This window comes from Mobula hypostoma, chromosome 7, assembly GCF_963921235.1.
Source record: "Mobula hypostoma chromosome 7, sMobHyp1.1, whole genome shotgun sequence".
In the NCBI taxonomy this organism is placed as follows: domain Eukaryota; kingdom Metazoa; phylum Chordata; class Chondrichthyes; order Myliobatiformes; family Myliobatidae; genus Mobula; species Mobula hypostoma.
The window spans coordinates 122402654-122474742 of record NC_086103.1 but is presented as its reverse complement, the minus strand read 5'-3'; the positions used below and the strand labels follow the sequence as shown (position 1 = coordinate 122474742).

The 72089-nt window shown below is 42.2% G+C and overlaps 1 protein-coding gene across 1 annotated transcript; it reads left to right on the top strand.

The window, feature by feature from the left end:
• Positions 1-26611: 26611 nt before the first annotated feature.
• On the top strand, positions 26612-65541 carry LOC134349005 (serine protease 23-like). The gene is made up of 2 exons (XM_063052841.1): positions 26612-26950; positions 63012-65541. The coding sequence occupies exon 2, from the start codon at positions 63021-63023 to the stop codon at positions 64137-64139; it is 1119 nt and encodes a 372-aa protein (XP_062908911.1). The 5' UTR covers positions 26612-26950; positions 63012-63020; the 3' UTR covers positions 64140-65541.
• The last annotated feature ends 6548 nt before the right edge of the window (positions 65542-72089 follow it).

Genomic DNA, 72089 nt, shown 5'->3' with positions numbered 1-72089 from the left:
TCTTGTGTGAAATCTGCCTATTCGGCATGGTGCTGACATATAGCACAGACACAGGAGCAAGTGACAAAAGCCTTTGTCAAAAGTGGCTGGAGCTTCATCAAAGTATTTGGATGTATTTTACACATCTCCTGCCATTTCACTGTTGAGAGAAAAAAATAGTTATTCTGTTTTGTCAGGAATTGGAAAACTAGGAGGCCATTGATCTGACTGCTGAGTATTTTTATTTTGCATGTCTAGATCAGTCACTTATATTTTGCTACATGATTGCCAGTTGGATTACCAGGTGCATATTCCAATTATTCTGGGCTCATTACTTCTTTCGGGTTTAAAATTCCAGTTGCCTTTTTGAAAACCACATTTCCCATACATTTTCCAGCCTTTCCTTCCAGTCCTATTACTGATTTTAGTGGTGAGATCTATGTTAGAAATAATACCTGCAAACTGTAACAAAAATGCTCTTTTCTTGACAAAGAGCTTTTATTTTTTGTATTTTCCTCCCTGTGGGTGTTGACCCATTGATATGTTCTAATGATTTCACTAGCTCTCCCTTCTCCCAGTCTCTTATCACACAAAATGATCACTGCAGTGCAGGTAAAGGTCACCTAAATCACAGCTATAGCCAAAGCACATGAAAGCTATTTGTTGAAAGCTTGGTGCAGTGTACTTCCACCGTGGCATTGGATTCAACTCTTAGTCCGGGCCTTGAGGCTATGAAAGTAAAAATGTGATCTGTCTCCTGCCCATTACCAGGTTGTCCAATGCACCAGGAGGTCAAAGGAGCAAAATCTGCCATCCTTCAACTGCAGAAACTAACAGATCTTATTCTGTACTGCCTATGAAAAGCTTGGCGAGCTGAAGAAAGTGCTTGGTTCCTGTGCTCCTTTAGTGGTTAGGCTTTTCAGGCACGAGTCCCTATTCTACTCTTTCTTTGCCACCTTCTCACTTTTCCCAGCAACCCTGCAGCACCTGGTGGCCTTGTGATCCCTGTCTCAGAGGCTGGCATCAAGCTGCTTTTCAAGAGGGTGAACACTTGCATGGCGACAGGGCCCGATGGAGTCCCTGGAAGGGCTCTGAAAAACTGCGACAACCAACTGACAAGGGTGTTCAAAGACTTTTTTAATCTCTCATTGCTACAGCCAGAAGTGCCCTCCAGCTTCAAAAGGGCAGCAATCATACCAGTGCCCAATAAGAGAAGGGTGAGCTGCCTTAATGACTTCCATCCAGTACCACTCACATCTTCAGTGATGAAGTACTTGGAGAGGTTGGTTATGGCTAGAATTAACTCCTGACTCATCAAGGACCTGGACCCACTGTAATTTACCTATTGACACAATAAGTCTATGGCGAATGCAATCTCATTGACTCTTCATGTGACCTTGGATCACCTGGACAATACAAGTACCTATGTCAGGATGCTGTTTATTGACTACAGCTCAGCATTTAACACAATCATTCCTACAATTTTGATCAAAAAGCTCCAGAACCTGGGCCTTTGCCTCCCTCTGCAACTGGGTCCTCAACTTCCTAAACATAAGACCACTATCTGTGCGGATCGGAAACATCTCCACCTCACTGACAAAACACACTGGCGCACCTCAGGGACGTCTGCCTAGCCCAATGCTCTACTCCCTCTACATCCATGAGGGTAGGCACAGCTCAGATGCTATCTGTAAGTTTGCTGATGATGCAAGCATTGTTAGCAGAATATCAGATGGTGATAAGAGGGCGTAAAAGAGTGAGATATATCAGCTAGTTGAGTGGTGTCACAGCAACAACCTTATACTCAACGTCAGTAAGGCCAGAGAACTGGTTGTGGATTTCAGAAAGAGTAAGACAAAGCAGTACATTCCAATTCTCATAGAGGGATCAGAAGTGGAGAGAGTGAGCAGTGTCAAGTTCCTGGGTGTCAATATCTCTGAGGATCGAACCTGGAGCCAACATATCAGTGCAGCTACAATGAAGACACACCACACAACAGTGGCTATATTTTATTTGAAGTTTGAGGAGATTTGGCATGTCACCAAAAACATTTGAAAATTTCTACAGATGTACCGTGGAGAGCACTCTAACTGGCTACATCACTGTCTGGTAAGGGGGAGGGGAGGGAGAGGTTCTACTGCAAAGGATTGAAGTAAGCTGAAGAGAGTTGCAAACTTAGTCAGCTCCATCATGAGCACTAGCTTCCATGGTATCCAGGACATCTTCAAGGAGCGATGGCTGAAAAAGGCGGCGTCCATAATTAAGGACCCCATCACCCAGGTCATCAGTAAGGAGGTAGAAAAGTGTGAAGGTACACACTCAGTGATTCAGGAGCATCTATTTCCCTCTGCCACCTGATTTCTCAATGGACATTAACCCCATGAACATTACCTCACTACTTATTAATTTCTGTTTTTGCAGGACTTATTTACTGTAATATAATTCACAGGTTTTTCTGTATTGTTATCAAGTATTGCATTGTACTGCTGCGCAAAGTCAACAAATTTCATGACATAAGCCAGTGATATTAAACCTGATTCTGATTGCTCAGACCTTCATCCTTTGCTACTGGTTGTCCTGCGGAAACATCACCAGAGCAGCCATATAAAGCGGTAATAAATGTAAAATCACACTCCATCTTCACCGGGGCACCAAAGAATATTTGCTGCAACACACTCAGAGCTGGTCTAAACCCAACTCCCTGACCAAGTGCTTCATTGGCCCTTTAAACAACACAGGTTTTGCATTGTTGACACATCATTTCCTATATAAGGTCCAGGCTTAACATAATCAGGAAAGCATGGAGGAATCATACGTAGTGTGGGAGAGCTAAATGGGTTTTGCAGAGAGATTTGCGCCGTGAATGCTCTTCATGTTGATTGTGCTAACATGTCTTGTGGAAGGCATGATAGGATTTTTCATGAAGATAAATGCAAGCTGTTTTACAGCATACTGATAATGAGAATGCTTCAACTTTTTTACTGGCAACTGAAGCTGCCCAGAATGGCTGGAAGACCAAGATTTTCCCTGTAGAAGTGGGATGCAGGAGATTCATTGCTACACCTACAACCAATCTATTGAAGGAGATGGGGGTGAGAGGTCACTCCCTCCAACAAGCAATCAGGTCCTTGTTAAATGCAGCAGAAGAAAGCAGCAATTGGATTTGGATTAAAAGGAAAGACAACAACTGGGCTGCAAGATGAAGACAGGAGGGTATGGAACTGAGGGGGGTGTATCTGGGACGCCAGGTAGCACCGTTGAGCCCTCTGGAGACATCGTGGGCTTATCAACAAAACGTCAAAGAAAGAGGGTGCCCACCTGATGACCCCGATGACGTACCTACCCTCCCTCCTTGTCACCTACTACTCACTTGAGTTTGTTTTTTTTAAATAAGCACCACAATAGAAAATCAATGCTAATCTGGATAGGTTTCAATCTGTTGACTCTGAGAAAACAACAACTAGCAAATATTTCAAGTAGCAGAGGACTGAAAGCCCTTCACAGAAATGCAATCAAACAATATTTGACAGATTAGAAGATAACAGAATGAAATGACCTTGCAGGTGGGTTTTAACAGAATCTCAAAAGGGAAAATGAAGGTAGAAAGGCAAGGGCTTTCAAGGATATACAGTAAGTGATATGATTCCATAGTTTAGGGTCTTGGCAGGTGACAGCATGGTCATCAAGATTAAAGTAATTACATTTCAAGATGATTAAGTATCCAGATTGGGGTGCAAATATTGTACGTATTGAAAGGATAGAGAAGGCTATAGAGATCGGGGGAAGTGAGGCCTCAGGGGAATTTGCAAACAAAGATAGGAATTCTTTTTAAAAATGTAGAGTTGTTTAACTGAAAATCAATAAAGGCTAATGAGAATTTTAGAATAGGTGTGATGACAGAATAGAATTTGATGTGTGTAATTAAACATGGCAAAGCTTTGGATGGATTCAAGGTATTTGAGCATAGAATAGAGGTGCCTGGCCTGGCCTGTGTACAAATAGTCAGGTTCAGAGGTAATACCAATCAATGGTGGTGACTAGAGTGAAGACTGAGTCATCAATTTGTTGAATATGATGGAATCATACACTCAGTGGCCACTTTATTAGGTGTGAGTTCGTCCATCGTCAACATTGATGAGGACCTCGACACCATCATAATGGTGTCGAGACTAGCACGTGATTTGGATTTAAGTGAGGGAGAGTTGTGTAGCATCAGCCTCACTCTCTCTTCCCAATTCCCATCTGGATCCAGTGGAAAGACAGAGTCGAGACGGCTGGAGATGGGACTAGGCGCAGTGGTTGACCAGGACATCTTCTGTGTCTTGTCCTGCTCTACATGTTCCACAATGCTTGCAGAGACTGCCTTCTTGACCGTTGGACCTTCCATTGGTCTCGTCCACTCGGTCCGCCGGAGTCTGTCTTCACATGCTGGGATAGACAACTCCCTTATATCACCAAGGGTTTGAGACCCGTCAGCTACCCTCACCTGATTTAGCCGGCTTGTCGAAGCCGTTGCCCGGGGTATGGCTGCTATCGCATGCAAATAGCTACAGGGAGCCACAGGTGAGAGCTGAGTGCCAGGTGGGGACCAAAGGTGGACTAACCGCCTTGAAAAGGACGCGACATGTTCCCCCACCAGAGGTGCTACCCCTCCCTGACACCCCATACACCCTCCTAAAAAAGATACCTCCTAAAAAAGAGGCCTCTGAATGTATATCTGTGGTCTTCTGCTGCTGTAGCCCAACTACTTCAAAGTTCGATCTGTTGTGTGTTCAGAGATGTTCTTCTGCGCACCACTGTTGTAATGCATGGTTATTTGAGTTACTGTTGCCTTACTGTTGTCAGCTTGAACCAGTCTGGTCATTCTTCTCTGACCTCCGTCATTAACACAGAGCGAGAGAGAACTGATGCTCATTTGATTTTTTTTTTTGTTTCTGTGTCTCGCACCATTCTCTGTAAACTCTAGAGAGTGTCATGCATGAAATCCCACATCATCAATTTCTGAGGTACTCAAACCATTCCATCTGGCAACAAATTCAAAGTCATATTACTTAGATCATATTTCTTCCCCATTCTGATGTTTGGTCTGAACAATAACTGAACTTCTTGACCATGTTTGTATGCTTTTATGCATTGAGGTCCAGTCACATGATTAATTGATTAGACCATGAGACCATAAGACATAAGAGCAGAATTAGGCCATTCAGCCCATCAAGTCTTCTCTGTCATTCCATCAGGGCTGATTCATTATTCCTCTCAACCCCATTCTCTTGCTTTCTCCTGTAATCTTTATCAACCTTACTAACCAAGAACCTATCAACCTCTGCTTTAAATGTACCCAATAACTTGACTTCCACAGCCATCCGTGGCAAGGAATTGCAGAGATTAGATATTTTCCTTAATGAGCAGGTTACAGTTGACCTAATAAAGTGATCTCTGAATGTAAAATCTACAGCTTCCAGAAATCAGAAAAGGCTGCAAATGCTCATCAGGCAGCATCTATGGGAAGAGAAATAGTGAATAGTTCGGGTCAATATTTCTTGTTACACAAGTAGACTAACTGCATAGCAATAAAAGAGCAATCATGATTAGCTTATCTGAGCTCCTAGCTGGAGTAGAGACGTGAAAACAAACTTCGTCTCTAGATATGAAATCACCAAGAGTCGACCAGAACACAGTACTGCTCTATGGTCTTTGGCGTTATCATGCAGCTTGTGGCAGGGAAATTAATAAACTTAAATGGGAAGAATGAAACAAGCAAGCTTAGTTGCTCCAAGCTACACTGTGAAGGAGAAACCTTAGAGATAGTATGCATGGTTGTGCCAAAGATTGCAGGAAAGGTAAAATAGATGAAGGACAACATTGCTTCATGCTGGTTATCACAGAAGATCATAACTTTGGATGATCAGCTTCAAATGGGGAGAATGTTATGGAATTGTTGTAGAGCAGGTAGCACAAATTCAGACTGAGTGTGGTGGCAGAGATGAGCGTAGACTTCGCATAGAACATAGAACATTACAGCACCAGAACAGTCCTTTGGTCCGTGATGTCTCTACTATGATTCCAAACTCATCCCATCTGCCTGCCTGTGGTCTATATCCCTCAGTTCCCAGTTTGTTTAAATGCCTCCTAAGCATTGTTATTGTATCTGCTTCCACCATCTTGCACATTCAAGGTACCATTCACTCTTCATGTTTAAAAAAACTTGCCTCCTAAACCTTTAAACTTTTTCCCTCTCTTCTTAAAGCTATGCTCTCTAATATTTGAAAAATATTCTACCTTTCCTATCCATAACTCATATGATCTTGTACAACTTTTTATCATTTTGCCCCTCAAATTCTAATGTTCCAGGGAAAGCAATCCGAGTTTGTCTAACCTCTCCTTATAGCTAATACTCTACAATCCAAGTAACATGAACCTCTTCTGCACCCTCTCCAAAACTTTTGTATCCCTCTGTAATACATTGGCTAGAAATGCTCATTAACTTCCAAATGTGACCTACCAAAGTATTTTGCAAAGCCACAACATGACTTCCTGTTGTACGCAACATCCCAGCCAATGAAGGCAAGTATGTCATACAACTTCTTTACAGCTCTATCAATTTGTGTTGCCACTTTTGGGAAGCTGCAGATTTGCACCCCAAGATCCGTCTGCACTTCAATGCTCCTAAGGGTCCTGGCTTTTACTCTCCACTTTTCTCTTACATTTTACCTCCTAAAATGACCTCAGACTTGTCCGGATTAAACTCTATCTGCCATTGATCTGCCCACATTTCCATCCAATCTACATCCTGCTGCATTCTGTGACAACCTTCTTCATCACCCACTACTCCACCAATTTCTGGGTTATCTGCAGAAATAATAATCAGCTCACCTACATTTTCATCCAAGTATCGTAATCAACATTGATTGCTGCAGAGCACCTGGGTCTCAAATCTCCAGACAGAATAATAGCATTTCACCTTTACCCTGTCTTCTATAGCCAGTTTTCAATCCTATCTACCAAGTACCATGGATCCCGTATGACTAAATCTTCAGGATCAGCCAATAAAGGATCAATCAGAAGTAACCTTGTTGAATGCTTTACTAAAATCCACATATACAATACCCACTGCCCTACGATCATCAATCCATCACCTGCTAAAAATACTCAACAAATTTCAAAAAGCATCACCTCTCCTCAGCCATGCTGACAATCCCTAATGTCCATGCTTTTCCAAATGTGAGTAAATCCTATCCCTGAGAAACTGCTGCCATCATTTCACTATGGCAGATGCAAGGCTGTCTGGCTTAACATTTATTGGATTAGCCAATCGTCCTTGTTAAACAAAGAAACAACTTCAGATATTCTCTGAAACTATAACATTTTATCCTGCACTCTGTCATGTACTCTCTGACCTTCCTCAAATGTTGCAAATGAAAGGCAAAACAAAGATTTTCACTCTACCTCAGTACATGTGACAATAATGAATCAATTTAGCAATTCAATATCAGAAAGTGTATACAGTATACAACCTGAAATTCTTACTCGTCACAGAACCATCCACAAAACAAGAAACCCCAAAGAATGAATAATCAAAACCTCAGAACTCCAAAACTCCCCCTCCCATGTACCAACTGCAATAAAAACATCAACCGTCTCCCACCCCCACGCACCAGTAGAAGCACTGACACCTACTCCCCTCTCTCGCCCTATGCAAGCCACAGCAAAAGCCCCAAAAGAGACCTTGATCTAGACTCCATCTACAGTCCATAACCCAGCACTTCAACATCACAGACAGGATCTCTCTCTGCAGCGAGGGAGAGAGAGGTTTTGCTCCTGAACAATAAGAGCAGGAGACCAGCAAGTTGCTGTTCCGATGTTACAATTGTCCACGATGTTTTTCCAGGACCCAGACTCAAGGACTGACAGGAGATGGAGAGGGAGATGGAGGGGAAGGAGGGGGTGGGAGGTGGGAGAGGAGGAGGGGGAGGGGAGGAAGGGGAGGAGGTGGAGGGGGAGGGAGTGTATAAGGACCTTCTTCCAACAGCAGTGCACATTGCCTGCAGTCCTGCTGTTTCAGTCTCCCATGATGCTTCAGTCAGCAAATTTAGCCGAACTGGGTCATCTTCCTGAGGGCACATGTCTTCCAGGCCACTTCTGAAGATAGCAAAATGCTAGGCCGCACGGCCAGTCCAAGAACCTTCTGCTTGCGGAGAACCATAGTTTGAGCTGTATCAGTAGATCACGGACTCCGATAGAACCCCAGCTGCTTTGAATAGAGAAGAAAGACATGAGGAAAGAAGAATAAACTGTTTCACTGACGAACTGGAAGAAGTTGCCTGAGTCTACAAAAGCTTCTGGTGCCATCTTTCAAGGCGTCTCCCACATCCTGATATAATGAAAATGAAATTGCAGGCGAGAGTGGAGAGATATTTAAAATGAATATGAAGAAAACACAGTAGTGCCTCTAGTTTCCGAGAAGTTTACAAAGATTTGTCATTTCATCTAAAACTTCTATAGATGTGTAGTGGAGAGTATATTGACTTGTTGCATGGAACTTGTCCTGGTATGGAAACACCAATGCCCTTCAACGGAAAATCCTACAAAGTAGTGGATACAGTCCAGCCTATCACAAGTAAAGCCCTCCCATTGAGCACATCTACATGGAGTGCTGTTGCAGGAAAGCAGCATCCATCATCAAGACCCCCAAAACCCAGGTCATGCACTCTTCTCGTTGCTGCCATCAGGAAGAAGGTACAAAAGCCTCAAGGCCCACACCACCAGATTCAGGAACAGTTATTACCCCTCAACCATCAGGCTCTTGAACCGGAGGGGATAACTCCACTCAACTTCACTTGCCCCATCACTGAACTGTTCCCACTGAACGGAATTCACTTTCAAGGCCTCTTCATCTCATGTTCTTGATACTTATTGCTTATTTATTACTATTTTTTTCTCTTTCTTGTTGCATTTACGCAGTTTGTTATGATCCAACTTGTTGGGTGTCATCTTTCATTCATTCTATTGTGTTTCTTGTATTTACTGTGATTGCCTGCACGAAAATGAATCTTAAGATTGTATATGATGACATGTATGTACTTTGATCATGAATTTACTTTGAATTTGGAACTTTGATGATATATAGATGAGTATAGAAATTCTTCTTATAATATTAAATCACAGAGACAAAGCAATAGAAAAGAACAGCACAGACCCATCTAGTCCATGCTGAGCCATTTAAACTGCCTACTCCCATCAACTTGCATCAGGACTATAGCTCTCCATACCTCTACCAATCATGTACCTATCCAAAATTCCCTTAAATGTTAAAATTGAAATCCCATGCACCACTTCTGTTGGCAACTCGTTCCACACTCTCATGACTCTCCAAGTGAAGGAGTTTCCCCTCATGTTCCCCTTAAACTTTTCACCTTTCACCCTTAACCCATGACCTCCTAACCACCTAACTTCGGCGGAAAAAAGCCTGCTTTCCTTTCCCTATCTATGCCCCTCATAATTCTGTTTACCTCTATCAAATCTCCTCTCAATCTTCCATGTTCTAAGGAATAAAGTCCTAAACTATTCAATCTTTCCATATAACTCAAGTTCTCCAGACCCGACAACATCCTTATAAATGTTCACTGTGCTCTTTCAACCTTATTTACATCACTCTTGTAGGTAGGTGACCAAAACTGCACACAATACTCCAAATCAGGCCTCACCAATATCTTATACAACTTCAACATAACATCCCATCTCCTGTACTCAACACTTGGATTTATGAAGGCCAATGTGCCAAAGGCTTTCTTTACGACCCTAACAACCTACGATGCCACTTTCAATCAACTATTGACTTATGTTCCCAGATCTCTTTGTTCCACCACACTTATCAGTGCCTTACCACTCACTGTGTAAGACCTACCCTGGTTGGTTCTACCAAAGTACAGCACTTTACACTCGTATTCATTAAATTCCAACTGCCATTTATTAGCCTATTTTTCCACCTGGTCCAGATCCCTCTGCAAGCCATGATGGTCTTCCTGACTGTCCACTACACCCCCAATCTTGGTATTACCTGCAAATTTGCTGATCCAGTTAACCACATTATCATCCAGATTGCTGATATAGATGACAAACAACAATGGATCCAGCACCCATCCCTGCGTCACTCTACTAGTTACAGACTTCCAGTCAGAGAGGCAACCATCTACTACCACTCTCTGGCTTCTCCCACAAAGACAACGTCTAATTCAATTTACTACCTCGTCTTAAATGCCAAGCAACTGAATCTTCTTGACTAACCTTAAATGCCTTGCTAAAGTCCGTTTAGACAATATCCACTGCCTTGCCTTCATCAACTTTCCTAGTAATGTCCTTGAAAAACTCTACAAAATTAGTTAGACACAACCAACCATGCACAAAGCCATGCTGACTATCCTTAACTAGTCCATGTCTATCCAAATACTCATATATCTGGTCCCTTGGAATACCTTCCAATAACTTTCCTACAACTGATGTCAAGCTCATTGGCTTATAATTTCCTGGTTTATTTTTACAGCTTTTCCTAAACAGTGGAACAAGTCTGGCTATCTTCCAAACCTCTGACATCTCATCTACTGCTAAGGATGATTTAAATATCTCTGCTAAGTCTCTGGCAATTTATGCACTTGCCTCCTGCACTGTCCGAGGGAACATCTTGTCAGGCCCTAGGGATTTATCCACCCCAATTTGCCTCAGCACAGAAAACACCTCCTCCTCTGTAATCTTTATAGAATCCATGAAATCAATGCCACTTTGCCTTACTTCTATAGACATCTCCTGAGTAAATACAGATGCAAAAAATCCATTTAAGATCTCCCCCGTCTCTTTCGTCTCTAGGCATAGACTGTCATTCTAATCTTCCAGAGGACTAATTTTGTCTCTTGCAATCCTTTTGCTCTTAACATATCTGTGGAATTGTTTAGGATTCTCCTTCACTTTGTCTGCTAAGGTAACCTCATGCCTTCTTTTAGCCCTCCTGATTTATTTCTCTCAGAGTTCTCATGCATTTCTTATACTCTATAAGCACCTCATTTGTTCCTACCTGCTTATACCTGCATTAAACCTTTTTTTTCCTTAACCAGGGCCTCACTATCTCTTGAAAACCAAGGTTCCCTAAACCTGTTATTTTTACCTGTTACTCTAACAGGCAGGTACTAGCTTTGTACTTCTCACTTTTAAATTCCTCCCATTTAGCAAGTGTAGCTTCACCAGAAAACAGACTGTCTCTATTCACACTTGCCAGATCCTTTCTAATGCCATCAAAATTTCATTTTCTCCAATTTAGAATCTCAGCCAGCAGACCAGACCTATCTTTTTTCATATTTACTTTGAAACTAATGTCATTGTGATAACTGAATGCAAAATGTTCCCCTACACAAACTTCTGTCGCCTGTTTCATTCCCCAATAGCGGATCAAGTATCACATACTCTCTCATTGGGACTTCTATATACTGATAAAGAAAACTTTCCTGAGCACATTTCACAGACTTGATCCATCTCGCCCTATTAAGTGTGGAAGTCTCAGTCAATATGTGGAAAGTTAAAACCACCTACTGTAACAACTTCATGTTTCTTGCTACAGTCTACAATCTCTCTACAAATTTGTTCCTCTATGTCCCTTGGGCTGTTGGGTGGTCTGTAATATAGCCCCATTAACGTGGCCATACCTTTCTTATTTCTCAGTTCCACCCATAACACCTCACTAGACAAGTTCTACAGTCTGAGAACTTGTTCTCCTGACTGAGCACTGCCGTGACATTTTCCCTGACTAGTGATGCCACCTTTTCTTCTCTAATCTCTTACGCTCTGTCACGTATAAAACAACAGAACCCCGGAATATTGAGCTGCCAGTCCTGCTGCTCCTGCAACCAAGTCTCACCAATGGCTACAATTTTATAATGATAGGTATCATAACATCATAACATCATGACATCTAAGGACATATCAACATCTGTCTCCAGAACCTCTGCACTATCTGTTGATCTGTTTTTCACTTTTGTTCCCATCCCCCTGCAATTCTAATTTAAATGCCCCCACCTCCCTGCAACACTAGCACTAGCAAGCCGTCACACTAAGATATTAGTCCCCTTCCAGCTTAGGAGCAAACTGTCTCTTCTGTACAGATTCCACTCTCCCTGAAAGAGAGCCCAATGCTCCAGAAATCTTAGCCTTCCCTCCTATATCAACTCCTTAACCACATGTTAAGCTGTATGATCTTCCCATTGCTGGCCTCACTGGCACGTGGCATGGGTAGGAATCCTGAGTTTTACAACCCTGGAGGTCCTGCCCTTTAACTTAGCACCTAACTCCCTGAACTCACCTTGCTGAACCTCGTCACTCTTTCTACCTATGTCTTTGGTACCTACATGGGCCATGAGCTCTGACTGTTCACCTTTGCACTTAAGAATGCTGAGGACTTGATTCGAGATATGCTGGACCCTGGCACCCGGGAGGCAACATAGCATCTGGGAATCTCATTCTCTTCCACAGAACCTCCTTTCTGGTCCTCTAACTAATGAATCCCCCATCACTACAGCTGACCTCTTCTCCCTCCTTCCCTCCTGAGTCACAGAGCCAGATTCAATGTCAGAGACCTGACCACTATGTCTTTCCTCTGCTAGGTCATTTCCCAACCCCCCACACCACACCTCAACAGTATCCAAAGTGATATACCCGTTATTGAAGGGATGGCCACAGGGGTACACTGCCTTGTGACCCAGTTCCCTGTGTCCTGCAGTTTGGGTGCAACAACCTCTCTATATGTCCTATCTATCACTCCTCAGCCTCCAGAATGATCCAGAGTTCATCCAGTTCCAGCTCCAACTCTTCAACATGGAGTTTAGAAGCTGCAGCTGGACATATTTCTCACAGGTGTAGTCATCAGGGACACTGGAGGTCTTTCTGCCTTCCCTCATCCTGCAAGAGAAGCATTCCACTATCCTGCCTGGCATCCCCACTGTTCCTAACTGAGCAACTATAGGGAAGGAGAAACAATGAATAGTGGGGGAGAAAAGAAAATCTACCTACAGCTTTCTTTGCTTTCTCTGACTGAAGTATCCCCTCGCTGAAGCCTTGAGGAGCTAAAGCCTCAAAATCTCCAATCTAACTCTGTCCACTCCAGCAATTGTCGCTCCATTTGCCCCTCCCATTCTCTAATTTGTTCTTGTTAATCAATCCTGATCTCCGATTGGCTGCTACTCAAAGCTTCAAACTGCTACGAGGTGCTGCCTTTTCTGCTCATTTCGTGAACCTGAGTGAATCATGTCTTCCCAGGCTTCTGGTCTCTGACTAGGCGCTGCTCAATACCTTTCTGAAAGTTTTTTACAGTCAATGAATTATATCCATCAGTATGTCAGTGACACAATAGTCAATATATTTGCAATTGTTTTATGAAAAGCTTCCTTAAAGAGCACATCTTACAAATTAAAGTTGTGCCCTAAACTTATACTGTGGAATAATACTGTATCAATACAAATCAGATCTATGCCTTGCGTCTTTCCTAATTAACTTACGAAATCAAACTTGGAGCTCAACAAGTCCCAGTTAATGGAAACTACAGCAGCTTCATCTGGACGAAGTCCATGTCCTTCGTGAGGAGACAATTGGATCAACTCCTTCTGTTATCAATAATGAAGTGCATTTTGCGCCAGGGCAAATATCCATGTTTAGACTATTTAGCAGGATACCAAACAGGCTCATGAACTAATGATTGGTAGGGCAGACTTTATGAAAAGATTAAGTACAGAAAATGTAATTAATGTTAAAATACAGACACCCTATTCACTGCCTGTTTTTATTTATTTGCATTAATTTGATTTGTTTGTATCATTTTTGACGTCACTGAGTTGCTAAGTTACACAATGTTTCATTGTTCAATGTCTTCAGCCTGGGTGGTTTAAATGACAGAACTGATTTTTAGTTGCATCTGTATGACTAAACACATTTAGTCATGTAAGTCATGTAAATCAGAGTCATATTTATTATCCACCTAGAGTAGGGGCCTTTTTCCTGGGAACTCAATTAAATAGGCATCTCCCTTCCTAATCAAAACAATCCAATCATGAAAAACTATATCCTGAACCAGAAGATCTGTAATTCTACCAGCATGCTTTGTCTCCTCCCTCCTTTTTAGCCAGCCCACACTGGAATTATGGAAAACAAGCTGACTTTATTGTCCATCTTGTATTATATAATCATGTCAGGAAACCTGGACATATCAATTCATTGTTTCCAACAAAACTAGATTAAAAAGTGTGAAATGACTTAATAGAACATAAAAATGATTTTACTTTCTTGAGAATCCAATTTAATATTGGACCATTGCTCTAACAAAATAATGAAAGGAGTTCTTAGCGAAGCCTATGACCGTTGGTGTGCTGAAACACAAGAGGTTCATTTCGTCTTTACTTATTTAGCAGTGTCTGGAATAGAGACTAAATTTGATCTTTCAGCTTATATTTCTTTCACTTTTTCATTGCTTCATATTTCATACTTCTTAGAAGAGGGTCTTTTAAGAGCCTCTCAGATAGGTACATAGAGCTTTGAAAAATAGAGGGCATTGCGCTGGGGAAATTCTAGGCAGTTTTCTAGAGTAGGTTACCTGGTCGGCATAAGATTGTGGGCCGAAGGGCCTGTAATGTGTTGTAGATTTCTATGTTCTATGTTCTATTAATGAGATTAATGCTGCAATTGCAATTCTGAGGCTCCAAACAATCCAACACAAACTTATTTAAGCAACACACATCAAAGTTGCTGGTGAACGCAGCAGGCCAGGCAGCATCTCTAGGGAGAGGTACAGTCAATGTTTCAGGCCGAGACCCTTCGTCAGGACTAACTGAAGGAAGAGTTAGTAAGAGATTTGAAAGTGGGAGGGGGAGGGGGAGATCCAAAATGATAGGAGAAGACAGGAGGGGGAGGGATGGAGCCAAGAGCTGGACAGGTGATTGGCAAAGGGGATATGAGAGGATCATGAGACAGGAGGCCCAGGAAGAAAGACAGGAGGGGGAACCCAGAGGATGGGCAAGGGGTATAGTCAGAGGGACAGAGGGAGAAAAAGGAGAGTGAGAGAAAGAACGTGTGTATAAAAATGAATAACAGATGGGGTACGAGGGGGAGGTGGGGCCTTAGCGGAAGTTAGAGAAGTCAATGTTCATGCCATCAGGTTGGAGGCTACCCAGATGGAATATAAGGTGTTGATCCTCCAGCCTGAGTGTGGCTTCATCTTTACAGTAGAGGAGGCCGTGGATGGACATGTCAGAATGGGAATGGGATGTGGAATTAAAATGTGTGGCCACTGGGAGATCCTGCTTTCTCTGGCGGACAGAGCGTAGGTGTTCAGCAAAGCGGTCTCCCAGTCTGTGTCGGGTCTCGCCAATATATAAAAGGCCACATCGGGAGCACCAGACACAGTATATCACCCCAGCCGACTCATAGGTGAAGTGTTGCCTCACCTGGAAGGACCGTCTGGGGCCCTGAATGGTGGTAAGGGAGGAAGTGTAAGGGCATGTGTAGCACTTGTTCTGCTTACAAGGATAAGTGCCAGGAGGGAGATCAGTGGGGAGGGATGGGGGGACGAATGGACAAGGGAGTCGCATAGGGAGCGAACCCTGCGGAAAGCAGAGAGAGGGGGGAGGGAAAGATCACACCAGCCGACTCACAGGTGAAGTGTTGCCTCAGCTGAAAGGTTGAGTATGTTTGTAAATATGCAGCTACACAGATCTTCAGTACTTGGCCAGGTACACTGTCCAAGTAGACACCTAGCGGGATGATGCTTAATGGGATCTTTAGAGGGGCAAACTATTTTTTGAATGTGAATGTCAGTGATACTCATAGACAATTCTGCCTAGAGATATGGCTCAACCAGCTATCAAAAATGTAAGTCCTTGCTGTTAAAGACTCAGATTTTTAGGAATCTGGTTGATATAGTAAAGTTGGACTGACATGAGGTCACTGACAACCTAAGACATTTGGATCTCACTCACTCAGTAAATGTGAGTATAGGAGCAGATGCAAACCACAACTTTATAATATGCACCATGGCAATAATTATAAGAATTTATCACCAGTTTGATAAACACATGAATACAGCAATATATTAGTTGTGAATTAGTTCTTCTTTAGCAGTCCTTCAGGACTGGGGATGACTTATTTTCTACTGTAGTTTTGTGAGTTCTGAGGTGGCTGATGAGACCAGTGTGGGACCTGCAGACACTGTCACAAGCAAGGCACAAAGTCCCCTACAGTGGGATCCCGTCGGAGGTGGCGGAAGTTACGGAGAATAATATGTTGGACCTGGAGGCTGGTGGGGTGGTAGGTGAAGACCAGGGGAACCCTATTCCTAGTGGGGTGGTGGGAGGATGGAGTGAGAGCAGATGTGTGTGAAATGGGGAAGATGCGTTTGAGAGCAGAGTTGATGGTGGAGGAAGGGAAGCCCCTCCCACTTCCTCCAAACTAAAGGTGTAGCTATGGGCACCCGTATGGGTCCTAGCTCTGCCTGCCTTTTTGTTGGCTTTGTGGAACAATCTATGTTCCGTACCTATTCTGGTATCTGTCCCCCACTTTTCCTTCACTACATCGACGACTGCATTGGCGCTGCTTCCTGCACGCATGCTGAGCTCATTAACTTTATTAACTTTGCCTCCAACTTTCACCCTGCTCTCAAGTTTACCTGGTCCATTTCTGACACCTCCCTCCCCTTTCTAGATCTTTCTGTCTCTGTCTCTGGAGACAGCTTATCTGCTGATGTCTACTATAAGCCTACTGACTCTGATAGCTATCTGGACTATTCCTCTTCTCACCCTGTCTCTTGCAAAAATGCCATCCCCTTCTCGCAATTCCTCCGTCTCCACTGCATCTGCTCTCAGGATGAGGCTTTTCATTCCAGGACGAGGGAGATGCCCTCCTTTTTTAAAGAAAGGGTCTTCCCTTCCTCCACCATCAACTCTGCTCTCAAACGCATCTCCCCCATTTCACGCACATCTGCTCTCACTCCATCGTCCCGCCACCCCACTAGGAATAGGGTTCCCCTGGTCCTCACCTACCACCCCACCAGCCTCCGGGTCCAACATATTATTCTCCGTAACTTCCGCCACCTCCAACGGGATCCCACCACTAAGCACATCTCTCCCTCCCCCCCCCCCGCTTTCCGCAGGTATCGCTCCCTACGCAACTCCCTTGTCCATTCATCCCCCCCATCCCTCCCCACTGATCTCCCACCTGGCACTTATCCTTGTAAGCGGAACAAGTGCTGCACATGCCCTTACACTTCCTCCCTTACCACTATTCAGGGCCCCAGACAGTCCTTCCAGGTGAGGCGACACTTCACCTGTGAGTCGGCTGGGGTGATATACTGCTTCCGGTGCTCCCGATGTGGCCTTCTATATATTGGCAAGACCCAACGCAGACTGGGAGATCGTTTTTCTGAACACCTACGCTCTGTCCGCCAGAGAAAGCAGGATCTCCCAGTGGCCACACATTTTAATTCCACATCCCGTTCCCATTCTGACATGTCTATCCACGGCCTCCTCTACTGTAAAGATGAAGCCACACTCAGGTTGGAGGAACAACACCTTACATTCCGTCTGGGTAGCCTCCAACCTGATGGCATGAACATTGACTTCTCTAACTTCCACTAATGCCCCACCTCCCCCTCATACCCCATCTGTTATTTATTTTTATACACACATTCTTTCTCTCACAACACACATCAAAGTTGCTGGTGAACGCAGCAGGCCAGGCAGCATCTGTAGGAAGAGGTGCAGTCGACGTTTCAGGCCGAGACCCTTCGTCAGGACCTGCACCTCTTCCTACAGATGCTGCCTGGCCTGCTGCGTTCACCAGCAACTTTGATGTGTGTTGCTTGAATTTCCAGCATCTGCAGAATTCCTGTTGTTTTCTTTCTCTCACTCTCCTTTTTCTCCCTCTGTCCCTCTGACTATACGCCTTGCCCATCCTCTGGGTTCCCCCCGCCTTGTCTTTCTCCCTGGGCCTCCTGTCCCATGATCCTCTCATATCACCTTTGCCAATCACCTGTCCAGCTCTTGGCTCCATCCCTCTCCCTCCTGTCTTCTCCTATCATTTTGGATCTCCCCCTCCCCCTCCCACTTTCAAATCTCTTACTAACTCTTCCTTCAGTTAGTCCTGACGAAGGGTCTCGGCCTGAGACGTTGACTGTACCTCTTCCTAGAGATGCTGCCTGACCTGCTGCGTTCACCAACAACTTTGATGTGTGTTGCTTGAATTTCCAGCATCTGCAGATTTCCTGTTGTTTGCGTTTTAAAACAAACTTATTTAACTCTGTTTGAAACATGTAAACTATGTTAATGTACAATGCGTATGTCTTATCCGTTTTTCATCTAATTCCTTGTTCAGCTGACCGATAATCAAATACTGTTTGTAACATACAACAAGACTCTGCATGGGTGGCATCATAGTGATGTAACCCTTCAGCTCCAATAACCTGGGTTCAATCCTTACCTAGGGTACTGTGTGGAATTTGTATGTTCCCCCTGTGACTCTGAAGTGCTTCCTGTCTCCTCCCACAGCCGAAAGACATGCAGATGGATCAACTGCTGTAAATTAACCACTGGTGTAGGAAAGTGAAAAAAAAGGGAGTGAATAGCCATGTGAGTGAATACAAGTTGAAGGACAACATGGAAATCAGGAACTTGCTCTTGCCTAAGTAGCAAAACCATGGACTGATAGAAATAGAATGTCAGCAATGCACAGAGGTTTGTTGTGGTGGAGAGGTAGTAGCTGGTGTATAGTGAGCCAATAGGTATTAAAATTTACCATTTGCTTAAAAATTTATACCACCTCCAAGATATTGAATTCATGAATTCTTTTAAAACAGATAGAGATCTGCTTTTTCAAAGTGAAGCAGTGAGTCAACATGTTCCTTAACCAGTAAGAAAAAGATCTCAGAAATCCACCCCTGTAACATTAAACAAAATGGTCAGCCATATGAAAGGAAGCACGTTCTGATTGCGTGAAGATTCTTGGCATGCTATGCATTTCCTAGCTCCAAAGGAATATGTCCCATATGTAACATTGTTCATATTTTGGAAATAATCACTTCATTCAGGAAAGCCTTTATTTCTAATTCATGACAGGAAAAGCTAAGTTGCACCTACATTGTGCAAAAGGGGATTGTAAAAATAAAGCAGACATGTACAAGGAAAGAAAAGTTGAGTTCTTCAGATATGCTTACAGTTCAATTCTTTGTTCCATTTTCAAAATTAAACTTGAGATTTTGATAACAATGCTGAGTGCCAAATGCTTTCTCTTCTGGAGATTACACTGGGAGTTCTGTACATTATGTCTGAAATCTGGCGCTGCACGTACTGCATTTTCACAGACTGAACCCCGAAACAGATTACTCCTTTGATGCTGTCAGACCCACATGCAGTAAACTGACTGGAATTGCCCTAATTATTTAAAATTAAGCCAAATATATATTGACAGCTGTACTTCTCTCAAATATAAATGACAGATGTTGCATTTTTTAATCTCTGGTGAGTCAACATAACTTGCCACAAAGATCCCTTTCAAAATGAAGAAATATTTTGTTAGTAATTTGTAGAATTTACTTCTCCCTTTGTGTTTGACTCATGGATACATACTAATTGATTGCCTCAGTGATCACAGTTGGAGTTTGTGATTGTTCTCATTGCCATGTTGAAACACTGCAGCATACACAATGCAAAATTTATTAACCAAAGCAGTAATGAAACAAAACCAAAGACCAAAGTCAGAGGCAGCAAAGTACAGTTTCCTTTTGGATTTAAAAGTAAGGAATGGAGAATGAACAATCTATCCACTCTCAGAAGATGAATACGTTATTTAAATATTGTAATGAAGCTGTGTGCTTTCCTTTTAACAGAAATTCTCAAAGATAGCTTCTACTCCATTGCTATCAGCCTTTTGAATAGATCTCTCAAGAACTAAAAGATGATATCTTGATCTCCCAATCTATAGTATCTCACCGTAGCCCATGTACTTTTCTCGTTGACCTGCACCTCACATTCCCTATAGCCGCTACACCAGATTCTGCATTCTGTTCTCTTTTACTACATCAATGTTCTTATGTATAACATGGTCTGCTGGGTGGCACACAAACAAGTTTTTCATTGTATACTGGTATGTATGACAAAATAAACCATTATGATGAATTGCCAGGCCTACGAGAGGATGAAGCCAAGAAGACATTAATCATGAGGTACATGCCATTCTACCACTGTTTGTAAGTAAATTGACTATGATGGTGCCTGTGTACAACTTTCCTTTGGTCCACATCTGAATAGATCATGAAACCATTTTTTTACACTTCTTTTATATCTTCTCCGTTTGTTTTTCATCTTGAGTGTGATTCTGGAACTGTCAGAGGACCCTGTTTTGCTGTTTGAAGATCATTTGGGTGCTTCAGTGCTCTGCAGTCTCCGAGATTCTGGGAGGCAGAGGCAGTGTGAGCAAACCTCATGGTGAGAAGGCTGCAGGGTGGGTCGCGAGCCAATGTTTGACCCCATTTTGCCGATTATAGCTTCCATTGTTTGCCAATTAAAGTGACGAGGGCGATTGAAACATCAAGGCGGGTGTGGAAGTTTGGAGATTGTTTGGGTGCTCCAGCACACTGCAGTCTCCGAGAGGATTCCAGGAGGCAGAGTGTGCGAAGCTCGTAACGAGCAGGCTGTAGGACAGGGTGCAAGCCTAGGTTTGGCTCCATTCATCAATTAAAGCGACGAGGGAGATTGAAGCATTGAAGCAAGTGCACTGGCTGCCTGCTTTTTGATCAGTCGCTCCATACTGGAGAGGGAAAGGCCTGCTGCTGCATATTGGCCCGGAGACAATTGTCCAGGTTTTTTATGTGTTTTGGATTTGAACTTTGGACTATAGAGTAGACTCTATCTTTCAGTCCTACAATTTTTATATTCTGTGTTTTTTCAGCTGGTCTTCTCATTGTTTTATTGTGGGGGGAGGGGGATTTGGGGGAGGGTAGTCAATGTGCCTGACCCGTTTTATTCATTTTTTTGGGTGGCAAAAGGGATTTGGGGATTGATGTGCCTGATCTGTTTTTGTTTGTTTTCTTTGTGGAGGAGGAGGGATTTGGGGGTCGATAAGCTTGATCTGTTTTGCTTGGCTATTATGTGGGAGGAGGGATTTGAGGATTGATGTGCCTGTTCCATTTTTGTTCATTTTTTATACTGGAGGAGGAATTTGGTGGTCAATGTTCCTGACCCGTTTTGCTTGGTTTTTGTACAGGAGGGGCAACTTGGGGGTTGATGTGCCTGTTCAGTTTTTGTTTGTTTTTTTTGTGGGGAGGTGGGATTTGGGGGTTGATGATCGAGCTGCCTTTCTTGGTTTCGTGGCTACCTGGAGAATTGAAGAATTTCAGTGTTGTGTACTTTAGTTGTAAACAAACCTTTGAACCATTGAATGGTTCTTGCAAATTGAGTTAGTTTCAAAGCAACAACAATCTCCAACATGATCTGGAGCAAAAAAAAACCACGGGGGAATTCAGCAAGTCTAGCAGTGTCAATGGGGACAAAGAGATAATTAATGTTTTGGATTGTGACTCTGCATCAGGATTGAAAGTGTAGAAGGTAACCAGTCATTTGAAAATGTGTGAGCAGTGAATTGGGGGCTGGAAGATGACAGATGAAACCCGGTGAACCAACCTGATCTGTCTATTGGTTTACCACCAGCAACTGGATATGACCTTCTCACCAATGATTTGGAGATCAAAACATCAAGCCACCACCTTTCTCCGATGTGACTACCATCTGGACTCTCCAGGCACCCCAAATATATGTTCTGTTCTCACCGTCCATTCTCAGTTTCCCAGTGCTTCTGCACAGTGTCCCCAACCACTTTGTGCCCTTTCCCCAACAATATTACCCTCCACCCTGATAGACCTCTGATAGACTTGCAGTTTGGCTGTAGTCTTGTCTGGAGGTTTCACAACTATTCACACCCTTTTCAGATGAGTATCCACCCCACCAACCATTGAGGCCCATAACTAAAATGTAAGCATGTACAGCAAGTTAAAACTGGAGGCTATTCGGGAGACTATATTGCTTGTTATCTCTACCAACACTATCCTCACCTAGCCCTGTACTGAAAATAACCATGTAAGATTAGTTAAAAACTGTATATTAAAATACTGGTATGATTTCATATTAATCTTTGAATATTGGTGTGAATGCATATAGCACATAGACAGAAGATTGTAATCCTTGGTTTTGGACTGCTGAAAATACGCTAGCAGTTTGGACCCAAACTAGGGTTGGAGGATTTCAGGTTCACAGTTCTGCTGCAAACACTATTATCTCAGATAAGCACATCCTTAACATTAGAAAATCTTGACTTTAGGTGATGAACTTTACATGCTAGAGAGTGCAGGTCATAAAGCATGTAGGATTCTGGGTTTTATTAATAGATTCATAGACCACAAAATCCCAATATTCTTACAAATACAGTATATACCTCATGAGGATGTATAAATAGTGAAAGTTAAAACTAATCTCTGCTGAAAAATGAAGACATGCTGACACATCTTTTACAGCAGCAGTATAAAGTATACAGTGTCCTTTAAATGTAATAGAAAATTCCAATGTACTTCATGGAATGTTATAAAATAAACTTTGAGGACAAACTAAGTAAGAATATTACTAGTGAGAACAATTGTTGATTTAATGGGCAGATAAGTTGACTTCAGTGATAGTTTGCCTCTGTTAGCTGCTTTGTGTCATGGTCTGATAAGTGTTTAGTTATCTGTGCAACAGAGGAGTATCTTGTCTAAAAGATGATTCAAAACTTTTTGACAAACCTCATGTTTATTCCATAGTGGGATTGCATTAACAATATCACTCATGCTCAGAGGCAAATTGGCACTCCTATCAACAATGATATTTCTTTTGCATAACAGGCCATTAAAACAAGGAAAATTTTACAGTTTCTAAATTCCTGCACTACTCAGATGTACGATTACTTTCACAGACCTAACCATGTTAAAGAAATTTATGATAGCAAACTACAGCATAGAAATTGTGGTGCTTTGGTCAACTATAAACTAGCAGTGTACTTTTCCCTTCATTCACTGCAGAGCATGGAAAACGTGGTGGGTTGTCGGGGACAAAACCTTTTTCAAGAAGTGGCTGGAAGATGTTGGGGAGGGGCAGTAGGAAGAAAGTGTTGATAGTTGTAATGTTCAGATGGTGGTGGTAAAGAATGGATATGTGGAATTATATACGGTTCAAATCAATGAACACAGGATTGTGCCACAGCGAAGGTGTGTGAACAAATAGTTCAGAGCGATGGAGGGTTGAGCAACTGAGACCATCAGGGAGTTGATGTTGCTGATTTAATTGGCTGAGATTATCAGTTGTGGGATCTGTAATAGACGGTAAGTATCAAGCTTTCCTTGGTGAAGTGCTGTATGGCATTGTGCTATGAAAAGTGTTTATCCTGGGAATGACCAAGAATAGTTAACTGGCCTCACATTAGATACGTATACACAACTCGCATGAGGAAATATCAAATCATTTTTTTAGAATGATATAAAACAACCTGGAAATGATCAAGTAATTATTTTACTTTGATCAAACTTATGCTTTACTCTGTCCAAAGTGCATCTTCAGTGAGACAATGCTGTTACAACCAAAACCAAGCAATATTATTTCTAACTGCACCTTCCTTTCTTATTATTTTTCTACTCCACAGCAGGTTATACTGAGTCTTTCTTACTTTAAATCTGAAGCTATAATTCTATGTTGTAAAGTGTGGACCACATAATGTCTAATGCACACCAGACATTGGCCCAAACATTAATGAGAAATGTTAGCAGTTCCATGTGGATCTGGTAGGATTTCTCTTCACACAAATGGCCACAAATACAGAAATCCCTAAGGAGTGCTCATTAGGGTTTCACCAACTGTATTTGACTATTAGACACTTCATAACTTCCAACTACAGGATGCTAGCTTCCTACATTTTCTCATGCCACATTGGGGAAGCTGCCCACGTTCAACCTGACAGAGGTTTACTGACCTAATTAATTTCAACAAAGAACAACTGTAAGAGATCTGTTTTATCATTTTTTAAATTAATTTCCATGTTTTTATTTCTGAATTTAAGTGTTACATTTTAAAAGGTCCGTAGAATTTTAACTTTTTAACGGTATAAGCATATGTTAGTAGTTTTTGAATGCTTCCTATACTTTTAACTATTGGAGAAGACCTTTGAGAAAAGCTGACATTCAGCCTCTCAAACTAAAGTTTTCTGTGCAAATCTGTAAATTCTGGTCTGACTGGGTTTTTTCAGCATGATGGTGGTGAGGGAAATTGGCACTAGATCATTCCCTATCCCTACAGAGAATCTAAAAAACACATTGCCTCCTATATACAATGCAGTGCAGCACACTGAATGATGCCAAATAATCAAATTCGATTTGGTACAATCTTACTAGAATAGAATTAGGGACAAACGATTAAAACTACAGAGATGCTCCTGTGCTGTGAGCTGACTGGATCTTTGGATTTGATTTCTACAGAAGCATACATCAGTGATCATTTCTTCCTCAGGCATTGCATGCTGAGATGTTAACACGATGCTGAGATGTTGATGTTGTTTGGTTCTGATTCAGGTAAGGCCAGGACCAAAGCTCCATCCTCTCGCAACTTCATAAACTCCAAGTATACCTTATTCCTCTTATTCAATGATAGGTGTCCTGCACAGCTTTGATGAACTTTTGTACTCCAGTGAAGCTCATTGACCCATGAATGAAGTGACCAATTATTGAGAAGTGAATAAATAAATTTAAAGCACAGGAGACTTGACAGGGGGTAAATTTCCATTGTTAGAAAATAGGAAACAGGAGCAGCAGTAGGTGAGTCAGTTGCTCATTCTACTATTTAGTCAGATCATGGTTGATTCTGTCTTGGTCTTAACACTGCTTTCTTGCTGTCACCTAAAAACATTTGACTCCCTTGTAATTTAAGTGACTGTCATTCTCTGCTCCACTTGTCTCTGGGGTAGAAAAATCCAAAGATTCAGCACCATATACCAGGGGTTAAACTGCAGTGCTCATTTACACCATCAGCAGTTCTTCAGGATGTGAGAGGAAGATGGAGTAGCCAGCAGAAACCCATGCAGTCACAGGCAAAATGTGCAAATTTCACACAGGTTGAAGCACAGGCCATTCAATGCCATGCCACAGGGTTCTCCTCAGATCAACGTGTAATAAGACAGATGAAATTAAACAACACAATTGGTGAGCTTTCTTCGAATACTGTAACTAAAAGCTCTTTAGGTGCCCTAGAACTTATAACAAAAAAGCTGTAACAACAAAGAGGGTAAGTTCTACAGAAAGGGGAAAGGGTAGTTCGATAATAGAACTAGTGATTTGGAGATGAAGAGAGCAACTTGCAGTGAGTCACCGCACTATCAGAAATTAAATAGAGAAAGATTAAATAGTTAAGATTTCTTTTACCTCAAGGAAGCTAATATTGACTTTATTTCAGAGCTGGAAGCATGAAACAACCCTTTTGTTCCATTGGGTCCTTGCTGATTTAGGCTAATCCTATTCTCCCCATATTCATCTCAGTTACCCCAGGATCACCACTCACCTAATCAATAATTTATAACTGCAAGCAGGTTTGATACCTGTTTATTTAGAGATACAGCACAGAACGAGCTGCACCGCCCAGGAACTCGCCTATTTAACACTAGTCTAACCACATGATGATTTACCTACTAACCGGTACGTCTTTGGACCGTGAGAAGGAACAGGAGCACCCGGAGGAAACCCACACGGTCACAGGGAGAACTCCTTACAGATGGTGCCAGAATTGAACAAAGACAATGTTAAGTTACATAAATAAATAATTAGTGTAAAAGAGGAATAACTAAGTAATGATCCTGGGTTCATGGACTATTCAGAATTCTGAAGGGGAAGAGAGCCGTTCGTAAAAAGCCGAGGGCAGTCTTCACGTTCCTGCACCTCTTCCCAATGGTAGTAATGAGAACGGAACATGAGGGGGATGGTGGAGATAATGAGTACAACACTTGATGCCACCTTCTTGGGACACCACATCTTGAAAATGCCCTCAATGGTGGGCAGGACTGTTCCTGTACTGGAGCTGGGTGCGTCTACCTCCCTTTGCAGCCTTGCACAGGCATCGTGCGATTTGTGTGAACGCTGGTTATTTTCGTTATATCACAGCCTGCTGCCGTGGTTCATCGCGCATCGCTTTGCCTCTCCACTTGTTGCTGTGCACAGCTTGGATACAAAATAATATCTGGTTACTTGGGGGGTCTTGTGCACAGACCATGACTTTCGACAACTCTAAAGCGCCCCGAGTGTAACAATTATTAAAACGCATTACGTTATTCTTCAACTAAATTATGGTGATCAAAGAGCTGGAAAACTACCAATAAATGTGTCTGGAAACCCCCTCTACACTGCATTGCCATTGTAATTAGATGGGACGATCTTATCGAGTGGCTCCTTTGAGATTATACTAGCACACTGCTGGCGGTTGGTGAGTGGGGGGGAGGGTGTCGAGTTGGCCTGATGTAAGTATTGGGCGTCGCCTGGACCCACGTGATGATGAACACAGCACTGAGAAAACCAAGAGAAAGTTCAGGGGAAAAACTTTCCCAGGAACTTGCGCTGAAGGTTCAGTGAGGAGAGGCGGCAGCAGTTGTCCGAGGCAGTTCTCACAGCTCTATGGAAAAAAAATAAACCGTCTGGCAGGAAGTATTTCAATTCACATAGGTAGGAAAATATCCAACCGGAATCACCTATGCCTACGAAGTGTTGAGCATCCTGTCAGTGCGTTTTTATATCGACAGGACCTGACACAGAATGAAAGACTGTGCGCCTGCTAGAGTATAAGATAGATACATCGCTGAGAAAAACAAAATCTCCGTGGGGAAAGCCTTTTAAAAACAGGTAATGAATTAATTTTTTTGTACTCAGTTCTTTTTAGCGATAACTTTCAGCGGGAAGCGGGTGTTGTAGTTCTGCGTGGGGATGCCATGAAATAACGTTACCGGAGCAGCAATGGTTTAAACTCTTAATTAAACTGACATATGTTGGTGAACTTAGTCCCGTCAAGCACCCAAAAGTTAATTGAAATCAGAAGCATGGATTTTAAGGAAATCATAATAAACTTCAAACTGAAAGCAAATAGAGCAGCACGCCGCCAGACTGATGTGTTCCTTTCATTCGGTTCTTCTACCTGAAACATTAACTCTGTTTTCTCTTCCCACAGGTGCCGCCGGACCTGCTGAGCAGTTCTGGCATTTAAGTTTCTTTTTCAGATTTTAGGTCTCTGCAATTTTGTTTCGTTTTATTTGTGCTTTCATGTCAGTTAATCGGATTTAAATAGTTTTAAAATTTTTAAGTAATAGCTAAGATGTTGGCTTTCCGCGAACGAGATCCAGTAGTAATGCATCCCGTCGTGAAGCAAAGGAAGGGTGAGACGATGCCCAGAGGTGTTGTTCGATAATTGTTCATTCATCGTTTATCATTTCCCTGAACAATTGACCGTAAGCGCTTCGGCGAACCGTGTTTAAAGTAGACACCACGTTGTCCGGTTTATCAGGCCGCTGAACGCTGCATGAATCTCCTTTTGCATTGGGTGTGGCACCATGAGACGGGCGGTCAGATTCATGTTCATTTGAATACAGGTGGGGATATCGTTGCATCTCCCGGTCCTTATCCCTCCGACAAAGGTTTGTCGTTATACCAAATCCGACTAATGACAGTAATTAATTCATTTTCTCCCCCGCACCCCCTACCCATTTAAGCCTATTCGGCGCCGAGTGATCCACCCCGCTCAAGGCTTTCAGCCGATTCCTCCCTAGGCGAGGGCGTGCCCGGGGCGCCGATTTAGCGCACGACCGCTAGGAATGACCAAACTATTATCCGCAATTCTTTTCTTTTATTTCCAAGTGATTATCGAACAGTTAATCTGACTGTCTGGATCTCTTTTTTTTGGTATTGCTTAGCATTTTGTATTGCATTAAGGGTTTAAATGGTTAAAATCGCAGGCGATCAAAATGTGTAGGTTGAGTTGTTACTCTGATCTCTGGCTGGTCCATTTTCAAATCCTGAGAGATCAGCAGTGATTTGGAGTTTAGATTTGTTGTAGTTACGCTTGCTTCCCAGAGTTGAATCATATCACCAACGGGATATTAGCACAGCCAAAAGTGTATTCAGTTCCATTAGCTGTAAACTGTCATCAACATTTCCAGACTGATTGTTCTCATTAGATTAAAGAATTTCATGGAGATGTTCAGACTTGAGAATACTGTGGTTAAGCAAAATTGCTTTCACCAACTGGAGAATCAATGACTAGATGGCACATGCTATATGTCAAATAATTGGCAAAAAGATGCAGAAAATTCTTTTTAGTATGATCTGAAATTGATTGGATGAAATGATGGTAGAAGTTGAAAGTTACCAATGAGTCAGAAGGGAATTGGCTAAATGCTTTCAATGAAATACTTTCAAAGTTAGGAGAAAGAAGAAGAGTGGAATTTCCCTTGAACAATTCCTTGGATTTTTAGCGATGTCCCCTTTTCTTCCAATGTTCTGACATCTCTACTCCCAACCACCCTCCCGTCCCCCAGTCATCGATTGTGGTAAATTTTCCAGTTACCCCATGGAGATGAAGTCACAAGTTCACTTTACTTAGTGGTAGTTATTTTGTGCCACATCTTCCATCCCATCAATCAACATCTTACTCTCAAAATGAATTTGAGATCTTGACCCTTTCCTTTTCATTTCTATTGATACCAAGCCCCTTTCCATTGCTAACTTCACATTGTCCATTCCTATCTTGACCTGTGGTTTTCTCCCACAATTCTTCTTTTGTCTGCACTGAGGAGTGCATTGCCACTGCAGCAGGTTAGTCCTTTGACCTTGCACACTGTAGTGCAGTTGCTTAAAAATGTGTACATCCTTGTTTTCAAACCTGGATGCAGACCTCAGTTTGATGTGGGGTGGTGGGGGAAGGGGTCATAGGTAGTGGGTGGTTGGGCAGGTTGTAGTTGTACAAATGATGTTTATTCATTGATCATAATTAATGATGGGACAAAAAAATCTTCGCAATGTGATGTGACAAATGTTACTGAAGAGAGCACTTGTCCACATGATTCTAACATAAATTTAATATCAAAACACCTGAGCATTGGTGATGATAGAGTGCAAGACCACAAAAGTGCTCTTATCCCAGGACTTGGAAGTCAAGGAATTGCCTTATCTACAGCTCTCATAAACACACTGAAAGAGAACAGAATTGCACTAATCTGAATAGTATATGATTGTTAACCTTTTAATTTAATCCTCGAATATGTGGATTGTCTTTTTTTTTGTCAGCTGCATAGATTCATTTGCCCTAAAAGATTTTAAAGGGCAAATTTGAAACAAGATAATTTCTTACTTCTCCAGGTAGATCTAGAGCTTTGAAAATGCTTTAATTATTGTCTTAATGGTGTCACTTTGGAAACTGTGTTTAATTTTCTGGGCCATCTCAGACATATGTGAAGCAGTGTGTGTTTTAATGCCAGAGATGATTCTTCCCCAACCGTTATTGCCCTGATGTTTTAGTGCAACATGTGGTTGACCGTCCATTCATTTCATCTTTGCCAGTTTATCCTGTAGAATCATTCATACATTTTGCACATTATAGAACAACAAAGCAATCTCTCTGTGATTATATTTTGGAAATAAAAACTCGTGCTTTTAGTATGCTTAGGAAATACTGGAGGAACTCAGCAAGACAGGCAGCATCTATGGAAAAAAGTGAACAGTTGATGTTTTGGCCAAGACCCTTCATCAGGACTGATGAAGTCCTGATGAAGCATCTTAGCCTGAAACGTCAACTGTATAATGCCTGGCCCACTGAGTTCCTCCAGCATTTTCTGTGTGTTACTTTGATTTCCAGCATCTGCAGATTTTCTTGTGTTTTTGTTTGTTGTTCATTCTTGTAAATATGCCTGTATTATGCTGATTATATTTGGACAGGCTTGTGCACCCAAAGATTGTGCATTGGGATGTAATCAAGTGTAACTGTTCAGAACTACATAACTCAACTTTCCTTGTTTTTTGACATAAATTATAGCTGGTGAATTAATTATGTAATATCAGTTTTCTTTTATGCAGCTGGTGAATGCACCTTATTAAAGCAGTGCCCATTTTGGCAGAGATTAAAATTGATGATTGAGATGGGTGGCAAGTCACTGGCATAGGTCAAGTCCGCACTTAAAAATTGCACTCTCAGTGATGAATTTGGTTGTGTCCAATGATTGAAGATTGTAATAGTGTACAAAGATTTGGATAATTCTGTGAACATTATTAACCTTTCTGCCATGCATTGCTGAAACATCGGTAACAAAAGCCAAGTTTTTGGTGATATCAGGGTAGGATAGGTTTAATCCTGACCACTGACTTGAGTGGAGGGGGAGATAGGGCAAACAACAGGAACTCTGCAGATGCTGGAAATCCAAGCAACACACATCAAAGTTGCTGGTGAACGCAGCAGGCCAGGCAGCATCTATAGGAAGAGGCGCAGTCGACGTTTCAGGCCGAGACCCTTCGTCAGGACTAGATAGAGATAGGGCAGTGGTTTTTGTAGAATTTGCTGGAAGATCAGGGCCAAGCAATGGGGAACCTTTGTTCGTAGGAGAATTGGAGTCCTATGAGGAGAGGTGTGGTAAATTTAGGGTTTGGCTACCAGAACAGTTATTGCCTTTTGGGTAATGCTGGTGGAGATGCAGGGGGTGGGGGGTGTTGGGTAGTTGAGCCACTCCTCAGTTGTGGAGTTTAAGGGTTTGAGTTCTACAACTTGGAAGAGTGGGGAAGTGTGGGGGCAAATGGAGAGCTGAGGCTGGTGCCACCAGGAGAAAGGAAAACAATGACTTCATCGAAGGAGTCCCAGTCTGGTGTGGTCCTGTTACAACCTCATTGTTTGGAAATGACCAACGGCAGCTGTCTAGAGCAGTGTAATCTCTGCAGTGGTTTGAAATCAATACTAAATACTCTGGCTTCAGATAACTTAGTTTCTGTATTTATCAAAACTGGCCAGTTTTAGTGTAAGACATCCATGTGTAATATTGGCTCAGATTTCTTATCTTCATTAGCACAGTCTGGCCTGCTAGGAAATTATACATCTATAGATTCCTAGATTATACATTGATACACATACATCTCATAGACTTTGTTTGTGTCTGTCTCTGCCATAATTAACTTACCAATTGTATGACTATTTACAGCTTATCCTCGTGGCAATTTTGATCTCATTCTATCAGAGATGTTCATTTTCTCTTATTCATCCCTCAACCCTTGTGTCTGCAGCTTAAAGCTAACTTTTCTCTATCAGTGTCAGTGGCCTGAAATGTTAACTCTATTTCTCTCTCCACGGATGCTGCCTGACCTGATGAGTCTTTCTCGCATTTTATAGTTGCATTTCGGATTTTGTCAAATGGCTTGGTATTTCAAAACTTCGTACTCATGGGATGTTGTGCATGTTCAGCAGCAGCAGAAATACACACTGCCACAAGATGTAACCTCACACCTACCATATCACTTGTCCTGTTGTTACAGTTAAGCCTGGTTCAATGAGGAATGCAGAAGAACATGTTAGAGGTAGAACCAAGTATATCTAAGGTGTCATCCTGATTAAACTCTAGCACAGGACTGTGTGCATGCTAGGCAGCTTGCAATAAACAGAGCTCAACTATCTTGCAATAAATGGATTAAATAGATCTAAGTTCTGCAATGTTACCACCAGGGAGAGAGGGCAAATGAATGGCAGATGGAATTCAACTCAGACAAGAGTGAAGTGATGCATTTTGGGAAGTTTAGCCAGGGTAGAGTGAATGGCAGGATGCCAGGAAGTTTTGTAGAGCAGAGAGACAGCAGAGTATAAGTCCATTGTTCTCTGCAAATGGCAACACAGGTGGATAAAGTGGTGTAAAAGCCATATGGCAAGCATGGCTTCATCGGGTGGAGCATTGTGTACGAGGCATTTCTGAGACTTCTCTTGGAGTTCCGGTTGCCGTATGGTAGGAAGGATGTGATTAAGCTAGAGAGGGTGCAGAGAAGCTTCATAAGGATGTTAAAGGGTCTGGAATGATTGAGCAACATGGAGAAACTGCATAGGTTGGGACTATTCTCCTTGTAGTCAAAAGGTAGAGGGCAGTGACAGTACCGCTTTAAAGGTTTAAAATCATGAGAGGTATATATAAGGTGGATGGTTGCAGTTTTTCTCCCAGTGGAGACATTTCTAAAACTATAGGTCAGTGTCTCCCAACCTTTTTAGCCCAAAGTACCTTCGTACTTGCCAGTGCCCCCTCTTAGACACAATATACTTACCGGCACCCCCACAGTGTAAAACCATGTCTACCATATGCTAACATGAGAAAAGTGATTCTGCATTAAGTTTTTATTTATCGTTAAATCTAGCTTACACTGTACCTGCACGCTGTACAGCAGCTTCGATATCAGTGTGCTCCTTGGGCTTGATGGTTTTTAGCAAGAGTTGAAATATCTGGTTCAAGTTGTGACAGCAAAAGCCTTAAGTTCCCACACATAACAATGTCTAAGAGGTTTCTGTGTTTTTGTGAGTATGTGGTTCACGGCACTGAAGCCTCTTTCAACAAGGTAGGAGGATGAAAGTACAATGAAGAGCAGTTTGGTTCATCTCCAAAGACTAGGAAACTTCATATGGCAATGTAGCCACATACCACAAAAACTGACATTTTTGAAAAGCATTTTTGCTTCTTCATTATTCTGAACTTTGATAATTTCTTCTTGCAAGCTCTCTTCCTGTTCTTCCACGTTGTAAAGAAATGGGTTAATTCCTCAGTCTGATATTTTCAGATCGTCTGTGAAATGCCATACTTTCCATGCAGGGAAACTGTGCAAACATTATTCTCCTAATGTTCTGCTTATATATTTCCAATTTTGTGATCAAAGTGGCCACTGCACTTTTTGCCTGGATTAAATTGAAATTCTCACCCTACAGCTTCATATTTAGAATGTTCATTTTGTCATACAGATCAGCTAGGTATACCACATCTCCACATTCAAGTTCAATCTTGTTTCCCAAGCTCTTGTCGACATTGAGCAAGAATTCAACCACATTGTCAAAAAGATCAAAGAAATGTTTTAAGAAGCAGCCTTTTGACAGCCAACACACTTCTGTGTGAAGAAGGAAGAGTTCAAACTCTTGATCATTATCTTGGAGTGACTGGCAAAATATTGTTATTTAGTGGATGAGCTTTAATTTTGTTGATAACAGATATTACAAGAGACATGCTTGAAAACCAAGTGGCTGGCTGAGGTTTTTGGCAGCGAGATTTTGACGATGAATTACACAACGGATTGCAAACAGACTTGGAATTTCTTTTTTCATGAATGCCTCTAAACCAGCATGGTGACCTGTCATATTTGATGCTCCATCTGTTGCACAAGAAATCATGTTCCTAATCGGAATACTTTTATTCTCAATATACATTTTGAGCTGGAGATTGATTCGTTGTTGATATTTTTAATTTTTTACAAAGAGAATCTCTTCATAAACGTAGCAACACACACAAAATGCTGGAGGAACACAGCAGGCCAGGCAGCATCTATGGAAAAACGCACAGTTGACGTTTCGTTGCTTGGATTTCTAGCATCTGCAGATTTTCTCTTGTTTGTGATTGGACATCTTCATAAACTTTTCCATTTTTGATGAACCATACAAATGCCATTAGCAATGTATCATTGTCTCACACAGTTGATTCATCCAGTTGTATCCCAAATTCTGTTTTTGGGTAGCTCTGTGCATAGTTGATGCTCAGCATCATCACTCATTTCATCAATATGATGAGCTACAGAGATGTTACTCAGAGGAATTGATTTTAAAATACTGGTATCCATTTTAAAAACAGTGATGAACACTTCTGATACAGCAGGCATTATTAATCTTTTGCCAATTGTATGAGATTTTCCACGCTTTACTGTCATTTTGGAAATGTTTAAAGAAGCGATGAGACCACTATCAAGGTAATTTTTAGCTTTTTTGGCAAATGACTTGAGTGTGTAACCATTTTCAAATGCTTCTTTCATCTTCTGGAACTGAGTAATACCATAAGTAGCCTTTTCAGGGTGTCTTACAGAAGTGTTTGTGCAATTTTGATAGTTTCATGGCTTTGTTAGACAGTACAGTATTACAAATAAGACACATGGGGCGTCGCTGATCTGACGGGAACGGAATAAAGCCATACTCCAGGTATGTAACTTTACATTGGCGCACTTCCTGTAGTTTCTGTTTCTTTAGAATTCAAGGCTTCACTGCCTTCAGACTCCTAGAGATTGCACTGTATGTATTAGTCCATCATTAACAGGACTAAATTGAAATTAAAAAAATAAAACAAACTGGGAATGTCTATCGGATGTTGGCGATGGCAGTGAGTTGATATGGACGAAACAATGGTAGTGGCACGCAAAGACGAGGCGAAGTTGAAGATGATCACAACAATGAAAATTACATTGACAAGGATTCAGATTGGAATCTGAATGTCAGTTGGGATAGAACTGGTGTTCATCAAGCTACTTTTATACTATTCCAGTTAGCGTGACTGACCTCCAAGATGGTTCTTGACCACAATATGAAGCCGAGGTCACTTTGAATGCCTTAAGAAGAATCAGCAGGGTCAGAAAGCTCACTGACTGGCTCTGTTCCACTATTTGATTCCAGTCAGCACTGTACCATTGCCCAACCTGTTCTCCATAGATCTGTAGAGAAAGTTGAGATGGTGTACTTTACTTACCAACTATTAAATTGCATGAACTTGCTCCGTGCTGTGAGTCAGGGAGGGACTGTTGGGCACCCTGGTTGCCAATTTATACATCCTCAATAATGTCTGTGTGGTTGGTAAGGTCAGGTGAGATTGCTGAGTTTCAGATGTGTTCTGTTGCGGAGTGCTCACTCTCTGCAGAGTTATGGTTCTTCCTGTGTTCCAGTGCCTCATCCTTTATTGTTGGAAGTGCCTGCTCTACTAACAGTTAATCAAATGTCGTACCTCAAGTCAGGGTGCCACTTACCTTCCTGCCCCCAAGAATCTTGAATGCCCCCCCAGCAACTCTTCTATTTCCCCTAATGTCCCCATTGGGAATCACTGCAATAGGCCCTAGGTTTAAGGTGTTGTGGGAAAACTTAAGTGAGACTTGGTGAGCAAGTTTCTCCGCAAAGAGTTGGTAGGTAAAGAGCTGTCAGAGGAAGTGGTAGATAAAATGTTTCAAAACATTTGTATGTGTTCATGCATAATGGAATATGGGCCAAAAGCAGGCAAATGGGCTAGCTCAAAAAGGCACCTTAGTCATCTTGGATGAGTTGGACTAAGGACCTGTTTCGGAGCTGTAAAGCTCTTTATGACTCTATCTCTTTATGAGTGATTAAAAACAACTAAATAGCTGCCAAGAGGAGGAAGCCTCAAGAACACTCCCAAGTTCCAACAACCGTGGCCGCAGCCATATTTAGCCGGATAATCCACCTTAGTTTCATGCTGAGTTGCCCACCGTCACAGAAGCCAGTTTTCAGCCAGTTTACTACTCTCCACCTGATACCAGGAAATAGCCAGTAGGACTGGGTACAGCAGGAATAAGGTAAAGAGTGAGGCACTGGATCGGTAAAGCAATCGGCAGACCTGAGGGATGCAAGGGAAAGTAGTACTGAGAGATTGAAAAGCAAATGGAAAGGTGTAAATAGGAGTTCCCAAAAGAGGAGCTGAAAGTATGTCAGAATGATCGTAGCAGGGGGATAGTAAATGTAGGGGAGTGCACCAAGGTTGGAAAGAGTGAAAAGCCGCTCTGTGTGTGGGGATAGAAGACCTCCGACCGCAGCACAAACACGACCTGCGTGACGGGACGGTCTAAGGAGAGGGAGAAAGCATTTGAATGAAAAGGAGCATGAAACTCAGTTGGATCAATAACAGAGCCAGCTGCCCTTTTCATCTCTAGCACTAGTGTTTAAACAGTTAAGTTACTGGGCTATCACATTTAGACTAGCCCATGTAATTTCACTAAAGGAAGACAACTTACAATTTGCATCAAATGTCTAATATACAACTGATGAAGTTTGGAATGTCTCAATGCCTGGTTAATGCCTTTCCTGTATTGCCAATGCTGCTACACACATGGACTTGCCTTCAGAGCTGTATTTTGGAAACTGTTTTGCTAGTCTGTGTCTGTGCTGATCGTAGCAACTCTATGTCCAATTCTGCTTCACTTCATTACAATACTGGTGTTGGTAAAAAATATTAATTGTTTGTGATCAGTTGGAAACTCCTGTATGCAAAGCAATCTCTTAACATGGAATGAGGTTGAACCGTCGACGGATAAGGCGTCCTCCACCCAGCACTTTGTTGGCAAAAGTGCATTCGCTGGAGAATAAAATTGAGGATCTGAGGGCAAGACTGCTGTATCAGAGGCTAATGAGAAACATCTCAATTTTTTTGCTGCTTTGAAACTTGGTTATCTACGGGCACGCTGAATGCAGCAGTCAGACCAGAAAGATTTATGATTCACAGAATGGACCAAGCTGCAGACTTGGGTAAGGCGAAGGGAGGAGGTGTGTGTTTTATGGTCAATACTCACTGGTGCTCCAACATGGTGGCTCTGTCAAACTGATGTTCCCCCAACATGGGACACCTAACAATCAAATGCAGACCATTCTATTTGCCTTGGGAGCCTGATAGCAAAGGGAGGAATTGTGGTCCTGACAGCAGCTTGTGTACCACCCATGACCAACTATAAGTGAGCACTGTATGATGTTGTCTACAGACAAGAAACAGCCCAACCTGATGCAGTTCAAACTGTAGTCAGAGACTTCAACCAGTTTTGCTTGAAGAAAACCCTACCCAATTATCACCAACATATAACCTGTAGTATCAGAGGTCCCAACACACTAGACCACTGCTACACTAAGATAAGTAATGCTTACCGTTCCTTGCCCAGACCACATTTTAGTAAATCAGATCACTTGGCTGCCCTCCTCCTACCTCCAAAAATCAAGGCTGCAGAGACTAGGGCAACAAAGAGGTGGTTGCGGGAGGCAGATGAGCTATTACAGTATTGCTTTGAGTCAGTGGACTAGATCTCGTTGAGAGATCTGAATGAATGCACCATAGTTGTAGTGGATTTTATTAAAACTGCTGTGGGTGATTGTGTCCCCACTAAATCATTCAGAGTCTTCCCCAGTCAGATGCCCTGGATGAACCATGAGATCTGAAATTTGCTGAGGGCCAGATCAGAGGCATTCAAGTCTGGGGAGACCAAGAAAGCTACAGAAGGTGCAGGTATGATCTCTGGAAAGCAACATGGGAGACGGCAGGGATTTGCTTCCAGTTGAGCTCAGTACCTTCTATGCTCGCTTTGACCGTCAGAACATGGAGAAACCATCACGAACCCCACATCCACCGATGATCCTTTGATCTCAGTATCAGAAGCTGATGTGCAGTCTGCCTTCAGGAGGGTGAATCCAAGGAAAGCCTCTGGTCTAGATGGGGTACCTAGCCATGTATAAAGACCTGTGCTGACCAACTGGCTGATGTGTTCACTGAGATCTTTAACCACTTGCTTTGGCAGTGTGTGGTATATGCCTGCTTCAAGCAGGCTTCAATTATACCAGTGTCCAAGAAGAGCATGGTGACTTACCTCAATAACTACATCCACAGTGGTGAAGTGTTTTGAGAGGTTGGTGATGATCCATATCGGTTCCTGCCCAAGAGGTGACTTGGATCCACTCCAATTTGCCTATCAGAGGAACAGGTCCAGAGCTGGTGCCATCTCATTGTCTCTTCACTCAATCCTGAAACATCTGGACAGCAGAGATGCATACATGAGGATGCCCTTTATCAATTACACCTCAGCATTCAATACCATCATCCCTTCAAAACTAATCAATAAGCTCCAAGACCTTGGTCTCAATACCTCCTTGTGTAATTGGATCCTGGATTTCCTCATTGCAGACACCAGTCAGTTTGGATTGGCGAAAACATCTCCTCCATGATTTCAGCAGCATAGATGTACCACAAGGCTGTGTGCATAGCCCCCTGCTCTACTCACTTTACACCCATGACTGTGTGGCTAAGCACAGCTCCAACACCATATTCACTTTGTGGGCCTCATCAAAGGTGGTGATGAATCAGCATACAAAGGGAGATTGAAAATTTGGCTGAGTGGTGTCATAACAAGAACCTCTCTCTCAATGTCAGCAAGACCAAGGAACTGATTGTAGACTTGAGGAGAGGGAAACTAGAGGTCCATGAGCTAGTCCTTACTGGAGGATCAGAGGCAGAGAAGGTTAGCAACTTTAAATTCCTGGGCATTACTACGTCAGAGGACCTGATCTGGACTCAGCACATAAGTACAATTGGGAAGAAACCATGGCAGTGTCTCTACTTCCTTAAGGAGTCTGTGGAGATTCGACATGTCATCGAAAACTTTAATAAACTTTTATAGATGTGTGGTGAAGAGTGTATTGACTGGCAGCATCGTGGTCTGGTATGAAAACGCCAATGCCTTTGAATGGAAAATCCTGCAAAATGTAGTGGATTTGACCCAGTACATCACAGATAAATCCCTCTGAACCATTGAACGCATCTACATGAAACACTGTCACAGGAAGGCAGTGTCCGTCATCAGAGATCCACACCACCCAGGCTGTGCTGCTGCCATCAGGTAGAAGGTACCAGAGCCTCAGGACTTGCACCATCAGGTTCCAAGAACTGTTACTACCCACAACCGTCAGGCTCTTGAAAAAAGGGGATAACTACACTCACTTGCCCTTCCATTGAGATGTTCCCACAACCAATGATCTCACTTCAAGGACTTTTTATCTAGTTATCTAATGTTCTCATTATTTATTGCTACTTATTTGTCTTTACATGTGCACAATTTATTGTCTTCTGCACTCTAGTTGATCTTCCATTGTTCCTGTTATAGTTACTATTCAATAGATTTGCTGAGTATGCACACAGAAAATGAATCTCAGGGCTGTATATAGTGACGTACATGTACATTGATAACAAACTTTTATTTTGAACTTTGAACTGTTGATATTGCAGAAATGGTGTGAATTTTATAAACTACTTAGGCATTTTTTTTCAAAGGATTTGTGATTAAATGCAGGGGCGTGCCTCCACTGGGAAACAGATATTTAGATTTTGTCAGATACTGAAATTTTAGCACCCTCAGCAGATGGGTCCAAATAATGATGAACACTCACAACAATTCAGCTCATTAAAGAAGAAAAAAGGTGTTTGAGCAATCTCTGCCAATGTGTCTGGTCTTTGTGCAATCTTACTGGGTGTATCTGAACAGAATATCGACTTGTCCTGATGAAGGCTGTTGACCGGAAGCATTGACTGTCCATTTCCCTCCACAAATGGTCAGTTTTGAATACAGCAGTGCTCATTCGTCTAGCCTAACACTCCACCATGGATAGAATGGACATGCAAAAGGTGTCTCTCAGCCACCACAGGTGAGAACAGGGACAATGTCACAGGAGGAATGCAAACCTCAATAACCAGGACCTTATCCACTCCGATGTCACAAGGAGCCAGAGACTTGTGAGCAATGCCACTCAGGCTAAGCTTCCAAAAGGCAGCTGTCTCTCATATGAGACCCACTTGAGTTCCTCTAGTATTTTGTTTCTTGCGGAAGATCGACTTTGATAACTCACTTCAATAAATTTCTTGATTATGTCTTCATGATTTTAAAATTGCAGGCAAAACAAGCCAGTGCAACAGTGCCAGTTGTATAAAAAAAATGACCTAGAAAATTGAGGGTGCCTTCTGGTATTTAATTTAGGTTTCATGGTTTCTTTGAAACTTCTGTTTTTGATTGTGAAACTTGACTGTAGAGCATTTGCAAATTAGGTTCACAGCTTCGACTGGTACCAGAACCAAAATCCCACAGTGCCACTTTAAAACTTGAAGACAAAAGAGATTCTGGGAGAACGAAGGAAACCAAAACACCAAAGGAGCTTGGCAACGCATCAACTTGCAACTTTTGCTTCCTCGGATACTGCTTTTCACTTAACTGGGTGGTTTGCACTCCCTTTGTAACACCACGTTTAGAAGCTCCATCTGACAATTTCTTGCCACTGTTGGCACCTAAAACACACAGCTGAGAGCTCAGCAAGACCCCAGTGACACACAGTCCACTGTGGTGGATGTTATCTTTGTATTCTTGTTGTGATAGCCCTGTTGACACTTGTGGCTGGGAAGTGTCATGCCAGTGCTATCCATAAACTGGACTGATACGTCCAGATAAATGAGCGTTGCTACTTTCAGATGTGACCAGCAAAGTGTTTGAATGTGCAAGGAAGGACCAATCTTCAGCTTGAGCAGAGTGTAAAGTGAACAGTGTGCAGAGTAATCTGTTGTCACGTAGAATCAAATACAAGAGCCTGCCTCTGAATACAAGCTTTGTGTGATCGCCCTTTAACATTATTTAAGAGCTTTTAGCATTTGTAAAAGGCATTTTTTTTCCTGAGCGCACTGAGTTCAGAGTCATTTTGTAGACCATGTCGTTTAAAACAGTAATGAAGAATTTTGAGTCATACTTTTGTTGATGTCTTTTGGGCCGGGGAACATGCCTTATGAGAATAGGTTGAGTGAACTTGGCCTTTTCTCCCTGGAGTGACGGAGGATGAGAGGTGACCTGATAGAGGTGTACAAAATAATGAGAGGCATTGATCATGTGGATAGTCAGAGGCTTTTCCCCAGGGCTGAAATGGCTAGCATGAGAGGGCATAGTTTTAAGGTGCTTGGAAGCAGGTACAGAAGAGATGTCAGGGGTAAGTTTTTTACGCAGAGAGTGGTGAGTGCGTGGAATGGGCTGCTGGCGGTGGTGGTGGAGGCAGAAACAATAGGGTCTTTTAAGAGACTCCTGGATAGCTACATGGAGCTTAGAAAAATAAAGGGATGTGGGTAAAGCCTAGGTAGTTCTAAGATAGGGACATGTTCAGCACAGCTTTATGAGCCGAAGGACCTGTATTGTGCTGTAGGTTTTCTATGTTTCTCTAACTTGCATTATAATATCTTAATTTGAGGAGAGCCGGGTAGCAAAGAGCGGAGGGAGGATTGAAGAATAGGAAGTAGGTGGCTTGTTTTCAATGGTGAGTGCCAGCTGTAGGTCAAGAATGCCAGGGGACTGTTTTGCTTCTAAATGCACAGGCAGTGGAAGAGTACAAGCTCCCCTGTGAAAGAACAAGCAATTCTTGATAACATTAATGCTTGCATTTCTGGGATTTTTATTAACCTACATGGGAATGAGCTGATCTGTTATAGTAAAAAAGTGGACAAAAAAGTGATTTTTGCTTATTTCCAATCACTAGAGAAATAACTGATACTCGATGTTAGTTAGTTGAGTAAAAGAATGCTGAGTACTGGCACTGAGCTGCAGTGATCGTCAATGTCATGGCTTGGCCTTATTTGTGTTTCTTAGGTTCATAGGGATGGTTTTGGGGACAGCATGAGGAGTTAGGGGTTGGGGGAGGGGGAGTCAGAGGTCAGGAGCAGTAAATGAAGAGTCTGGGCAGGAACTTGTGTCTCGTTTGGAGCACTCTGTGGTCGAAGTTCAGTGATCACAGAAGTCAGGTTGACAGGCCCTGAGAAGACCAACAATCCCCAGGTTGGCAAGTCTCAGTCTGGGGTCGGAGGTTCATATGGGCAGTGAGTCCTGGGTATGGGTGGGAGGCACGAGGGCTGGTTAACCCCCCCCCCCACCCCACTGAGGCCAAGAATGTCTGAGAATCTGGGGCCAAGGATTGGAGGCCCAGCTCTGGGGTTGGAGGCCTGGCCATTTGTGCGAATGGATGAGTGGGAAGATAGGAAAGGGGCTTTGTTTTGCTGCTGTCTTGTTTTGTTGTTGCTGCTTACATTGTTCTGTTGAACATTGTGGGCATGCTTTATGCTTGTTTGGCACTGTGGGCTGCTCCCAGCACATCGTTACAGTAGGTGTGTTGGTTGTGAACACAAATGATGTACTTCACTGTATGATTTGAAGTATAGATGATAAATCAGAATCTGAGTAAACTCTGCAAGCTCATCTTACAGTTTGGCCAATAAGTGTACAGTACAATTTTTAATAAAGATCTACAGTAGCCGGACATTTTCAAGTGATCACAATCTAGTGCCATATGAATAAACTTAAGATGAAACTCTTTAGTGTTCAGCGGAGATGTTTAGGAAAAGTGTATTTTTCTACTTGATGTAGTGCCGAATTGCAGTTGAGTTAAGCAGCCTGGAGTATTGTTCAGGTTATTTATAGGATTGTGAATTATTCATATTAAACTAGACTCAGCAGTAAACTGAAATTCATTTGTGTTTATAAAATTCTGTAAAATTAAGATAGTGTTTAGTAGAAGGAATAAAAGCATAGACTATTTTCTAAATGGGGAGAAAATTCAAAAATACCACTCAACTTGAAAGTTAACCTTTAGGGAATCCTGCACAACGACTCCCAAGTTGAGTCAGTGGTAATGAAGGCAAATGCAATGTTAGCATTCAGTTTGAGAACACTGGAATATAAAAGCAATGATGTAATATTGAGCCTTTATAGGGCATCGGGCAGACCACACTTCGAGTATTGTGAGCTGTCGTGGGCTCCTTATCTAAGAAAGGATGTCCTGATATTGGGGAACATTCAGAGGAGGTTTACGAGAATGATTCTGGGAATGAATGGGTTTTCATATGAGGACCATTTGATGGCTCTGGGCCTGTACTCACTGGAATTTAGAAGAATGAGGGGGGGATCTCGTTAAACCTATTGAATGTTGATAAGCCCAGATAGGAGAGGGGACGTCTGGGACTGGAGGCATAACCACAGAATAGAGGGATGTCCATTTAGAAAAGAGATGAGGAATTTCTCTAGCCAGACAGTGGCGAAACTGTGGAATGTGTTGCCACAGGTAGCTGTGTCATTATTTAAGGTGGAGGTTAATAGGTTCTTGATTATTCAGGGTATGAAAGGTTACAGAGAGAAGGCAGGAGAATAGGGTTGAGCAGGAAATGGATCAGCCATGATGAAATGGCGGAGCACGTGATGGGACAAAGGGCCTAATTCTCTTCCTATCCCTTATTATCTTATGGAATGATAAGTTAGATAATAATGACAAAGAATTAGAGTGTTCTGATAGACAGTGAGTGTGTGATGATCTGTTTTCATGTTGATAAATTAAAAATGCTGTTTATTTGACCTAACCATTTATATACATTGTGTTGTGGAAATTTGACTGTAGTCAGATGAAAAGAATACTCGACTCCTGAGTCGCATTTTGGGACTTTTATTTTACTTGGTACTAAGGAGAGAGAGTGCTGGTCTCCACCAGCTCCCAACTCTGCTCTCCTGTTACAATAACATCATTTTATACATTTTAGCATAGTAATAGCAGAATTATTATAATATATCCAATCATTGTTTAGAAATATTACCACACTAACAATATGTTACCATTCATTAAAAAACTTGGAGTGAAAGGAGCAGTTACAGGATAACCTATTTTGTGGAGCTCAGCACATTAGCTTCTGTTTCTGTGTTCGCAGCAGATTAGACTCATCCTTGTCTTGTAAGAGTTAGCACGTGCTGTTCTCTATTTGCACACAAGGGTCTTTGCTTTGCAGTGTATAAACTTATACTCGTAGCTTATTAATCCTTTTCCTCCACACATTGACTTAACCAAAATGTCAGTTTAAAGGTTTGACATTTTATGGGATTTGGCAATGTAATGTGGAAAAAAGAGAGAGTTAATTGTATTGGTAGAGAAAAGCAGAATAGTTTTAAATCCCTAGTATCCTTGCATGTGAATCTTAAAGGTATCAAACTATAGGGAACAATTAGCAAAACATGTGGTGTACTTCCCCTTTACCACGTACTGAAATCTGAGTGGAAAAGGGTTTCTTTCATATCGATCCTTGATTATACATAATGGATCAGTGTACACAGAGTCGGTCTTTTTGCTTAAGAACAAATACACTTGCCTTAGTAGATACTCGCTAAACAAATAAATGCTGAATAAGTCAGTCATCGCCTCTTTAAAATTCTCCTTAAAGCCTATCTTGTGAGTGCTAGTTATATGATGCTCTGTGTCTATGTTTCTGCTGCAAGTAAGTATTCAGTTACACCAGTGTGTGCGTGTACTCGTGCATATGACAATAAGCTTGACCTTTTTTGGCTTTGACCAAGCTTACAGATGGAGCACAGTCTCAAAGTAAGGACTCAGCATTTAGAAATGAGACTTTTTTTCACACTGTAAGAGTTATGAATCTCTCCAGTCATCAGGTTCCAGATGCAGAGCCACTGAGTGCATATGAGATGGGAACGCTTTATAAATTGAGCAATTGTGTGGACTTTGCAGGAAAGTGAATTGAATAAGGATCAGTCATTCTCTTAGTGAAAGGTGGAATCAGTTTGATCAGCCAAATAGCCTACTCTTGTCTCTGTTCCTGTGTTCATTTGAAACAGTTTGCCCTTTCGTCAAATGCGATGGCACGGAGTATAATAGAGTGAGATGGGATGTGGCACAGGAATTTGCAGGAAACAAGTATAAATTTAAATCTTGTGCCTACACATTTGCTGGATCTTAGCCCATTTACAACAATTTGGAAACAGAGAATCCATAGAAACACGTTGCATTCACAGACATTAAACCAGTGTTGGGCAGCCGTTGAGTTGGGAAATGTCAAGACACCCGAAGGAGGAGGAGTGGAATCTGAAGATAGTAAACAATAATACACGATAAACAAGAGGTTCTGCAAATGCTGGAAATCCCGAGCAACACACACAAAATGCTGGAGGGCCACAGCTGGTAGGGCAGCAGCAATAGAAATTATTATATTTTGTAACTCCAGAAATGAATCGAAAGAAAATACTGGAGCCTGGAAATGGGTGTACTTCGTGTTTACTTTAATGAATTACTTACATATGACGAGGCATGACGACACACGCTATTCACATACATGTTATCCATATGAATTATGTAAATAATGTTTAATTGAACAATATATTTACAATATTACTCAAATATTAAATACTCCACACTCCTCCCTGCTTAGGTATAAACTCCAACTCAATATAGAATGTATCTCAAATCATATATATAATATATTGAAGTTGCTGGTGAACGCAGCAGGCCAGGCAGCATCTATAGGAAGAGGTACAGTCGACATTTCGGGCCGAGACCCTTCGTCAGGACTAACTGAAGGAAGAGCTAGTAAGAGATCTGAAAGTGGGAGGGGGAGGGGGAGATCCAAAATGATAGGAGAAGACAGGAGGGGGAGGGATGGAGCCAAGAGCTGGACAGTTGATTGGCAAAAGGGATATGAGAGAATCATGGGACAGGAGGCCCAGGGAGAAAGAAAAGGGGGAGGGGGGGAAACCCAGAGGATGGGCAGGAGGTATAGTGAGAGGGACAGAGGGAGAAAAAGGAACCTGATGGCATGAACATTGACTTCTCAAACTTCTGCTAATGCCCTACCTCCCCCTCGTACCCCATCCGTTATTTATTTATATACACACATTCTTTCTCTCTCTCTCTCCTTTTTCTCCCTCTAAAATAGACATCCCACTCTGCAAAAACTCATTTCAGGAAGGTAGCACCCCCACCCCCCCCCCCAAGTCAACCTCCAAGGGTGTATGTAATACTTTGTTTAGTGATTTTTTTCTAATCTGTAAACCAAGTTGGGTATATGCAGAAAATGTGACATTAACATATGTACTTGTATTGTATTATCATGTTTATTCTATTACAACTTTAAGCAAGTCTACAGGGAGTTTGGTCTCATCACGTAGAACATCAATAGAGTAGCTCCTTAGCAGCCAGCCAGCTAGTTTAAATAACGTTAGCTATGCTAATGAACAAATGACATCTGTTAAACTCACCTCAACATGTGTTTTACATTTTAACCCACCATGGGCAATAGAAAAGTCATTGTTGCAAACAGTGCAGCGAGCAACACTGTCATTATTTTTGAGGTCGACTGTAAAGCCCGCCCACAGAGAAAACTGATAGGTCTACTTAGCACGAAGAGAGATCAATCAGGATGCTCGCTCTCCTTCTCTCTCAAAAAAAATCGATTTCCAGGATACTGTATATAATTTCTGGGCGTCAGGGAGCCTCTATCAATATGCGGGACACTCCCGGAACTTCCGGGAGAGGTGAGATGTCTGCTAAAAGGTAAGTTAATCTTGGTGCTGTTAAAAATGAAGGAACTGGAATTTCTGCTGCACATTGCTGTCATTTTTGGTTGCCATGTAGATCTGAGACTCTGTGGGGTCTTTTCTGATTTTCCTGTGGATCATCTCTGCCATTATAGGGAGACTTCGGAATTGCATTTGGGAGAATACTTCAAGAGGAGAAAAATCCTCTTTTGTGGATTTTTCAGATATTTTTCCAGGGGTAAAGGGGACAATCCAGCAGTATTTTCTTGACTAGTTGTCCTCTTGAATTCAATCTTGTAATTGTGCCTTTCAAGAAACGGAGCCCATCTCTGCACTGGTGCTGCTGCTGTTAGCCAGGCACCCTCTGGTGCAATGAAAATGGACACTAGTGGTTGATGATCAGTAATGCAGGTAAACTCTCTCACATACAATTACTGGTTGCCGTGTTTTACACCCCAAACCAGATTCCAGGCTTCTTTGTCGACCTGTGTGTAATTTTGCTGTGCGGCAGTATGAGAACATGGTGCAAAGGCTATGGCACGTTCACTTCCATCACTCATAACATGTGACATGACCACATCCATAATGTAACACGTGGCTTCCCAGGCAAGCTTCTCTGGACAGTGTGGATCAAAATGTGTGAGTACAGTGTCTGATGTCACCATTTCCTTTGCCTTTTAGAAAGCTGCCTCACACTGCTTTGTCCATTGCCATGTCTTCCCGATCTGTAGTAATGGGTTCAAGGAGTGAAGCAGAGTAGCCAGGTTACTCTGTGGAACCTGTTATAGTAATTGACAAATCCTAAAGAAGACTGCAAAGGTACTGTGGACCACCACTGCTTCAGTTTTCTCTGCACCCTTGTGTAATCCTTGTGCGTTAATAATGTGACCACAGTAAATGACGCTTGGCTTAAAAAATCCAGACTTGTCACATTGTGCTCTGAGCCCATAATCTTCCAGTCTTTTTAACACTGTCTTGAGATTTTGGAGATGTTCCTTGTCATCCTCACTGATAGAATTTATGTCATCCAGGTGGAACTGAGTGCCTGGGCAGCCTTGCAGCAGCTGGCCCATAGCTTTCTGCCAGAGTGCAGGCGCAGGTGCTACTCCGAAATAAGCCTATTATAGTGCTAAAGCCCTTTGCGCGTGTTTATGGTGAGAAACATGTTGGACACTTTCTTTCATCTCCATCTTTAGTGAGGCTTCAGCTAAGTTGACTTTGCTGAAGTATTTTTCTCCAGGAAGGTTTGCAAAGATATCCTCTATCCTGGGCGGAGGGTATTGATCCACTTTCAGTGCTAGGTTAATGGTGACCTTAAAAATCATCACAGATCCTAGCTTTGTTCCATCTTGGCTACTGGGACCACTGGCATTGTCTGTGGGCTTCACTCAGCCGTGGAAAGAATTCCTTCAGCCTCCATGCCATCAAGCTCACTGGCGACTTTATCACGAATATTTATAAGGAATTGGAGGGGCTTCACAAAACATGAGCGTGGCATTTTCATTTAACACTATTTTACCCTTGATATGTTTGAGTTTTCCAGTGCCATCCTTGAACACTGCTGTGGCACCAACCAGTACCTTTCTTAATTCCCTTTCAGTTGACTTTATTGTAGGAGATGTGGCATGGATCCCCAATTAAGTTATAGTTGCCTCAACCAATCACAACCCCACAATGCTGGCTCTCCTGTTTTTGCCACATACAAGCCAGTGTGGCTTGTTGGTTGCTGAATTTCATGATTACGAATATCATTCCCACCAGAGTTATCTTTTCTCCAGTGTAAATTCTCAGATGACTTCAGTTCAGTATCTTTGAAATGCCTGAAATGGAATTATAAGTCACTTGTGGAATGATTGAAACAGCCAAGCCAATGTCCAATTCCATTTTAGTTAATTTGCCGTTCAGTTGTGACATAAGCCATATTGCTTGCTCTATTGTTAGTTTTCACACTGTAAATCTCATGCCTACCCAATCTGAAATATGCATCCCCAGCAGGTCTCTGAACTGAGCTTCCACATCAGAGTGCAGTTGTTTCCAGGTATACAATCAGATCATCATCTTGCAATTCTATTTCAAGAGAGGCCAGTGAAGGAAATGGCATAAACTCGCAACGTCCAATACTGCTGCTGTAAAGGTAGCAAAGAAGTTGGTAATAGATCTTCTACATGGTATAAGATTGTAGTTTTTTCCCTTCCTAGCTGACAGCGAGCTGAGCGACCTTGAGGGTGGCCAGGGGGGCTACACTTGTAACTGTTTGCTTTCAAATTATCTGGCAGGTAAAATTTGTCATACTGGGTGGTTCCAGTAGACAATTTGTTCATCAAGCTGTTTATCACTTAGAAATGCTGCAGTACAAAGTGCAACAAAGCGATGAAGACAGTTACCTTTTGATAATCAGTATCTGCATGCATTATAGCCATTCAAAATCTTCTTCCTTTTCCTCACTAAGTTGTCAAAAAAATGTCCCTGAGTGCATTTGACTTGATGAAGTTGACAGCCATTATTACAACAGCAAGGGTACCGTGCAGATGTCCTCCCAGTTTTTTTGTAACCAAATACTGACAGTGGATGGTAGTGTATACAGAAAATGTCAGGCACAGCATATTTTTAAATGAGCAATAAATGCTCTACCTTCCTACCATCAAAGCAGCACTATTGCTCCAGCATTATATTATCCAGTGGAATATTGCTTTCCAAGAAATCGTTCTTGACCTCTTCAAAGATAGTTTCACCTTTGGTATTGATGCACTATCAATTACTGCAAAAGACTGGAAGTAGAGTAAATACTGAAAGGCTTTTATTAACAGTAAAATGGACCCACATCCATGCTGAATATCTGTCCTGGACTGAGGCAGGAGCAGTGACACAATCACATTTATTCAGGGGTTTGTGGGAGGAGCCACAGGAGCAGTCAGCAGAGGGGCGTGTCCAGGCGGGTAACCCAGTTACAACCTATATATGTGGTTTACCACAGGTATCTGTCTGAAGCCTTTGGGCAAAAAGCACTTTTCACTGGCCTGATCATCACTCAAAAATCATTCAGTTGGAACTAAATGCAGATAGTTCCCTATTAACATGTAATTACCTATAACATAGTAAGCATAATCACCAGCTGGAACATGTTACAGGTAATCCTGCTGGCTCACGTCCTCCTGCTCACAGTATAATCAGTGATTTGGGGGTGATTGTGCAATGGGGTCCAGTAGGCTGCCTGGCAGAACCTGAACAGTCAAGCAGGAGCAGAGATAGTTATTGACCACACCCCCCCCCCTGCCAGGTTGAGCTGTTTTGCTACCTTATTTGCATCATCTAGCATATTTTCCCATTCATTTAATTCAGGGTTCCAATTAAATTGCATGTATTCATTTCTTTTTTATTTATATGTTTTAGTAATATTTCGTTAAAATAGTAAACTTATCATGGCCCATTCAGAAACCGCTGTGGCTCACAGTTTCTTCTTTTTACTTTGTTGCCCCTACTAAATCTAGCATGGCTCTCAGCGGGGGTGTGGGGGGGGGGGCACATTGAGAATCACTGGTGTAAATAAGAGCCATTCCCACTATTTACAAGGAACTGTAAAAACAGAACAGTTGTTTATTATTGAGCTTTTAAAATAAATTAGATGTAAAAAGAAGTACGATCTTATCTTTTGTCAGATCTTTTTATTAGTCAGTTTTTCCTCGTCAACGTTGAACAAGGTGCAATACACTGACCTATTTCAGTGGTATACTTGTGATAGTCCTAACCAGTTACCAATGTTAAAAATGTTAAAATTTAGGCTAAAATGTAAACCTAAATGTTTACATTTAGGTTAGAGCTTAATGGGATACATTTCTTCTAGGCTGTGACGTCTCTTAAGATCCGTCTGGCACTGTGGTCAGATACTAAGGAAATATTAATCTTTATACTTTATACTTTATTGTTGCCAAACAATTGATACTAGAAAGTACAATCATCACAGCGATATTTGATTCTGCGCTTCCCGCTCCCTGGATTACAAATATTAAATATTAAAAATAGTAAAAATTAGTAAATATAAAAATTTAAATTATAAATCATGAATAGAAAATAGGAAAATGGAAAGTAAGGTAGTGCAAAAAAACCGAGAGGCAGGTCCGGATATTTGGAGGGTACGGCCCAGATCCGGGTCAGGATCCGTTCAGCAGCCTTATCATAGTTGGAAAGAAGCTGTTCTCAAATCTGGCCGTACAAGTCTTCAAGCTCCTGAGCCTTCTCCTAGAGGGAAGAGGGACGAAAAGTGTGTTGGCTGGATGAGTCGTGTCCTTGATTATCCTGGCAGCACTGCTCCGACAGCGTGCAGTGTAAAGTGAGTCAACGGATGGAAGATTGGATTGTGTGATGCGCTGTGCCATGTTCACGACCTTCTGCAGCTTCTTCCGGTCTTGGACAGGACAACCTCCATACCAGGTTGTGATGCACCCTAGAAGAATGCTTTCTACGGTGCATCTATAAAAAATAGTGAGGGTTTTAGGGGACAGGCCAAATTTCTTTAGTTTTCTCCGGAAGTAAAGGCACTGGTGGGCCTTCTTGGCAGTGAACTCTGCTTGGTTGGACCAAGTCAGGTCATTTGTGATATTGACCCTGAGGAACTTAAAGCTTTTGACCTGTTCCACTTGCGCACCACCGATGTAAATCGGGTTGTGTGGTCCGCTACTCCTTCTGAAGTCAACAACCAATTCCTTCGTCTTGCTGATGTTGAGGTATAGGTTATTGTCTTTGCACCATGCCACCAGGTTCTTAATTTCCTCTCTGTATTCAAACTCAACATTACCCAAGATACGGCCTTCAATTGTTGTGTCATCAGCAAACTTACATATTGAGTTTGATGGAAACTTGGCTACACAATCATGGGTGTACAGTGAGTACAGCAGGGGGCTGAGTACACAGCCTTATGGGGCACTGGTGCTCAGAGTGATTGTAGAGGAGAGTTTGTCCCTTATTTTTACAGCCTGGGTCCTGTCTGTGAGGAAGTTGAAGGATCAGCTGCAGATCTGAGTGCTAAGTCCCAGGTTCCGGAGCTTAGGAATCAGTTTAGTTGGAATGATGGTATTAAAGGCAGAGCTGTAGTCAATGAACAAGAGCCTTACATATGCGTCTTTATTCTCCAGGTGTTCTAAGGAGGAATGTAGGGCCAGAGAGATAGCATCTGCCGTTGACCTGTTGCTCTGGTAGGCGAATTGCAATGCGTCGAGGTTGACCGGTAGGCTGTGGTTGATGTGTGCCATAACCAATCTCTCGAAGCAGTTCATAGCAATTCATGTCAGAGCCACAGGTCGATAGTCATTCAGGCATGCCACCTTGCTCTTCTTTGGCACCAGGATTATCGTTGCCTTCTTAAAGCACGAGGGGATCTTAGACTGAAGCAAGGAGCAGTTGAAGACGTCAGCAAACACTCCAGCTAGCTCACTTGCACAGGCCTGCAGAACCCGTCCCGGGACGCCATCTGGGCCCATCGCCTTCCTTGGATTTATCTTCAGGAAGGCCCTTCTAACGTCCTCCTCAGTGACGATGAATCTCGATGCCACCAGGTCCGGTTCATCCGGAGGGAGCAGGACGCTCCTCCTCCGTTCGAATCTCGAGTAGATTACGTTAAGTTCGTCAGGAAGAGAAGCGCCACAGTTATTGATACTTCCAGCCTTTTCTTTGTGCTCAGTGATCTCATTTAGACCCTGCCACAGTCTACTGGCATCCCTCTGGTTAGCCTGCGCTTCCAACTTGGCTCGATATTGCCTCTTGGCGCCCTTAATGGCTTTCCGGAGTTCACGCCTGGATTCCGTGTAGCGACTGGTATCCCCGGACCTAAAAGCCGCTTGACCTCATAATTCATCCAAGGTTTCCAGTTAGGGAATACACGGATCGTCTTGCGAGACACACAGTCCTCCACGCATTTCCAAATAAAGTCCGTGACAGCTGAGGCATACTCATCAAGGTTAGCTGCCGAGTCCTTGAATACTAACCAGTCCACCGATTCAAAGCAGTCACGGAGGACCTCATCCGTTTCCTCCGTCCAACGCAACACTACTTTTGACACTGTGACCTCCCACTTCAGTTTCTGTTTGTAAGCTGGGAGGAGGAGTACAGCCTGATGGTCCGATTTTCCGAAGTGAGGTCGTGGGATAGAACGGTAGGCATCCTTGACTGCTGTGTAGCAGTGGTCAAGTATGTTCGGGCCTCTAGTGGGGCAGGAGATGTATTGGTATAACTTTGGCAGCGCCTTTCTGAGGTTGGCCTGGTTAAAGTCCCTGGCTGTAATGAGCAAAGCCTCTGGATACCTGGTCTCACGTTCACTGATATTGGCATACAGTATGTTCAGAGCACACTCCACGTCCACCTGGGGGGGAATATAGACCGTTGTCAGTATGACCGAAGTGAATTCCCGTGGCAGATAGTAGGGACAACACTTCACCGACAGGTGTTCCAGGTCCGGGCTGCAGGAGCTTGTCAGTGCCACTGTGTCCGAGCACCACGCAGTGTTGATCAGTAGGCACACACCACCTCCCCTCGTCTTCCCGAAGACGCCGTGCGGTCTATCCGATGGATTGAAAATCCCTCTGGCCGGATGGCACAGTCGGGAGTGGCGGGGAGAGCCAGGTCTCGGCGAAACAGTACTGAATATGACAGCATCTACCATGGGTCAACACTAAAGTTCCTGTAGACTCTTGGATTCTACAGTTCTGTGGACGTTGACATGGATGAAGAGGTTTATGCATACTCTCCCACAGTTGAGGTAACTGCTGCTTAACTGAGTGGGTGGGTTGTTAGGTTGCTAGTCTTGAAGTACCATTTTGATGAATCATGGCCCAAAATCCTAAAGTTGGGAAGGAGGCTTTGCAAATATTCTAGTATCATTTTCAATGTTCTCTTGGATATTTCTTGCCATGATGGAGCTCCGGGTGGGGTGCTTGTTTCAGGAGTTTAGGGTCAGCCATTTGGACTATATAATCTGCCATTGGGAACTGCTTGAGTATAATCAAAACCTTGCTGCTGGAGTGACTGTTCGTTTTCTCTGGGGAAGGTTGATCCTCATGATCCTTTGAAAAATCCGCTTTGTATGCAGCAGTTCTTCCAAACTTCAAAACTGAAGGAGGATTATGGATGTCCTTCAATGATAACCCAAAATAATTAGTAAAGTTGATACTTTGGTTTAAGTTAGCTCAGACATAAGTGACGTTCATAACTGCTGTATATGGGAAGTTAGTAAATTAATTTATTATTGTCACATATACTGAGGTACAGTGAAAAACGTAGTGTTGTTTGCTACCCGTACAGATCATGTCATCATGTCAGCACATTGAAGTAAGACATGGGAAAATAAGACCATAAGATATAGGAGCAGAAGTAGGCCATTCAGCCCATTGAGTCTGTTCTGCCATTCAATCATGGGCTGAACCAATTCTTCCAGTCATCCCCACTCCCCTGCCCTCTCCCCGTACTCTTTGATGCCTTGGCTAATCAAGAACCTATCTATCTCTATCTTAAATGCACTCAGTGACTTGGCCTCCACAGCTGCTTGTGGCAACAACTTCCACAGATTTACCATCCTCTGGCTAAAGTAATTTCTCCTCATCTCTGTTCTAAATGGACATCCTTCAATCCTGAAGTCATGCCCTCTTGTCCTAGATCCCCCTAGAGTGGGAAATAACTTTGCCACATCTAATCTGCTCAGGCCTTTAAGCAATAACAGAATGCAGAATAATAAAGTATTACAGAAAAGTGCACTGCACGTAGACAATAGGGTGCAGGGCCATGATGAGGTAGATTGTGAGATCAAGAATCCATCTTATCATGCAAGTACACCATTCAGCAGTCTTAGACAGCAGGATAGAAGCTATCCTTGGGCCTGATGGTACATGCCTTTAAGCTTTATCCAAATTTATAAAGAAAATTGATTTGATGTGGGTAGAATTCTTCATTTGTATATTTTGTTAACTTTGTGAGATTTTGATTTTGGTTTTAATTTTTCTACTAGTTTGGCTTATTTTTTTAACTGAATTACAATACAGTAGACTTTTGAATATTTCATTCAATTTCAGTTAGTCATTCCAACTAAATTGCCTCAGTGCATTCCCTCCCAATCTCTCAGACGTCACCTGGTGAGTAATTATGGAGTCATCGAACCCTGCAGTGTGGGAAATGGTTCCTGAGACTCACCGAGCCGATGCTTGCTGATATCAAGCACTCATGTAGATCAACCTCATTTTATTCTCCCACACTCCTATCAACTCACCTCAGACTCTACCCCTTGCTGACACAGAGGGGGCAATTTACAGTAGCCAATGAGCATTCATGTATTTGGGATGTAGGATGCCAGGGAACCTAGAGGAGATCTACATGGTCAAAGGAAGACTGCACTAAGTATGCAGCAACTACCCCTTGAGACTGAGCTAGGTTGCTGGAGCTATGAGGCATACAGCCCTACTGCATAGCCCAATAACCGTGCTTTCTAAAAAAAAATTTAGTGAAGCAAAGACTGCTGGAACAGTAAACATTTGCTTTTAAAGTTTGTTCCCTGGGCATTCACGGCTGCCAAGTCAAGAGTTCCGAGGTGGATGCTAATGCAGAACTCACCGTCACTTACTGTGGCCCAAAGCTCCTGATTTTCCGACTACCCTCTAATCCTGCCTGTAGTCACCTGCCTTGGCATTACCATCATGGAGACTAGTGTCAGCTTCTGTTTGACATTGCCTCTCTGAAATGCCTTTTGATGTCTTGCTATCCTGAGGTCATAACACAGATTACAGTAGCAATATCTTGCATTCCTGCTGCTTCGTATCTTATCAAACTTTGCACTGTACTAATTTGTTGCCTTTTTTTAAATGTGTCTTCTTTCTGAAATAATAATTAGCTGCAACCAAAAAGAATTTAAGTTACTTCAGTGAGCTAGAATCAAGTAAATAATCTCAAATTTCTGTGTATTACTGCGGTGGACAAGAGGGTTCTCCAATGGCTGGTTAAAAGAGGCCAAAACTTCACCGGCACCAGCCTACCCAGCATCAAGGACATACGTATATACAGAAAGGAATATCACAAAGGATCGCACCCACCCTACTTATAGACCATTTGACCCACTTCCATCAGGGAAGAGGCTACACAGCTTCCACGTCAGGATCACTAGACTCAAAACTAGTTATTTTCCTCAGCTGTCAGATTGGTCAATACTTCCACCCATTAACTCAGCCCACCACCCCCACACCACCGTTATACAGGCCAGCCACTCATCTCCACAGGCCCTCAACACACTTCACCCCCATCCCTTACACTTTCACTTTACGCTTGCACTCCACACCTCATATACACTGACACAGTCACTGTCCTAGTGTGTTTTCATATGTCCTGCTGCTATCCAGAAGGATTCCTCTTGCCGAGAGTCACTCTATTGCTATCATTTTCGATCAGCCACCTTATGTACAGTTACTTCTGCATCTAGAGTTATTCTACATATGTATAATTAGGCTGTCTAAGCTAATACTATGAATATACATCCACACTTGAACAGTTACTTGTACATCATGTTTTATAGGATTGCTTTTGTATTTATGTTCACTGTGTTCATGCTTGCGTTTTCTTTTAATGCTGCATTGGATCTGGAGGAACAATAATTCTGTTCCTCCCAACACTCGTGTACTGAAGAACGACATTAAATAATCCTGAATCTTCGGCAAGAGCTCATTGTCAAGGGGTGCCTTTGCTAACATGTTAGCTATGATGCGTGTTGGCATGGAGGGGTCTGTGTCTTGATAAGTCTCCATTTGTGGTGCCATCCAAAACTGGGCAAAACCTGGACATCTGGTGATGAGAAATTGTTCGAGTATCATGGAAAACATTTAAATTTTACAAAATGAAGAGATCTTTCAACCATTGCCATGTTTAGAAGGTAGCTTGAGGACTTCTAGCCTTTGTGGAATTAGCCACAGGAAACAGGTTTATTCATGGAGACAGCTGAACAATGATGCAGGAGGTACATCCATTAGCTCTTACACTGAGTGCCATTTTATTGGTCTGGAATATCTTGTTATCAAATCAAATGTCTGACTTTTGAGTAAGTATATCTAAATATTTATAGAGAAGTATGGGCTTTTGGATATTGGTAAGATGGAGGCAGAGGCTGTCATTTAATGTTCAATTATGACCTTTTTAAGTATAAATAGACATCTTACTATCAAATAGATAGCTCCCAAAGCTTTGTACTACCTGGGAATCCTGGTCTCTGCCCTGTCACAGACTTTCCAGTTATAGATGTATAATAGGGAGAAGAGCGAACTGTCATGGCTGCTGCACATACACCTTCTTGCCCACCTCCTGAAAGGAATCCATTCCGTTCTCTTGGCCTTAAACATCTGTTTTGATAATAAGAATTTCTACATCAATCCCCTGGAATGATTTCCTCGTTCCTTCAACTGCAGTGGAGCGTGGGCCATGGTTGACAGGCCATGTAAGGGAGCTGGAGGTAAAGGAACCCTTTGGAAGTAGTGATCATAATATGATTGAGTTCAGTTTCAAATTTGAAAAGGAGAAGCTGGTATCAGGTGTATCAATATTTCAGTGGAACAGGGGAAATTACAGTGGTATGAGAGAGGAACTGGCCCAAGTCGATTGGAAAAGTAAGCTAAATGGAGGGATGGCAGAGCAGAATTGGATGAAATTCCTACAAGAAATAAGGAAAATGCAGGAAAAATATATTCCAAGAAAAAAGAAAATCATGAATGGAAAAATGGCACAAATGTGGCTAACGAGAGAGGTTAAGGCAAAAATAAAAGCAAAAGAAACGGCGTACAAGGAAGCAAAAATTAGTGGGAAAAATGAGGACTGGAAGACTTTTAAAAACTTACAGAAGGAAACTAAGAAAGTCATTAGAAAAGAAAAGATGAATTATGAAAGGAAGTTGGCAATTAACATAAAAAAGGATATTAAGAGTTTTTTTAAATATATGAAGAGTAAAAGAGTGACAAGGGTAGATACGGGACCGATTGAAAATGATGCTGGAGAAATTATAAGGGATAACAAAGAGATGGCGGAGGAACTGAATGAGTATTTTGCATCAGTCTTCACAGTGGAAGACATAAGCAATATACCTGATAGCCAGAGGTATCAGGGAATAGAATTAGGTACAATCAAGATTACTAGAGAGAAAGTGCTTGGGAAGCTAAAGGGACTAAGAATAGATAAGTCTCCCGGTCCGGATGAGGTGCACCCAAGGGTTCTGAAGGAGGTGGCGTTGGAGATTGTGGAAGCATTGGAAATGATCTTCCAGGAATCAATAGACTCTGGCATGGTTCCGGAGGACTGGAAGGTCGCAAATGTAGTTCCGTTATTTAAGAAAGGAAGGAGGCAGCAAAAAGAAAATTACAGACCTATTAGTCTGACATCGGTAGTTGGAAAGATATTGGAGTCAATCCTCAAGGACGAGGTTATGAAATACCTCGAGGTGCATGACAAGATAGGCGGAAGCCAGCATGGTTTCATGAAGGGAAGATCCTGTCTCACCAACCTATTGGAATTTTTTGAGGTAATCTCGAATAAGATTGACAAGGGAGAGGCTGTGGATGTTGTGTATTTGGATTTTCAAAAGGCCTTCGATAAGGTGCCGCATATGAGGCTGCTTAATAAGATGAGAGCCCATGGAATTATAGGAAAGATATTGAAATGGGTGGAGCATTGGCTGATAGGCAGAAAGCAAAGGGTGGGAATAAAGGGATCCTACTCTGATTGTTTGCCGGTTACTAGTGGTGTTCCGCAGGAGTGGGTGTTGGGGCGGCTTCTTTTTATGATATATATTGATGATTTGGATTATGGATTAAATGGTTTTGTGGCTAAGTTTGCGGATGACACCAAGATAGGTGGAGGAGCAGGAAATGTTGAAGAAACGGAAAGGTTGCAGAGAGACTTAGTCAGTTTGGGAGAGTGGGCAAAGAAATGGCAGATGAGATACAACATTGACAAATGTACGGTTGTACATTTCGGAAGAAGAAATAATCGGGCAGATTATTATTTAGAAGGGGAGAAAATTCAAAAATGGGAAGTGCAAAGGGACTTGGGGGTCCTCGTGCAGGATACCCTAAAGGTTAACCACCAAGTTGGATCAGCGGTAAGGAAAGCGAATGCTATGTTGGCATTCATTTCAAGAGGAATAGTGTATAAGAGTAAGGAGGTGTTGATGAGGCTCTATGGAGCATTAGTGAGACCTCATTTGGAATACTGTGTGCAGTTTTGGGCCCCCTATCTTAGAAAGGATGTACTGATGTTGGAGAGAGTTCAGAGAAGATTTACAAGGATGATTCCTGGAATGCAGGGGCTAACATATGAGGAGCGTTTGTCGGCTCTTGGATTGTATTCATTAGAGTTTAGAAGAATGAGAGGGGATCTCATAGAAACATTTCGAATGTTGAAAGGGTTGGACAGAGTAGATGTGGAAAGGTTGTTTCCCTTGGTGGGTGAGTCCAGGACAAGAGGCCATAGACTTAGAATTAGAGGGTACCCAGTTAAAACAGAGATGAGGAGAAATTTTTTTTAGCCAGAGGGTTGTGGATTTGTGGAATTCGTTGCCGCATACAGCTGTGGAGGCCCGATCATTGAGGGTGTTTGAGGAGGAGATTGACAGGTATCTAATTAGTCAGGGTATCAAGGGATATAGGGAAAAAGCCGGAAATTGGAACTAGATGGGTGAATAGTTTAGCTCATGGGGGAGCTGCGGAGCAGACTCGATGGGCCGAATGGCCTACTTCTGCTCCTTTGTCTTTGTCTTGTGATTGTGACTTTCAGTTCCTTTCTTGATCTTGTCAACTCCTCCCCTCCAAGCCAGAGCAAGGATTGAGTTGCTTCTGGAACAGCATGTCATCCACCGGAGCATGTTGTAAACACTGGGACTCGACTGAATTCAGCTGTTTCCAATAACAGTCCTTATCTGTGTGTCAGAGTTGTTCCAGTTCTGTTGTGTGAAAGGTGGATTACATTACAAGCAGTTTATACCTCCTCCCTTTGCCCTGACACACCACTCTCCCATCAGCCCGACAACCCCTCTCCATGTCCCTACACATCTCATTCCTTTCCCCATGCCCACCTCTGTTCCTGGTGACCTCCACAGCTCTTCCCGACAACCCCACCTTGCTTCCTGACAGCCATCCCGTTTTCTTCACCCCGCTTCATGGCAACCTGCCCCCTCCTCTCTGACTCCACCTCCCTTCCCCCTCTCTTCATCTCTCCACACTTCTCTTTCTTAGAAAATATGGTCTTTACTTTCAGAATTCTGTCAGCTGCTCGGTTCTCCACCATACCGTTTCAGAATGTTCTTTGTTTTTCCCGTCTAAATGCCTCAATGCATCTATTAATTTGGAAGGGTATCACCAAAAACACTGTGCCTCAACCTTCCTTTGTTCGTGATATGCAACACAACTCCAGCCATGAAGGCTAAACCCCTCCCAGGTGAGCAGTCCCTGTCTGTAACAGCAGCTCACATGAGAAGGACTCTCAGAGAGTCAACCCCCGTAAGGCAGCTGGGCCAGCCAACATCCCAGGCCGAATACTCGGGGGAGTGTGCACACGTGCTTACTTAAACTTTCAACACTTCACTCATCCAGACTGCTAACTCCACGTGTATCAAATCAGCCACCATCATCCCTGTAGCATGGAACTCCACTTTTTCAGAAATAAATGACTACCAGCAGATGGCACTGTCGTGTTTTGAATGGCTGATAATGGCACACGTCAAAAACTCCATTCCTGCCACATTGGACCCACACTAATATCATTACCAACAGAACCGCTCAACAACAGATGCCATAGAATCTGTCATTCACCTGGCCCTAAAACACCTAGAAAACAAGGACACTTCTGTCAGAATTCTGTTTCTGGATTTCAGTTCAGCATTCAACACTATTGTCCCAGAGACCTTAGTAAACAAACTCTTACTCCTCAGTCTGAGTACACCACTGTGCAACTAGGTGTTGGATTTCCTCACAGACAGGTGTCAGTTAGTCTTCCTCTTCTTCTTCTTCTCCGCCTTGTTTTACGGCAGTTGGCACCCAGCTTAATGGTGCATTACCGCCACCTTCTGCTCCGGAGTGTGCAATAGACGTGCATTCTAAATCTCTTCACCCAATCACACACACACACACACATACCCTAACCTACACTTTATCCTCCCATCTTTGGCTATCCTAGTATCCTATTCCTGCTTAACCATCATATCCCATAAAAAAAACCCTGTACCCCTTTAAGAAAGTTAAAAATACCCTGATCTGTGCTCTCTCACCCATGCCCAGCAATCCTTTTAATGTGAATTCCTGCACCCCCAGTTCCCTTAGATTAATTCTCATCATCTCTCTCTGTATCCCATACTTCCTGCAACTCAGAACTACATGTTCTACTGACTCCTCTTCCTGACATTCCTCACACAATCCTGCCTGGTGTTTCCCTATCATTTTCAATGTTTTGTTTAATGCACAGTGCCCCAGCCTTAACCTAGTCCACACAGTTTCCTTTCTTCTGTATCCACTACCTACCCTAGTAACTGCAACACTCTTCTGTTGTATAGTGGGTAGTACCCCCGACTTTCAGATAGTCAGGATGCACAACTGTTCCTCCCTCTCCACCATCCTCAACACAGGTGACCCTGGGGCTGTGTGTTGAGCCCATTGCTGTACACTCTGCTCACACATGACTGCATGGCCGAACACCCGAGCAACCACATCCTCAAGTTCACCGAGGACACGACAGTGGTGGGGCTCATCAATAACACCCACACACCCCTTTACGTCAGTGATACAGCAGTGAAGACTGCAAACAGTTCCCAACTCCTGGAAGTTCACGTCACACATAACCTCCCGGTCCCAGAACACATCCTACACAGTCAGGAAAGCTCACCAATGCCTCTACTTTCTGAGAAGGCTGAAAAGAGCTGTACTTTGCACATCTATACTCAGGTCATTCTACAGATGCACAGTAGAGCGTGCTCTAACAAGCTGCATCACTGCTTGGTACGAAAACTGCACTGTGGCAGACACGGGTGGTCAAAACTGCCCAATGTTTCACTGGCACGAGCTTATCTGTCGTCAAGGAAAAGAGCCAGTGACAGCATGAAAGATCCCACACACCCTTCTCATGAACTGTTTGTCCCACTCCAACTCTACTGGGAGGCTATGTAGCATCCACGCCAGGACTACCAAATTCAAAAACAGTTACACTCCCCAGACAGTAAGGCTGATCAACACCACCTCCCACTAACTCCACCACTACTTTATTATTTCCTGTCAGTCACCTTGTGAACAGACTAGTGTCACTTACTGTATAAACTATAGTGTGTATGTACATTTATTGTGTGTGTGTTGATTATTATAATTATGTTCATTATCTTCTGTGGGTTTTTTCATGCTGCATTGGACCCGGAGTAACAACTATTTTGTTCTCCTTAAACTTGTGTACAGGAAATGACATTAAACAATCTTGAATCTTTTCCACCCTTCCTCCATTTTGTTAGTTAAAACACTTCTAAGTCATTTTTCTAGTTGAATGAAATCTTTGTCCTGGATTATTAATTTTCTTTCTCCATGCACTAGTGCTGCCTAATCTGTTGAGTTTTTCCAGTACTGTCTTTATTTTAGGTTTCCTGCAATTGAAAGGTCAGTTTTTCAACAACTTATGAAGTATTTCATCTAGTGTTGTAGCCATTAAGGTCACACAAATTGATACTTAAACCCATTTTAGATATTTAGAATATTTACAGTCACTTTCATATAAAAGGATTTAAACAATAGAAAAAATGAGAGACCATGTGACATAGGGGCAGATTTGGGCCATTCAGCCCATTGAATCTTGGCCCAGCCGTCATGACTGATTTACTATCCCTCTCATTCCAATTCTCCTGGCTTCTTTCCGTAACCTTTGACACCATTACAAATCAAGAACCTAACCAGTCAGCGTTAGTTTTTTTTTAAATGGTGTGAATTTACTATTTTCAATACTGTGTGTCTGTTTTCTCATCTGTTGAATTGTAGTGACAGTATACATTTTGTTTACAGATTAATCAAATTTCGGGTGTCTGTAACCCCCACCTGCAAACTAGCTAATATTAAACATTCAAACCTATGCTTATTAAAACAAATGAAAAATAAGAGGTACACATTCAGTTTGTGCAAGATGTAATGAAAGTTTTTTTTAATGGATTGTTTTTCTTTCATTTCCTAACCCCACATAAAGGAAACATTTCTTGTTGAAAAGTCTGTTACCTTAGAAAAATATATTGCAAGGAACTTGCACATGGAATTTTCATTCGTTTTTGTAATTTGCAAGAATTAAATGGGGTTAAGTTAAGAGTAAAAATTTGCTATTGGTTCTATGCCAATGTAGTCAGGATTTGTGAGTTAGACAGTTGGCATCAGTTAGATAAAAGGCAGGTTATGTACTTGCCCCAAGTTTTCAGCTGCATTCCTTAATTCTTTCTATGAAATAACTTTGTAAAACCTTTGCAATTTATAGTTGAATCTGATGGCATTTTTATGACCCAATTTCCTAACAACTTGATATAAAAAACTTTAAATATGAATCATTAACCATGTTCGCTTGATTTGTTGGCCTATTCCAATTTTTCATTGTTGAGTAATAAGGTTGTGGACTGGGTGTTTCTCTGAGAAAGAAGTTGATGCTACAATTGGAATCAGTCCAGAGAAAGCTGGGGCTAACCCAGTTACTGCCTTAATAATTTTTATGTGTTGTTCTGTTGATGTGTGCGAGTATGAAATTAATCATGTCACTAACAAAAGTCTGTTCTTTCACTCAGCCAATCATCATGGTGGCCAGGCCGGCTCTTCTCATTTTGCTTTGTTCCATTAAACATGTGGTACTGCGCAAGGCTGAATGGCAGAAATCTTATGTACCTGCAATTTACCCCAAGGCAACTGTTACACTGGAGAGTGCACATTTTGAAGGCAAAGCCAACCTGAAAGTAACTTCGCTCTGTGGGTTAGACTGTCACAAAAGAGCACCCCTGCCAACCTATGAAAATCTGAGAGAATATTTGTCTTATGAAACTTTGTACTTAAATGGAAGTAGAACTCTCACAGATGTGGATATCCGTGGTTTCATTGCTACTGATTTCGGACATGAACAGAATCACAGAAACAGCGTAAGAACAAAAAGACAGATCTTTGGCTTGGATTCTCGATTCAGCATCTTGTCGAAAAATTTGCTGTTCAATTATCCGTTTTCAACTTCGGTGAAAATCTCTACGGGTTGCACTGGGACCTTGGTATCTGCAAAACATGTTTTAACTGCTGCTCATTGTGTTCATGATGGCAAGAACTACGTGAAAAATGCACAAAAGATGAAAGTTGGATTCTTTAAGACCAAACAGAAAGAGAAGGGAAGAGCCATAACTCAAATCAACCCACTTCTTCCAGAGAAACCTCGATTCCATTGGATTAGGGTGAAGCGGACATACATTCCAAAGGGGTGGATCAAAGGTTCGGAAAATGATGTTGGCATGGATTATGACTATGCAATTCTGGAACTGAAAAGGCCTCACAAGAAACCCTTCATGAAAATAGGAGTGGCTCCTCCTCGAGAGAGGCTGCCTGGTCGCCGGATTCACTTTTCTGGGTTTGATAATGATCGTCCTGGGGATCTGGTGTATCGTTTCTGCTTGGTCAAAGATGAAACCTATGACCTCCTGTATCAGCACTGTGATGCTCAGCCTGGGGCCAGTGGCTCAGGTGTTTACATCCGAATGTGGAACAGGAAAATCCGGAAGTGGGAGCGAAAAGTGGTTGGGATATTTTCAGGTCACCAGTGGGTGGATAAGAATAGCATGCAACAAGATTACAATGTAGCTGTTCGCATCACTCCTCTGAAGTATGCACAGATTTGTTTCTGGATTAAGGGAAATTACATTGACTGTAGGGATGGATGAGATCTTAATTTTTTGCTCTGCTTTTTAAACCATGTGCTTTGCAAGCTAGTATACACTTGTACCACAAATATTCAATTCCAGAGCCTCATTTACTGTGGGCACAGTTCTTCTGATTAAACCTAAAAGAACCAATTATCAAAGTGGTGATCATTAAGAATAAGAGGAAAGCAGGTGTATGAGCAGCAGGGAGTAGAGGGATGTAGAGCATGTACAGGCAGATAGGATGCATTCTGATTGGCACCATGGTTGGTGCAGACATGCAGGTTGTACTGATCTATAATGTACTCGGTCTTCTGAGTAGGAGAATCAGAGTTCTTCTGGGTACTGAAAAGCGGCTTTTTCCTAACTAGAACCAGTGCTGCAACCATGTGCCAGGGTCAAGCAACTGCATCATAAAAGCATGCTTTTTGATTGCAGGTTAACCATAATCTAAGGTTGTGAAAGCAAGTCTGTAATCGCTCAGATTATCTGTCAGATATGACAAGCAGATCAATTTAAGGTTATTTGAAGATTGGAAGAAAATCTGGAATACAATGGAAAATGCTGGAAACACGCAGCGAGTCTAGAATTACCTGCAAAAGGGAACAGAATTTCTGTGCAATATTTTGGGTCTATGACCCTTCATTAGAACTGAATGTTTCCAGCAATTTCATTTTTTTCTTATTATTGCAAACAGACGTTGACTTGAATAGAACTGCTGGTAATTGGCCAACATATCTCTGACAGAATGATAGAAAGAATCCCACTGATTATCAGCTATTCAATTTGAAGAGCATCTATACCTTAAGCATCACAACCTCTTTTGGAAACCTTTTATGTAAAATGTTGTACTGTTAGTGACAATAAGCAGAAAAGAGATCATTCACTGATTTTAATTTGAACTGTGAGGCATACTTAGAGTTACATAAAGTGAATGACTATTCAAAATAAATATGCAGTTAGTGATGACAAAGTGATTTGGCCACAAAATGGGAGCATGAGAAATTAATGGCATTTGAATACTGTATTAAAAATTTAATCAGTCAGTATCAAATGCAAACGCTTATTTCAATCCTTGTTATTCCTTTTGCACAGCACTTGCAAACCATTGGAAAAAATGTCTGAAGCTTTAGTTTATTCAACAAAAAGTTAAGAAATACATAAACCTTTTGCATTTTTCAGTCCCAGCAGGATGAACTTGGATAGTGGGGCAATACTTGCTTTCTATAAAGCTGGTGTGTATGTAAATTTACCAGAATTTATTATCAAAAAGGTGTCTACAGAAGCATTTATATCTTATACATCTACCAAATGTAATACTGCTCTGAGAATTGTTTTTAATATGTTGCTAATGAGTCATGGCCTTTGAATGTGGACAATCTAATGCAATCTATGTCAATATTTTAATCAATAAAAAAGCAAGTGGTCCAATTTTATTTGTATTTGTAGTAATTCCTTTATAGCTGCCTTTTTTTAAGTTTTATCATTTCTGGCCTGGCAACCTTGACCACATTTAAGAGAATGATTAAAGAAACTGGGCCTGATTGTAGTCATTCCAGTGAAGTTACCCTACACATACAAAAATATGAGCGTATGAACAGGGTAAATGCAAGACGGCTTTTCCGCTGAGCTAGGATGAGACTGGAATTAGAGGTCATGGGTTAAAGATGAAAGCTGAAATGTTTAAGGGGAACATGAGGGGGACCTTCACTTTAAGGGTGGTGAAAGTGTGGAATGAGCTGCCATGGAAGTGGTGGATGTGGGTTCAATTTCAATACTTAAGAGAAATTTGGACAGTTGCCTGGACGGGAGGGATGTGGAAGGCTGTGGTCCGGGTGGAGGTCGATGGGACTAGGTGGACTAATAGTTTGGCACAGATTAAGTGGGCAAAAGAGCCTCTTTCTGTCATTCTGTGACTTCTCCTGTCCCACCCTGCCTCACTCAATCAATTTCCATGCATTTTCATTAGCTACACTAAATTCTACAGTTTTACTCATATAATCTTCCTCGTGATCCGGCCAGTCCCACGAGGTGAAGCAATCCAGAAGAGGTAACTGTGCATTAGCTGGTAGTTCTCCCAATCCCATGACTACGTCCCTAATACCTTGGTGTTTTTTTTTGACAGCTTGTGGTGCAAAAAAAAAAGACCTTTGAACATGCATATTAAGAAAGGTATATAGATAAGTAAATGAAAAAGAAATTATTAAATATTTAAAATGTTCTTAAATACCTTTATGCTATAAATTAATTGAAACAAAGATAATGGTAAAACAATACTGAGCTTATGTTTCTAAATAAATGTCAGTGACTCCATTCCAATGAATACAGTACTGCTACTTCTACCAGCAGTTCCTGCCATAAGGATACGTTTCTGCCCTGCCCACAGACTTTGTGCTGGGCTCTGCAGCAAGAAGAAGTCTGGAAGCATTAAACCCTGTAGGGTAATCGGAAATGATCTGAACTGATTACAGCAGTTAACCAGATTGTTCTATGGTAGCACCGGCTGAACATCAGAATCAGGTTTATTATCATCGGCATGTGTCGTGAAATTTGTTAGCAGCAGCAGCTGTTCAATGCAATAGAAGAAGAAAAATAAAATAGTAATAAATCAATCAATCAATCAATTACAGCATACGTTAATTGAATAGCTTAAAAATCTTGCCAAAAACAGAAATAATATATATAAAAAAAAGTGAGGTAGTGTTCAAGGGTTCAATGTCCATTTAGGAATCGGATGGCAGAGGGGAAGAAGCTGTTCCTGAATCACTGAATGTGTGCCTTCAGGCTTCTGTATCTCCTACCTGATGGTAACAGTGAGAAAAGGGCATGCCCTGGGTGCTGGAGGTCCTTAATAATGAAAGCTGCCTTTCTGAGACACCGCTCCTTGAAGATGTCCTGGGTACCTTGTAGGCTAGTACCCATGATGGAGCTGACTAAACTTACAACCCTTTGTAGCTTCTTTTGGTCCTGTGCAGTAGCCCCTCCTTACCAGACAGTGATGCAGCCTGTCTTGAATGTTCTCCATGGTACACCTGTAGAAGTTTTTCAGTGTATTTGTTGACATACCAAATCTCTTCAAACTCGAAATGAAGTATAGCTGCTGTCTTGCCTTCTTTATAACTGCATTGATTTGTGGGGACTAGGTTAGGTCTTCAGAGATCTTGGCACCCAGGAATTTGAAACTGTTTACTCTCTCCATTTCGGATCCCTCTATGAGGATTGGTATGTGCTCCTTCGTCTTACTGTTCCCGAAATCCACAATCAGCTCTTTCGTCTTACTGACGTTGAGTGCCAGGTTGTTGCTGCAACACTCCACTAGTTGGCATATCTTGCTCCTGTATGCCCTCTCGTCACCATCTGAGATTCTATCAACAATGGTTGTATCATCAGCAAATTTATAGATGGTGTTTGAGCTATGCCTAGCCACACAGTCATGGGTATAGAGAGAGTAGAGCAGTGGGCTAGGCACACACCCCTGAGGTGCGCCAGTGTTGATTGTCAGCAAGAAGAAAATGTTATCATAATCTACACAGATTGTGGCCTTCTGGTTAGGAAGTCGAGGATTCAGTTGCAGAGGGAGGTACAGAGGCCCAGGTTCTGCAACTTCTCAATCAGGATTGTGGGAATGATAGTATTAAATGCTGAGCTATAGTCGATGAACAGCATCCTGATGGTGTTTGTGTTTTCCAGGTGGTCTAAAGCCGTGTGGAGAGCCATTGAGATTGCGTCTGCCGTTGACCTATTGTGGTGATAGGCAAATTGCAATGGGTCCAGGTCCTTGCTGAGGCAGGAGCTCAGTTCAGTCACGACCAGGCTTTCAAAGCATTTCATCACTGTAGATGTGAGTGCTACCGGGCGATAATCATTAAGGCAGCTCACATTAGTGTGATCCACCCTTAAATATGTAGGTTCCAAGTGTGATTAGATACACCTGGCTATTCATCGCATTCTCATATTTCATCCTTCCACATGGAACTAACTATTTTAATTTGATTTACAAATTATTTCAATGTAGCTTTAACATATTTTAAAAAATTTAAAATATTGTTCAGTGCTTTAAAATGGTATGAAATGACTAGGTTTCAGAATTGATGTCCAAGTTATGCAAAGTCATCATTAACAACATCAAGGACGTGTTTCATGACATTTGATTTTAAGATCAAATCTAAATTCTGAAATAGTATAATGACCATTGTAAATAACTACTGTGTGGTAGAATTTTGCATGAAGGGTATTTGTACATTAATAGCCACAGATGATGATAAAACAGATTTTTAAATGGTGAAATTTCTAGTGACAGACAGGAGTAGGGATTGAATTTTTGAAGTGTGGGACTCAGAGAGCTGAAGTTATCATCTTCCTGTAATCAAAGAATCTTTGTCCCTTATTTACTTTTAAAGTCTGATTCCCACCAAGTCTTTGTTGAGTAGCACTATGTGACTATATTCTAAAAAAAGTAATCAGTAGATCTTCAATTTGCAGAGCCAGATTCACAGAATCAACACTGTTTACTTTAGAACATTTCCAGGATCAAGTTGTTCAAATTTGCCCAGCTTCTAATCTCTTTTTATCCTTTTGTATTTGAAGTCTTTAACATTCTTCAGGTTCAATTAATAACTTCCACATCTTGCACATTGCCTGACATGTGCAGGCTGGAGTCTGAAACACATCAGTAGCCAAGACGTGATTATAGAAAAATTTTCTAACCAAAAGTATTCTATTAGTAATACTTGGAGCCTTTTTTTTTAAACATTGTTTACTCAGCTGTAAAATCAGATGTTGCACATGTGTAATAGTTTGTGATACACGGGGTATAGTTGTCCACGCGAAGTGTAAACTTGTCATTAACTCTGCTTCATAAACCTGATCTAAATATGAGTTGAAATTGACTGCTGACACTTCAACTTATTCTCTTTCAATTTTTAAAATCAACTAGATTTCAAGTTGCATAATGAAAACAGTAAGTGAAATCGGGACTAACAGAAAACAAAGGAAATATAAATTTAACCTACAATGAAGTTTGCAGTGACATGCTGTCTCGTTAAAATGTTCAAATTTATCAAATAAAATATACCATCCAAAATACTGAGAATTACATTTATTTAAAACATGATTTCCTCACTCTGGGATTTGATGTAAATGCAAATTTTCAGCTCCCCAAACAAATTAAGTAAGTCAAATCAAAAGCGTGTGAAATCAACTTAAGTTGTGCAACTTTGTAAGTAAATTTCCACATGTTAGTGAGTGTACTGAAAAGTTTTAACTATTTGACACACTGCAGATTTAGCCAGAAGATGGGTCACTTGAGATCAGAATCAAATTCAGTCTACGTAGGTGACATGAGAGACCATGATGCTGCAATCTGGAGCAGAAAGGCAAACTGCTGGAGGAACTCTGAGTCAAGCAGCATCTGTGGAGGGAACGGAATGGATGACGTGTTGGGTTGTGACCCACTATTAGGAGTCAGAATGCAACCTTGGAAGATTGGTTCTCCTCTGACCTCCCTGTGTTCGGCTTTTACACTCGAGGAGTAGCACAGCATCTTCCATTTAGGCATGTTAAGGCTATCCGATATAACTATTCCTAGAGTCGGCTTCTATTTCAGATTTCCAGCAACTGAAATCAAAATTCAAAGTAAATTTATTATCAAAATATGTATACATTACACAACCTTGCGATCTGTCTCCTTACAGACAGCCGGAAAACAAGAGACCCATAGAAAACAGACCGACTAACACCCAATGTGCAGAAAGGAACAGAAAACAAATTGTGCGAACAATAGAAGTAAGCAAGTAGCACTTGGAGCGAGAGTGAGCCCAGAGCAGCTGGAGCAGGACACCACACCAGCCTCAGTGTAGCACAGAGTGGAACAAATGCCATGGAGCAGCGTGCAGAACCGGCCTGACCCTTGCCTCTAGTCCCAACACCCTGCCCTTTCAATCTATCTGGCCCAGCATTTAAATCGTTCGAACACCGGGTAGTTGCTTGCTCTGAGATCCCCAACATTACCCAACTTCTCCAAATCAGCCCGGCACTTAGGTGGATCAAACCTCGCTGTCAGTTCAGGTGGACGGGCCCTCAATCTGCCTCTCTTCCACTCTGACCTTACTGTGCTCGCCCTGGCTTCACCTCGAATAGGCCTCGACCTCGCCCTGACTTTGCCTCGCACTCAGCTCACTTTCGCTTGCCTCATCTTTGTCTGCAGTGATCATTTACCATAACTTTTTACAGAAAAATTTTTTTTTACAGAGTACATGGCGTTTAACTGCAATGAAGGTACTCTCAAGACCGTAGAGAATGATACCATTAAGAAGTCTTTGACTACAAGTACATCAGGTCAAGAATGATGAGTTCGGAGAAGGACATAAAGATACGGAAGGCGCTGGCGTGGAGGGCTATGAACGACATGAAGGAAATCTGGAAGTCGAACCTGACCAGAGGGCTTAAAAAGAGGATTTTCATAGCAGTCATAGAGTCCATTCTCAAGTATGGATGCGAGACGTGGACACTCACCAAGACGATGCGGAAGTCTCTCGATGGTTGCTATACAGGAATGCTCCGGATGGCTCTTGATGTGAGTTGGCAACAGCACATGACGAAAATCGAGCTCTATAACAACCTACTGATGCTCTCCACTAAAATCGAGGGGAGAAGACTGCAACTAGCGGGGCACTGTCTATGCCACCCCGAGCTACCTGCCAGCCTAGTCATTATATGGGAGTCCAAGCACGGGAGGATGAACCCTGGGCGCCCTCCCAGGACTATGGTCAACACGCTCCTAGAAGACAGCAGCGCGGCTCATGTAGATGAACTGAACACACTGATGAGGGAGAGGGAGAAGTGGAGAGTCCGTCATCGTGCCCAACACCAGCCCCCTCGGCCAGAGTCGACATAGTAGTAGTAGTAGTTTTACAGAAAAAGTGTTATTGAAGCCTCTGATGGAACAGGAAATTTGCCGATAATATTGTGGTTACTCCATTGTAATATGAACAAAGTCACTGGAGAGACACATTACAGCATCTGTTAGTCTTGTGAGACCATGGATCTGCACCTGGAAAGTCTTCACTCTCCAGGGCGCAGGCCTGGGCAAGGTTGTATGGAAGACCGGCAGTTGCCCATGCTGCAAGTCTCCCCTCTCCACGACACCGATGTTGTCCAAGGGAAGGGCAAGGACCGATACAGCTTGGCACCAGTGTCATCGCACAGCACTGTGTGGTTAAGTGCCTTGCTCAAGGACACAACATGCTGTCTCAGCTGGGGCTCAAACTCATGACATTCAGGTCACTAGTCAAATGCCTTAACCACTTGGCCATGTGCCCACGGAGAGACACAGCTGGTAGATATAAAGCAGTCTTTTATTTGAGAGACACACTTTTATTAGAGAGAGAGAGAGTTCTCACACCAAGATTACTAGCATGTAGTTCCTCCACTACTTTAGCTCCCATAAGGTAGACCTTTTCACTACTGGGTTGATCGTGGCCTTAAAATCACCACAGATCCATCCTTTCTGGCTTCGTTGTTGTATTTTTTTCAAGTTCCACCTTTAAACCTCAATTGGTCCAGTGTATGTAAGCCCTGCCACAACGGTAGTATAATTGAATTGGTCAGGCAGTTTTCTGATCATGCTCACGTTCATTCCTGACTGCAACTCAATTGCGTCTCTGACTGCTGTTTCCATTGATACAGCAATTTCAACTGCTCTTTTAAATGTGAGTTGTGCTTCAGTTAGGAGTCATTTTTGAATATGTTCTTGTAAGATTACACATACTAAATGATCTCTCAATGCATCATTAAGCCCATCACTAAATGGACAATGCTCATGTAATTTCTTCAATTCAGCCCCATAAACTGAAATAGACTTGATTCTGCTTATGAAACCTAAAGCACTCTGCTATCAACAGTGGTTTTGATTCTAATTGTTCCTACTTTATGCTCATGATATCAGCAAAGCTAATCTCGAATAGCTTGGTT

Bases quoted from the DNA above. Each gene is read 5' to 3' on its own strand.
- LOC134349005 (XM_063052841.1), top strand. From the start codon at position 63,021: ATGGTGGCCAGGCCGGCTCTTCTCATTTTGCTTTGTTCCATTAAACAT.